This window comes from Archocentrus centrarchus, chromosome 24 (genome assembly GCF_007364275.1).
Source record: "Archocentrus centrarchus isolate MPI-CPG fArcCen1 chromosome 24, fArcCen1, whole genome shotgun sequence".
NCBI lineage: Eukaryota > Metazoa > Chordata > Actinopteri > Cichliformes > Cichlidae > Archocentrus > Archocentrus centrarchus.
In genome coordinates this window covers 845,427-917,515 of record NC_044369.1, presented here as the reverse complement: position 1 = coordinate 917,515, position 72,089 = coordinate 845,427, and the positions used below count along the sequence as shown (strand labels likewise).

The following is a 72,089-nucleotide window of genomic DNA, read 5'->3' as shown; positions in this document are numbered from 1 at the left end:
CTTTGACTCCGGTCAAGTCGAGCTCCCTTAATTCACACGTTGCATGGGTTAGGTATGGGGTGTATGGTGACATTGTGCCATTAGCAGTAAAAGTAACCCGGGTAGTCCCAAATGTGCTTGCTATCTGGATAATATTTTTCTCAAAAACTGGCTGGGCCTTTGAAGTACAATTTTCCCAACAGTACTTGGTTTCTTTGAATAGCCCACAGATTACACTGTGAACAGTTATTATTTTCATGTCTTTGCTAATAATTCCTGCCCACAGTGAGGTCTGTGCAGAGGCATCTGGAACAAAGAAGGTACTGGTGGCTTTTGAGATATCCATTTGAATCCTTTAATGCACACCTTGCTGGAGATTAGACCATTTTTCACGCCTTCCTAATATTTTATTTTGGGCTGGGATTACAAATGGCTCAGGGAAAGATTTTCAAGTGGAAGAAAATGCAGCTTCATGATCAACTGTTGTTTCACCAGACTGTCTCCAAATCCAATCACACCAATGAATTTAACATAATCTGCTTTAAAAGTGCATCAGCACCAACCATGCATTCACTTTCTCCTCAATGACATCATGGGAGCTCCAAAGAAACAGTAACATGTGCTCCAATGGGCAAGCAGCATGTGCATGTGGGCTGTGGATACTCCAGGAAATAAAAACAGAGTGAAGCTGCATTTTTGTAGGATTTTGTAACTAAAACAGGGTCCTTTCATATTCAATGACTCTGTGATTAGCCTAGAAAGAAAATCAGTTTATTCCTCAGACAAAATGAAACCATTTATTCCTCAAAAAAAGCAACACTCTCTGGGCTCAGTGCACCAATAAATTGGTTATTACCCAATGGGCACCGAGATGAGAAAGGCAGCGTTCTGATTTTAGCAGAATAAAGTTCTCTGACCGCAGAGGCTCTCTGGCCGCCTCCAGGCGGTTCACCGACACTTTCTAATGAAATCAGTCAAAATCTGCCTCTCTGAGGGAGATGTGTGGGCCACTGAGCCGACCACACGTCTGAAGGAATTATTCAAGTCTCCTCCACATGTGGGCTGAACCGTCATTAGGGCTTGATGCTAATGATCACATCTGTTCCACTGAATTCAACAGCTGATACCAAAGTTTAAGACTTTAAGCTTATATAATCTTTTCTGTATTTACTATTTAATGAAAACATAGAAATATTAAAGAAGTGTTAAAAGGAATTCCCAAATAATTTAGAGAAATCTGTGAATCTAATAGGTTTGGTATGTGAGCTGGGAGTGTGTGCTCTGAGTCCCGACGTCAACGTGAAGACAAAAAAAACCACATTTTGTTCCCTGTTAAACTACAGCTTCCTTCTTCTTATGTTTCTGTTTGTGTGCTAACATAAAATGTAAAAATAATATTTTCCTGCTTCGTCGAATGTTAAAGCAGCAAATCTTCAATAATCGAGACACTCAAACAAAGTAAAATAATTTCATCTTTGTTTATTTGTGGAACAGTTTATTTATAAAAATCTTTTATATTATTCTTCTATAAGTTGACTCATTGTTATATTTTGAAAATCAGCTAATGGCACCAGTTCATGAGAGCATGAGATGTTCTGTGAGGAGAACCTCCTCAGGGTTTGAGCTCAGCACATGGCGGTGACCTCGTGAGTGAGTGCATGTAAAATGGCAGCGGTGTGACGGTGTGTGAGGCATCACAGTGACGGGAGGAACAGCGCTCACTCAGAGGGGAGAGTTTTGCATTATTACGTGTTTGCTGTTAATCACAAACGACCATCTTAACAACTCGTTACTTTTGAGCTTTAAAATCAGAAGTGTTCTCCTTTCCTGCCTCTGCTGGCAAACAACACAGGACCTCCATCAAACCTCAAAAACTGCCAAGCTTTCCTTAAACAGCATCTCACAAAGGCTGTAAACACCGGGGGGAGCATTTATGTGCTCTCCTCCAAACGTGGGCTCCTCCACAAAGGAAGAGCTCCAGGCCTGGTGAATTGTGTAAAGAAAAGAAGCTGTCAGTCCCTGATATTGATCAGTATTGATTTCCTTCTCACACTCTGCAAACTTCATTTAATGGTACATGAGATGTGGTGTCCCCCGGAGCTGCAGAGAGCTGCATCAGCTCTCTGCAGCAGCCCGGGTTCGATGTGTTCACATTTAATGCTTCAAAAGATAAATGTGGTTGAAAAAGCTTGATGTGAATTATTTGGTGTTTTAAAGGCGTCTCAGGGCGATAACGAGTCAGACAGCCACAAGTGCACAAACGGCACTAAAAACAATGCTAAAACATGAATACATCCACAGCTTCCTGATAGTTTCTTGGTTAGTTTGATGGACTGAACTCTGTATTTGTTCCATATTAAAGGTAAAACACAGGAAACGTCCAGTTAATTTCTGCAATAACCATGTAAATCAGGGCAGAGCTGGTCAGCAGAGTTTAATTTAATATGTGGAAATCTGTTACTTACAGTCTCGTTCTCTTATGCTTCCTTTGATTAGAGCCAAATCACAGAAAGATTGTTACTGAACAGCTGGAACATCTGCATGTGGCCTTTTTGCCACTGTTAGTCTCTTATTTTTGTCTGGATTTCTCCTTTTCTGTCACCTGTGAGGGCTCTCAGACCAGAGCATATGTACAGATTTATTGTAACTCATGGAATTAAGCAGCAATAAAAAGTAAACAAAAGAGGATAAAGATGGTCTCAGCCATGCACCCCACTCGAACCTTTCTAGAAACCACCAACACATTCTCAGAGATGTTTTCTGGATTCCACACACTGTGGTATCCTGTAGGGTTGGTGTCCTAACACCCTCGCCACGGCAATAACGTCCATGACCCGGTGACAGTCCAGCTCCACATTAGGAGATCTGAAGGGTGATCATAGGTTTGTCAGCCAGCAGAGTCTTTATTTATTATTTTTACCCTATTTTCAGTTCAATATCTTTTATATTTGTTTTCACTTGCTCAGCAGGTTTAAGGCAGTGCTGGTTTTGCACTAACCCTGATGAGTCTGGAGTGACCGTCCCTTTTCGTTAATGCCTTAAACCACTGAGTCACGTTAAAAAGGACTTTTGTTCTACACGAGCTGCTTCCAGGGGCTGAAAATGGGCTGCTGTGAAATGTGAGAAAGGAAGAATCAGCCTGGCCCAGAAAGGCTTTAGGAAGGAAGAAACACACGAGCATGTTCCCTCCTCATCCACAATCGCGTCACATCTTTTAAATGTCAGTGTGTTTCAGACCATCAGGTGAGACCCAGCAGCCTGTTGGAGTCACGACAGGAAGTGAACAAAAAGCCTGATGTCTTAAAAATCACAGTATTTAAAGGTGTCGTTACCTAAAAGGCAATGACACCACAAACACATCCAAGAGGTCCAACTTCAGTTAATGTTGGTGAAGCCCAGCAGCACATCTGCAGCACATCTGTCAGTCAGAAAAGTTCTGCACCTACCCAGAGACTAAAACTGTAAGCTGGACATTTCAACGTGGGAGTCTGTGAGCATTTACTCACCTTTTGGAGCCTCAAGTGGTTGTTAGAGGAACTGCAGTTTTTGTTGTCTTTTATTGGGGGTGGTGGTTTAGTTTTGATGATTATAGCTCATGAAATCAGATCTCTGGAATCTCAAAATATTAGCTTACTTTTTAAGATCAATATGTAAACGTCTTCTAAAACACATTAATTTATAGACTTAATACTTGGTTCCTTTACCATGAATGACAGCATCAGTGCAGTGTGACATGGAGGTGGTTCTGCTGAGGATGCTTTGATAGCAGCCTTCAGCTCATCTGTATGTTTGGGTCAGATATTTCTCATCTTCCTGTTGGTAATCCCACAAAGATTCTCCATGGGGTTCAGGGCCGGCCAATCAAGCACAGTAATACCACCGTGAGCAGCCATTTGGTAGGAGTGTCTGTGGGCAGGTGCTGAAAAAGGAAATCAGCACTGTTAATGGAAGGCTCTAAAATCTCATGGTGGATGGCTGCATTGACTTTGGGCTCGATGAAACACAGCAGACCAACCACTACCACCATCACAGACTGAAGAAGCTTCACACTGGACTTCATACATCTCGGATTCTCCAGACTAGAGGACCTGTTTCCAAATTAAGTGCAACATTCATCGGTAAAGAAGCTTTTGGACCTCTGAGAAGCTCCTGAGGACATCTCTAGCTCAGGAGACGGTGGCTCTTGATGCACCGTCACCAGCCTCAGTCCACTCTTTGTGGAGCTCTCACTTTTCTGGAGGCAGCAGCATCCCCATGCACCACACCATTTATACAGTTCAACACAGCACTCTGCAAACAGCCAGCCTTTTCTGCAGTGACCTCCTCTGGCTTACCTTCCTTGGTGTCGATGATCATCATCTGGACAGCTGTCACATCAGCAGCCTTCCTCATGATTGTGGCTGTGTGTACTGAACTACGCAGAGATAGTTTTTATCCTGTTTGAATGTACTCAATCTGAAAATGAAATATTCCTTTTATGTAACATAAAACACAGATCAAATCAGAAGAAAAACATCAAAATTAGTGAACTTCAAAAACTGATTAACCTGGAAACTGAGAAGGGTTCATGAATATAGACACACACACACACACACACAATGGGAGGAATGATTGCAAACTGTTTTATTTGCTCCATGCTGCGTTCCTCCTGTTGAACATGATGAGGTGAACAGAACCATCAGCTTTTCTATTTCCACGTTCGCTGCAAAGAAACCAACAAACCTCCCCAGCAGGACGTTTATTGGGTTGAAACTCTGCTCACAGAAGTGTTTCCATTAGGAGACGTCACTGATGGAACAGATATGAAGATTCACATGGAAGCGCCGGGACAATAATCATATTTTTGCATTATTTATGGCACAGATCATTCTGCAGCATGGTCCTCCAGGTCTGTGGGAATATAAAAAAAGGTTTAGTGTTATATTGTTATGCATTGACACAAAAAATAACGATTGATCTTGAGTCCATACACTATCTTTGACGTGCAGTTTCCAGCAGTACAGATGAAGGTTAAGTGTCAGTGAATGCTGGAAACCGTGAACAGCATAATCAAACTAAAAACACCGCAGGCCAACAGACAGCTTTGTATCTGGTTTGAAGGTGTTTGGTGTTGCTGAGGTCCTGATGTTAGGACAGAGGAGGTGCCAGCTCATGCAGATCTGACTGGGAGCCAACACGGGTGAAACGTGGTCTCATCTTCGTGCAGCAGGTAAGAGCCTGGCTGCTGGACCAGCTGCATATGTGAAACCGAACACTGGCTTCCACATGAATAAAGACTGCTGCGGTCGTCAAGCTGAGATGAAATGAATACATGGATCACCTCCTCAAATAAGGGAAGGAAAGGCTTCATCTTTGCAAGGACTCATTAACTACAGAAAGAACTGAAAGTGTTTTTAAAGCTTGAATTTAAAGTCAGAAATATCACATTTTATTTAAAGGTGTGATATTTTCTTCCATCGTCGAACATAAGCAGAAGTGGAGCTAAATTAGGCTGCACAGCAGTACCAAAAGAAAATGTGAGTCAGTGCTGCTGCTAACTCAGGAGGAAGAGGAGGAGGGATGAAGGGATGGAAGACAAGTGAGGAATAAGGAGAAAAGTGTCCAGCTAAGAGCTCCAATCAGCACTTTACTCCATCTGAAACCTGCAACACACATATACACACACACACACACACACATATACACACACACACACACACACATATACACACACACACACACACACACACACACACACACACACACACACACACACACACACACACACACACACACACACACACACCTGCATGTAATGGTATAATGTGCAGGTCTTTTGGTAATGAGCCATTTGCAGTGAGAGAGAAGACAACAAAAGAGGGAAAGCAGGTGTAACAGGTACAGTACAGAGGAGGAGGACATTTCTGACACCCTGCTTTTATCTTTTCTGTAAAATTGAATTGAAAGTGTCTCACATTCAAGCAGAGCCTTCCACTCTCATTTTGGGATGAGGTTTTTGGCTCTGTGAACCGGCTTATAAAAGTCTGCTTCTTCAAAGCTTATTTATAATAAGAAAAAAGATCTGAAACTTAATATGACATGGTAGAAAAGTCAGGATCAAGTCTTTTTTTTGGAGGTGGTGAGGGGATTTTTCATGTAACGTTCAGAGAAAAACAGGAAATGTTGAAGCTGAGTGCTTTTAGTCAGGATTATTTGGAGGATAAGATGCTGGAAACTAAAAATCTTTCACAATAAAGCAAAATGTCTCAGTTTAAACATAATTTTAGTTGCCACACCGCTGCAGAGAGAGGAACCTGAGCATTGCTTGTTGTTTAGAGATGAAGAATAATGGGGAAATTGATGCAATGTGGCTTTTAAGGTTTCCTGTTTAACGCCATATGAAAAAAAAAAAACTTATGTAACAACAGAATAAAGAAGACAAAAGTGCCAAAAGCTTTGTGTTTATCACACACAGACACACATGCATGCGTGCACCCTTCAAGTTTATTCTCATAAAAATCCATTCTCCATTAGTTTATTTTTCTGCATCTCATCAGATAAAAATGCTCCACAGTGGGAGTGGGGGGTTGGTGGGAAAACCCAATTGCTGGACTGTCATACAGGACACGGGGCTTTGACTTCTTTGATTTTGCTTTTCCTACTTGCTGTTTGCTCAGGTTTGGTGAAAGATCATTGTGTGGGCTTAAATATGAACCACACTGTGGAAACTTCTGCATATTTTTAAATAGCAGTAGAACTGCAACCAATTAAGATAAAGCAATAATTCCTCTTGTAAAAATGTAAAGAAAAGCTCTGGTGGACTTGTTTTATGTAGGTAAAAAAAGGGTTAATGTTAGTAATATTTTTGTTTCCTGGAAATGAGCAACAGTAGGAAAGAGAGAACATATCTAACAGATACATGTTTGAACTTTTTTAGTAAGTCAAAAAAGTGTAGCTGAGAAGAAAAATCTGCTTCTCTTAACAGATGTTTGAGAACAGAGTTTAGGCCCCAGTCACACAAGCCCAGAGACCAGTTGGAGACTGCTTGGCAACCACTGGTTGCTAGGGAAAAATCTGTTTGGTGAACGGTTGCTGGGAGTTGCTCTGAAATTGGTTGCTAGAGCCCCAGTCACGCAGGCTGGTCAGTGGCTCCCTGGTAAACACTGGTCACCAGGGAAAACCTGACTGGTTGTAAGAGGTTGCTGGCAGCCACTCGCTGAACTCTGTTGCAAAGAGATATACGGTGCTGGCAGATTGCTGCAGTCGCCCGTAGTTTGTATGGAAGAAGCTGACAACATGTTCCATGCAAACAACGGAAACCACTGCAATCAGACAGCAGACAAAGCAATCACAAGGAAGTTGCTGGTACAGCACCCTTTTTGAGACAGACATCAACCTCGATAACTGTTTGGGGAAAATGTATTTTCTGCTAGTAGCTAGAGGTTTCCAGGAGGGGGGTGTCTCTAGGCCTGTGACTGAAGCCTTAGTTGTATTAGACTATAAATCTTATGCAGGAGATGGGGCTTGACATTTAGGAGGTGTTACCCAAAAAACAGTTACACAATGATTGAAGATATTGTCCTGTTTTCTAGTCTGGTCTCATTCTGAGGCACTAAAATGCTTTCAGGCTAAATGCTACCAGTGACAATGGAAAAAATATCTAGACAATTTTCACCTTGGTTAATTTTGATCATAGTTCTGAAACGGTGCTTCTACCTCATATAATGGTAATAATGGTCTCAGCATGACTTACACGTACTAACCCCAAACAGCAGAACAGCATGAAATGAAGAGCTGGTCAGCACGACGCCAAAATAAACTCTGATGGAACCGACGACATTTTGTTTTGACATTTCCATGACAAACAAACTATACACAGATACAACATGATCACTATTAGATGCCTCAGAGTGAGATAAACGTATGAATGGAATTAATTGGTGACATTTACTACATTGCCAAAAGTATTCACTCACCATCCAGATCATTGAGTTCAGGTGTTCCAGTCACTTCCACAGGTGTATAAACCAGCACCTGCAGCATGCAGACTGCTTCTACCAACATCAGTGAAAGAATGGGTCGCTCTCAGGAGGTCAGTGAATTCCAGCGTGGCACCGTGATAGGATGATACCTGTTTTGACTAAATATTACACAGTCAGCTGTTAGCGGGATTATAACAAAGTGGAAGCGATTGGGAACGGCAGCAACTCTTCCTGTTCCAACATGAGTGCACACCAGTGCCAACAGCAGGTCCATAAAGACATGGACGAACCAGTTTGGTGTGGAAGAACTTGTCTCTGAGGGGAACAAATGCCTGCCAAAAATTAAAACAATCCACCCAATACTTCATGAGACATATTAGTAGGATTCATCCTCTGGGAATGATGTCAATCCAAAAAGGGTCTCAACTAAAAACATTGCTGATGGTAACTGGCTTAAAAGTCCCAGAGAAGTAGATGATTAAACTTAAAACACAGACAAGAACAAACTTTGAAGTGAAGCTTGTGAGATCAGTGGTAGGGAACCGTGAGTGTGTCCTCTCTAGCTTCCTGCAGGGGAACTGAGGTACAGTATTGATGAAGTGGAGAGCGTTCAAGGTGAAGGAGCGTCAGCAGTAACGTTTCGCAGCAGCTGCAGCAGCACTTTTCACACCCAATGATTTCACACAGTTAGCAGCTGCGACATGAAGACGTAGTCATTTAGCTGACTTGACTCTGAGCCACTGTTTCAGAGCGAGGCCCAAAGAAACAGCTTCACACTGTACAAGTTCAACATTCAGGGAAGGCTGTGGGAAAACAGATTGATATTACTGGTACGCTTCACATCGAGGTGACTGTTTGCTGTTTGGGGCTATATGAATAAAACTGAAGTGAATCTTCAGTGCTTGAAGGAATCTGGACTTTTATTTCAGGGTCCCCTTCCTCAGTTCTAAAAGCTGACGGGCACTCTCAGGTATCAAACTTCTAAAGGTTAAAAACTCCAAGAATCCATCAAGCAGCTTAAAGAAAGTTAGTTGGTAAGTTTGTTGCCATTCAAGAGATTTTCCTGGTGCATTGTGGTTTAATTTCAGAGAAAAACATTTCTGTCATTTCTTCTTGGAAATTTGCTACAAATAAATGAATCAGGATAACAACGTTCTTGAATTTAATGAAATTCTGACCGTTCCTCTGCTGCAAACTAGAGGACCACGCTAAGCAGATCCTGAGCTGATGCTGCTGTGGCCTGCTGCAGTCCAAGATCGGGGATACAGAGTGTTTCATTTAAGACATCTTGGCTGTATCTTGTCCTGTGGGTATACCTGTACCTTATTACCAGTACGGATGAAAGAGCCTGTAGACTAAAAAGGAGAAGACTCAAGAAATTAGACCGAGCTGAAGTGTCTGACACCAGCATGGACAAACAACACACTGGGAGCGATCACGACTGAAGCTCCGACAGGCAGAAATTAAAGCTACTGTCAGCTGTTCGATCGAATCACAACCATTTCAGAAAATAAAATCTCACATTAGAAGAAAAGAAAGTGTGTTTTTAGGCTGTATGACCCTGTGTGAGTATCTGTTCTGTGTGTCTGTGTCCACAACTGTGTTGTGTGTTCATTACAGGCAGCAGCATCCAGCAGATAATGTCTCCATCAGTCCGGGCACACATCATCAGCAGTGCACTGAGCTGTGAGGCGCTCAATAAAGCCAACACCATTACACAGTGCATCAATAATGACAGGACACCCAGATACAGACACACTAACACAGAAGCAAACAAAGACATGAGTCCCAGGATCTGTGGGCGTGTAGAGACCTCCATACCTCCTGCATAGCAACAAGACAACAGGACTGCAAATAAAGATATAATAAAGGCGTTTTCACTCTCTCGGTGGTCATTTTGCATCTCTTTGCATTAGCTTTGTAAGGATCTTATTTATTGGTTACATCCATCTGTAGTAACTGAATTGAATTTACTGTGAACGGGCCTAGTTGTTTAATGCAGTAACAGCCCCTAGACCAGGGGTGGGCAACTCCAGGCCTTGAGGGCCAGTGTCCTGCAGGTTTTAGATGTGTCCCTGATCCAACACACCTGAATTACGTCCTCAGTATGTAGTCAAGTTCTCCAGAGTCCTGCTAATGACTTCTATATGTGATTCAGGTGTGTTGGATCAGGGACACATCTAAAACCTGCAGGACACCGGCCCTCAAGGCCTGGAGTTGCCCACCCCTGCCCTGAAAGCACATTGTTGTGCCTTGGCACACCCTTTGGGAATCAAAACTCAATGTTAAGATATACAAACGTGGTCAGAAGTTTAGATACAGTCATCATGGACGTGAATGTCGTAATTTGGGGCTTTTCGTGATTTCTTTGAATGTTTTTTCCACGATGGAATGATTGTACAGCAATCATCTATAATGACCAGAAGCACAAGTCTGAATTTATTGGGGATCTTCTCTGATACACACAGAGTCAAATGTATACTGTCCTCCTGATGGTACTCCAAAGCCCAGAATGAATGGGGAGGGTTGAATCAGGAAGGGTATCCGGAATAAAATGTTTGCCAAATCAAATATGTGGATCATTAAGAATGAGATTTCCATACTGGATCAGTCGGGACTCAGACTAACAATGACTGCCATGAAATTAACAACAGGTGAATTAGAGGAGCAACTCCTCCAGGATGGCACATCAATATGTGCCACTGCCAGAAGGTTTGCTGTGTCTCCCAGCACAGTCTGAGAGCATGGAGGAGCATACAGGCAGTTACTGTAGGAGAGCTGGACAGGGCTGTAGGAGGTCCTTAACCCATCAGCAGGACCGAGATCTGCTCCTTTGTGCAGGAGGAACAGGATGAGCACTGAGAGCTACACAATGACCTCCAGCAGCCACTGGTGTGAATGTCACTGACCAAGCAATCAGAAACAGACATCATGAAGGGGGGGGGGGGGGGGGGGGGGGGCTTGGCTCTTTTGGTGCTGGGTCATTGATGGTGTGAAGAGGGATATCCATGGAGGGACATAGACCTCTGCAGGTTAGGCAACGGCACCCTGACTGCCATCAGGTATCAGGATAAAATCCTTGGACCCACTGTCAGACTGCACAGTGTGGGCAATCACATGCGTAATCACACGGTCCCATCCCTGAAGCTGCAGGGATGTAAGATGTCTCATTACGTCGCAGAGAAAGGCCGACTCACACAGCCACCTTTCATCCCTGCTGAGACTTTTCCTTTACTTTCCATGAACTTTCCATTTCCTCAGGCAACTGATGGCACCTGTGTGATAAGGCACGTCACCACATTCAGAAGCTATTTCCTCCAGAAAAGACTGAAACTGCTGGTGATTTAAACCTTTGCCTCTAATAAAGATCACTGCGTGTGTTGTGGTGCTTATGGCACGTTTTGTCTTCAGGACTTTTTCTGCTGTGTGACACAGGGATGCACTGTCGGCTCACCTGTGCAGGTCTCCCTCTGCATCTTCTCCCATATCCGTCCCACCAATCCGCTCTCTTCCCTGCACATCACAGGTGAGGAGAAGAAACAGTTTAGCTTTGATGTCATTGATCAGGTCCTCTGCCTCCCACCTGTTTGATCCCAGTTTTCTGCTTTTGGTTTGGTCATTTTGGAGGTCGAGCAGCTTAAATGTCACTGTAAAAAGTGCTGATCGATGTTTTTATTCGCTGATCATTGATCAGTGTGTCATTGGCAACACTGGAAAACGGGTTAGTGCACAGGTCTTGGCCTGTGCGGCAGCTGCTGCAGTGCATTGTGGGATTTAATTATAAGTGGTGGGAGTGCTATTTACCTGAGGGCTATTAATAATAGCTATATGAAATGATCTTGCAGGCCAGATGTGGCCCATGGGCCTTGGATTTCAAACCATTAAACAGCAGCGGGTCTGCAGCGGAGAAAATTAAAACAAACTGTTTCGGTTTCAATCTGCTGGAAGTGCCACATTTTCACCGAGTCTTTTATTCAGAGCAAGTTTTAAATACAGCATAAATATAAGTCTCTGCTGGGGGGGGGGTACGCTGCACCTTACTGAAACCAGGGAATGAAGCATAAACTGTACGTTACTTTGTGACCGAATATGCGTGTACTAATTTGGATTTAGAAAATGTATAAATGTTGTTCTACTAGATTCTAATCTGCTGCTGACTCTTTTATTCTGCTGGAATTGCAGCTGCACAGAAAACACACCAAGAATTCCTGTTCAGTCAGTAAAACTCACTTCACTGACCTGCTGAGGAACTAAAGCCGTTTCCATGTCTCCTTTATTAGGCTGTGTAACAGGAACTATCAGACTGATGTGCAGCAGCACTGAGAGCGACTCAGTGATAAAATAATTTACTGAATTCAAATGTTTATTTTACTGCTCTGTGCATTAAAGCAGCAGAGGAACCATTTGATCTGTTTCATTTTACTGGTGTATTTATGATGTTTGTTATAGATGTGCAGTCATCGTTGGAACATCTCTGCAGTAGGTGGTACTCTGTGGTATAAAGTCACCCATCAAACAGCCCTTTATATTGGTCGGATGCTGCCAAAGCCCCCCTTTCATGTGAACGTGCAGGAGGAACCCTGAGCTAGCGCCAGCTTCTCCTGATTGCCAGTGTTGGGGTAAGTGAATCCAGGTACCCTGGGTATGATGAACCAGCTTCATGGAGCCCTGATCCCCAACACCAGGTCTTTACCATCAAACAGCTCAGAGGAAATGTTCACTCTGGCTTTCAGAAAGATAGAAATATCAAACAAGGACACGCTGATGTGCAGCTCTCCTGCTGTGATGACTTCCTGTGAAAGCAGGAGCTGTCAGACAGAAACACGAGTCTGACAGAGGTGGACGCACACGCTAACGTGAGCTAATCTTCCTCCATGAAGCACACTCCAAAAGGAGTTATACTGTCATCTGCAGATGGAGCCGCTTTACTGTAACACAGATGAATGCAAAGGCTGAACAGGATTTAAAGCAAAAACAGGCTCTGCCTTAAGTTTGGAGGAGAACTTCACTTCGTTGAAAGGCTCTTTATTGGCCGGCGCTTCCGTGAGACGACAGAAGGATTTGAATAAACAAAGGCAGCAGTCAGACAGAGAAGCAGATGCCCTGGAGTCTGAGTTGTGGTAAAGCTGTGAGCTCAGAGGAAAGAGTGTGAGTCTGAGAGTCACACACAGGCTCGTGATTCACTGCTGGAGTATTGTTCAGGACCTCTCCTCAGATCACAAATCCTCAGCACTGCAGACACGTCAGGAGGCAGAACGATCCTGTTGTCTTATCTAAATCAGAGCTTAAAGAAGGTGGTACAACTTTACAGACAGCTGTGAAGGGCTCATTAGGTACATTTGAATCATGAACATTTATAAAATGATTTCTTTGTTTATTCAGTAAAATGTGTTTTATAGTAAATTTTGTATTAAAGTCTTTAATGATAATATAATCCTGGAATAACACCGCAGGGATTTTTCCCACAGGAAAACACTCGTGTTTTCTTAGAAACAAAATCACCAGCCACATGTTGTCCATGCTGTGAGACGACGTCAAAAGCTTAAAAAGAATATGTTTTATAATGTTGCTCCCCTGATGATCAGGTGATGTATGGTAACATTCAGCTGTGGACGCTGCCTGCGTGCCTTCAGGAGATTTGGCCAAGAAGCAGCTGATACAAACTGGATCTCACTGCTGTTTTACTGAGTGCTGTGTTTGTGGCTAAAGGAACTAAAGGAACGTTCTGCGTCTGCCCCGGTGAAATGTCTTTGCTGGAAATGATATTTTCCATAAAAATAGAATTTAGTATTCAGATCTGCACGAAGCATGTGAACACTGCATCTATATACTATACTGGCCCAAAAGTCTGTAACACAATCTAGTACAGAGCGTGGGTCACTGCTAGCTGACCAAGATTAAGGCTACTAAGTGTCTGATCCCAGAGCATCAAGTACTTCCTCTGGCCTCCTGTAGATGCATGAAGTGTCCTCTGGCATCAATCCATTGACAGCAGGAGTTAACATCAACTTCAAGTCCACGTCTGGTTGTATGATGGGTGACGATGGAGACAAGCTTTGGTCCCAACCAAGAGACCAGAAACTGTGGTTCATATAATGGGAGATGAACCTGGCGTGCTGAGGCACTGAGGCCAAAAAACTCCATGTGTGGATCTTTGATAGAGCCGATGACTGACAGGGTGCTCTGAGAATGAGAACAGGCTGGTCTTTATGTGACGCTGTCTAAACTGCAGCATCGGTTCAGAAACAGCCTTTCCTGCTCCAGATGTGTGAGGACTTTCTATTCCAGATTAACCTGGAGGAGGTTTGGAAGCTCCTGCAATGTGTTTTGGTGCTACTGTGGAAATAAATTCATGACAAGTGAAAAAGTTGAAGACATCAGGAGAATGAATTACTGATACTGAGCTAGAAGAGCCTGCAGGAGTCAGCGTGAGTGTGACTGAGACCAGATTTAGTAATAACCCACATTAGTGCATTTTAGGCTTCAGTGATGAGGACTCTGTTCCTTGGATTGTTTTAGCCAATCAAGTGCCAACGAGTTTCCCATCCTTAAAAATATTTTTCTAAAGAAGTTGATTAAAAACCTGCCAAGCCCACTTTATCACTGCTGATAGGAGCTGATTAAGCAGACTTTATGGTGCCACTTTACCAAACTGGAGCTCACGTTCCTGAATCTTTTTGACGGATGTGTGAAACAATAGTGTGCTTACATCTTTATTTCAGCACTCGGGGGACGGCCTCTTCCTGTTTGAGCATGGGAGTGACTCAGCTGACAAATCCAGCTCCATAAAGAAAAGGTGGATTCCCATTTGGTGTGGAAAAAAAACTCTATCCAGCATCTCCAGAATGAGCTGGATCAGTGCTGGAGCTCACTGATACCCAAATGTATGTAATGTGAATGAGGACTAATCCCTGCAGCAGGTGAGTGGAGGTTAATGTTACACCCTTGTGTAGGGTCAAATATTTATGAGAAGGTGCGTTAATGAAAGAGTCCAACAGCAGAAGAAAGTAAGGCTTTGATTGATGAGGATCCAAATGAGGCCATCAGGTCGAACATTAATGTGTCCTCAGTTAATTTCACACATCTGTGTGTTTCAAACTCGTGATTCTGAAAAAGCAGCTGAGCTCAGTTTAATGACCCACACAGAGAAACTCGCCTCCTGCACTACTGTGTGCTGCTTTCTGTGTCCACCTGCAGCTTCTCACTGAGCACTTACATGGTCACGATTTGAAGCTTAAATCTTCTCCAAGGACTCAAATATTCCCTCTTCATATGAACTGCAGCTACTGCCCTTTAGTTTACCTCCATGGTGCCATTAAGGCAGAATGGATTTACTGGAAAACAAGTTACAGGAAAACTGTGTTTTTTTTCTGGGACTTTAAATTTGATGCAAACTGCACTGAAAGGTTAATGCTGATGATAACGGTCTGTGACTCAGTGCCAGCCACCAGCTCCTACTGAAGATGGGAATATTAAATAAAAAAAAAAACAGCTCACAATATGTTTTAATATTTGAAAAATATTTTCTAAATCAGTGGCTGTCTGGGGGGGGGAATAGGTTCATTACATCATAACTTATAGGATCAGGAACGGTGGGAAAGGTTCACGTTTACGTGTCAAAAATAGTTTGTTTCTCTCCCTGGTTGATAACTCATCATGATGAACTTTATTTAAGGATATAATTAATACTTAGTAGTGATGCAAATGTCTCCCACACAGATCCACTCACACTCATTAATCCAGCTCTTCTGTCAGAGGGTCGAGAGTTTTCAGAAATGCTTCTGCGTCAGATCAAATCCTCCTCCTCCTCCTCTCTAACCTCTAATTTTATAGAAGTCTTTGTACTTCATATTCTAATGTTTCTGATTTTCAATAATTCTTTTCATGCACAAATATGGATCTGAAGTAAAGCTTGGAGGTATGAATCGTTCCCTCTTATCTCATCAGCCAATTCCCAAATCCTGGAATTGATGCAGTTTCTGGGGTCTCTGATATATTTAGAGACACCTCCGAGCCCTGAATGCATTTATTGTTAGGAAATTAAGATTATTCCATGAACACGAACATTTGACCTTCATATTTATTGAAGTCAGAAGGATAAATGCTGTTTGTTCTGTGCAGAGTTTAACTCACATGTTTGGCTTCAAACATCTCAGATTAAACATCTTTATTTGGTCCATGTTTGACGATAGATATTTACTTTGTTAAATAAATCTAATGATTGTGTAATATTGATGAATTAGTATCAGAATGATTTATTATTAACTAAGTAAAATTTCACCTGCAGGTTTAGATTTCTTTCCATCTATATGAAGATCTCTGTCTCCATCTAGTGGCTGCAACATTTGATGTTTTCATGTGCACGGTGGAGATTTTTGAAGGTTCAGTACAGGAAAATATGAGTGTGATAAATCTGACTTATAAAGGTCTGTGGGTGTCCTCTCGTTCCTTCAGTTTAGTTTGCAGACTCGTGAACATGCAGCAAAGTTTTGACTCTTTTCTCAAAAATGTGTCTCTGCTTTCTGTTTGTGTTCATGTGTGTTTCATTTGAACATCACAGTGAGACCGTCCTCCCATAACCACCAACCTCATTATTACAATCAGCAGTCACAGAGTTTCAAACAGCACTCTGGGACCCACGTTTCACTTTCACTGTGAACCTGATCGTGGTGTAGTTTATATTTGTGGTGGTGGTGGGATGCCCAGGACTGTGAGTTTTCACCCGTGTCTCACTGAGGCCGTTATTTTTTCAACTTAGTTAAAATATTATTCAGGTTTTTGTTCAGATTGTCTTTAAGCAGATTTGTTGTTCATTGAATGACAGAAGGTGAAATTCTGAAACAGGGTTTTTGGTTATAAAAGCATCACTGCTTCAGTTTGGACTCAGGTGTGTTGGACCCTGCGAGGTAAAATGATTTTAACTGGTGCATTACAATATTATGCTAATGGGTTTAGGTCGGTGCTGAGGAGAGAAAATAGGACCTTTATTTGAATTTAAACCATCCTATCACCCATATCATGCATAAACCTCAACAAAGATGCATATTTCCATAAATGATGGAAATCTAAATCTTAACCCTGCAATGATTTCAGGGTTAGAAGGAAAAAGCCTTCTCACCTGTACCGTAGATTTACAGAGCCTCAGACAATAAGGCTGCAGGTGATATCAGGCAGCATATACAGAAGCTATAAGAACATGAATATCTTCACAGAAAGTGACACAAAACAAGATCAGAGAAAATCTCAGATTATGATTTTTATTATTGAAGTTGTTTTAATACACTATAGCTTTTTGTGGCTTTACTCTGCCTTACATCAGGTACTTTGAGGCCCAGCTTTCCACACATCAGGACAAACGAGATCTTTATTCTAACTAACTAAAATACAGCTGCGTCTTATTTCAGTGATGCTGAATAAAAATGATGAGAACACTTGAGCTGATATTACCCTTTAAAAGAAGGAAAGGAGCATACCATCCCCAAAGAACAGCACACACACACACACCCCTTCTGCACACTTTAGCTGGCACTCTTGCTGCTCTTCTTTTTCTTTTTCTTTGGCAGCTGCTTCTTGGAAGAGTCTGCAGCTGCTTCAGGAGTGTTTGGAGGACATGCGGCTGACTCGGAGGGTTCTGATGCTGCTTCTGGTGCATGAACTGGTGCATCTGTCTGCTTCTGGGCCTTATCATCCACTGAAACTGCTGGCTTGACCTCACCGGTCTCCTTCAGGGTCTCACCCTTCATTTCTTCTGCATCCTCAGTTTTCTCAGTCTCTGGTGTTGGCACAGATTCAGGAGGCTGTGGCTGAACCTTCTCATCTTGCAGAGGTACCAGTGGTTTGCCCTCAACACACTCCTCCAGTATCTCAGCCTTCACTGGGTGTGTTTGTGGCTCAGCCTTGGCTTTCTCAGGCTCTGATGCTGGTGTAGGTTCAATGACCTGCTGCTGATCGTTCTCATCTTTCACTGGTGGCTCTGGTGTGATCTCAAATTTGACTTGCTCTGGTTCTGGTTTCAGTACAGGTGCAACAGGCTGCTGGATCTCTGCGTCTGGCTTCACCTGCTGCACCTCTTCAGTCTCCACCTGTGTCTGAACCTTTACCACCTCTGGTGATGATATTTCTAAAGTTGCCTCCTGAGTTGCTGCAGCTTCTGCTGCGGGCATGATTTGATCTTGAACTTCGTCCACCTTCTCTAGCTGCGGGAGTTCTGAATCCGGATCCTTTGATTTTAAATCGTTCACCTGCTCAGGGACTGAATCCGGAACATCTCTGACTTGAGGTTTGGCTTTGAAATGGAAAAATGCAGAAGAAACAAGATCTTCATCAAGGTCTAACTCGTTATTCTCCTCTTCATCATTGTCAGTAGCTGTCACCAACAGGGAGGCAGCAAACTCTTGCAGTTTGGCCTGCTCCTCCTTCAGACGGGCCATGCCGTCTGTCAGGACCTGGTCCTCCTCCTCCTCCATCTCTTTCAGCTCATCAGGAGTTATCAGGGCAGACGTCTCAGCACCCTCAGGATTGTCACTGAGGTTGGAGGTGCCAAAGACCTTTGCTGAAAGGTCGGCATTAGAGTGGCGAACCTCCTTGATTTTGTCATAAAGCACTTTCCTTTCATCCTGCAGGGCATGACAAAGCTTCTCCAGCTTCTGAATCTTCAGAACGAACAGATCGTACTCTTTGCCTTTCTCTGCTCTCTGAAGAGGAGGAAAAGGAGACCACGTGAGCCTGGCATTATAAAAACATGTTACAGTGGGTCTTTTATCAATTCTTAAAATTGCTTTGCGGTCATTAGCTAAATTAGCTCACTCATCCAATTTCCTGATACAGAAACTGACCCCAGACCCCATTTGGACCCCAAAATGAGGAAAATTATAAATGGGTCAGCTCGTCTGCCATAATCAATCACTTTGATCGCAGTTGTATTTTTTTAAATCAGTTAATATGTTGAACTCAAGAAAAACAGTTCTCTAAGTCTTTAAATTAATAGACAGGATAGTTTCATGAATTTGGCTTTGGCGCCTATGCTGTGGGTCTAAATCCCAGAGCCGAGGAATCAATGGTGTCCACCCATTGGCCAGTAAAGGGTAACATCATCTAAGGCAGTGGTTCCCAAAGTGTGGGCTGAGAAGGTACTGCAGGGGGGCCGCAGCAATAACAGAAATTCAGTCTGAACAGTTACATATTTATATAAAAGTGGATTAAAGCTGGTAACAGGAGGTGGTTAGTCTGTGACATTACTCATCACTCTGACCTAAATTTACTGCTCTGATACTGAAGCTTGTGTCTCAGTGGGTCACATAATGGCATCAGCACTTTACATATGACTGGGCAGTATTAGCAATTTATTGCCAGCAGCCTGTGTTGTTGGTGTTTGTTGAATGAAATTTTCAAGGTAATCCATCACTTCCTCTGGTATTTTGATGAGAGTGAAAACAGGCTGCTAGCCAGGAAAATTTCACAGGCCGGCGCTAAAGGATCACCGGGAGGGAGGATTTTCTGGTTTTTAAGTGGGCCGCAGCACTCTTGACTTTGGGAACCACTGATCTACGGGAATACTGTGCAATCAGCAGTTTTTTGGGCCCCTGCTGGGACCAACCCCAATCTTTCTTTTATACATTAGGCGCCATCACCACAGGGTTCAGAAGGATTAACAAGGCCTGTAAGAAAAAAAGTCATGAATAAATTGACCCGCTGCAGCATCCTGCACATTTACCTCTTCAATCATATCAGTCAGAGCTTTGTTGCAGTTCTCAAACCTCGTCTTCCACAGACTGGACTCTTTCTCCACTTTCTTCATCTTGTCTGACATCTAAAAAAGACAAAAGGCCAAAGCTGCAAATGCTGTTTGTCTCACAGCCATCCTGGAAAATGTGCAGCAACATGACAGCTGCATATTACAGTTAGCAGACCACTAATTTTAAGAAAAGTGGCCAAGAGAAGACAGAGAAGGTAGAGTTTTTAAACAAATCACTATAGAATAATTCTGCATATAAACCTCTGCTGCTGCCCTCCTTCACACACACACACACACACACACACACACACACACACACACACACACACACACTGAGCAAAACTCACGTTTTCCATCTCCTTTTTGAAGCGCACGTAGATTTCGTTGCTTTTGGCCAATGTTTCCTGGAACTCATCAAACTTCTGACCGTACAGGGTCAGCTGTGGATGGACGAGCACACAAATAATCAGAGGAATTAAAAGACTGACATGTGCATACTATTCCAAAAGTTTATGGACAAACATGCTCAGTGATCAGAAATATGACCAGAAACTAAACTCAAACTTTATTTGCTGCTGCTGCAAGAAAAGCTCCAGAAAAACCTTCAAATAGTCATATTTATTCTCATTTATTGATATTTTGGAGTCCCAGATTAATTCCCTGTGTGCAACTAAGCTGCCGTATTGTCATGGTTATGTAATCGAACTGTATTTGCACTTTATTGAACCATTTTAATGAGATTTACACATTTTACCATTTCTAAATTGTTGCAAAATGTGTTTTGGTGCAAAATGCAAAAAAACTGCAACCAGCTCAGCCCCCCCCCCCCCCCCCCCCCCCCCCCCCCCCCCCCCCCCCCCCCCCTTTTTTTTTAAAATGACTTTTTTGATCATTTCAAAAAGTACAAAAACACCTTAACTGAGGTCCACATACTGAGGACAGCAGGTTTGTGGAGAAGCTTCTAGCTGTTACACAATTTATGAGTAAACTGTTTCTAATAATTCGGTCTGAGACCGCAGTAATCGGCCCCGCCTCTGCTTCTGCTCCCTGTCCTCGTGGTCAGGGTGGTAACTCAGTCCGTGAATATTCACCTGTGCCTGCATGACAGTCCCCTGCTCTCTGAGTGTCTGAGCCTGCAGTTTCCATTCAGCAGCCTGAACCAGTAACTGGTTTGAAGAGGACAGAGAGAGACAGACGTTACAGACGTTTCTTTACCTTCTTCTTCATGGCCAGCTCCTGCTCCTTCATAGCGAAGCATTTCTTTGTTTTGTCAATAGCCTCCCTAAGCAACTAAGGTGACAGAGACAATGTACAGTTAATCTGTGTGGCCTTCAAACACATATCCAGAAACTAATATTGATTATGAAACAGTCAGCAGCCGTTCTCACTCCCTGGGTGTCAGAGCCGCTGCTTCTTTTACTCAAAGTGTCCTGGGTTATGGCATCAGTGAGACGGGTCGCTCACACCCGACTTACAGTGTAGCTTTTAACTGGGAAGCCTGGAGACCTTTGACCTCCTAACTTTCTGAGTCTCTAACATGGGATCATTAAATCAAAGCTCACCAAGGTCAGTGCTTAAAAACGCCCGTGCAAAAAGACATCTGACAAAACGGGAATAACTGACACACAGGGATGAGAATGTGTCGCGATACAACTGCAACACATTAAATATGGCTATTAAATATTAAATATGGCTGCTTCAGAATCACTGGTTGATGTCACTTTAGAATCAGGCAAATACAAGAAATGCAATAAAGAACAAACTGCACTGACAACATTAAATCACCAAAGTTGGTTTACATGCAGATGAACTAAAATAGGCCTTCTAACTAGAGCTCAGGGTGCAGTTTAGATGCATGCTGGGAAACATAGTATCCTCCCTTTGTCACTGGTTATGATGGAGGAGACTCCACAGTCTCAGCTCACAGGTACTCACATATTCCTTCTCTCTCTTGTGTTTCTCCTCGGCTTCGGCCAGCAGCGCATTGGCCTGTTGCAGTTTGGCTTCGATCAGTTTCTGCTGCAGGTCGCGATGCTTGTTGATCTTCTCCAAACTCTGCGAGGAGGAGGAAGAGCATCTTTAACAGGAACGACATTTACCTTCATATCATTTTTCTCAGTCTATCAATGAAGAAGAACTAACATGCATTACTTGCTTGATTTAAAGAAAAGTTAATTTTAATGGCCTGCTGTTGACCTGTGACCTCTCACCTCCTCTCTCCGTTCACACTGGGTCATGAGGTTCTCCAACTTGTCGGTCAGGTTGATGTTTTCACGGCAGAGCTTCTCATTTCGGGCGCTGTGCAACTCGATCTGGCTCTGGATCTCACTCAGCATGCTCTGGAAGTGGGTGGTGATCTCCGTCCTCTTCTCCTCATCCTCCTTGCATCGCTGAAGAGTCTCCTCCTGGAGGGGCAGGAGTGGGAGTGGGGAACGGAGGGGATGGTGAAAGAAAGGGAGTTCAGACAGGCTTCGACTTTGCTTCTTCCTGTCAAAGTGAATTACTCCTCATCACTAATAAGCACCAGCACCTACTTTACATGTAAGGAATACTGCAAAAAGATGACATCTTAAAAATTTGCTTTTTGCAAGTTCATGTTTGCCTCAGTGGATTCAAAATGAATCAACAAGTTCTCCTGCTGCGTCAACAATCACACGCACCCTCAGAACGTTGTAGAACGACTGCTGTTCTCTGCACAGAGTCTCCAGTTTGCCGCGAGCTGCGACGCTGCTGCGATGCTCGGCCTGCAGCTGCTGCCGCTCCTCCAGCACAGCGGACAACTTCTGCTGCAAAGCATCCAACTTCAGAGCATCGCAGCGCCGCAAGGCCACCTGTAAACGTGCAGAGAGAGGAGCTAGCTCTCAGGTTTTTATGAAGTATGTTTCTGTGTTCCAGCAGAAATCCTCTGTAAGACGTGAAGACTTCCTTACCAGCTCAGCATACTTCCTGACCAGAGCTCCCAGTTTCTCCTCCGGAGAGGAGAGTTCATCCAGGGACTGCATGATGAGAGACACCTCTGTGGAGAGGAAGACCTGTTTTTAGTAATAGCTTTTTAATCATTTCATCATATAATGTGACAAAGAATTAATCTTTTTAATATACTTGGTATCAAACACAGGACATTTCAGCTCGTCTGTTTCTGGCTCACATTGAAGGTTCAAACAAATACAGAATCAAACGATTCTGTATCCTGTCAGTGCGACAGAAAGATTAAAAGTGCAAAATAAGAAAGAAGATAAAAGCTCGAGTAACTCGCATATAAACTAAGTTAACTGATATTACTGTAAATAATAAATACATGCACTGTATATCCTCAGAGCAGGATATTATTACTGCAGTTTCTTTTATGGTATGTGGATTAACTGTTGGGATTATTATTGGTGACACTTCTGAGTACGATCACAAAGATTCAAAAGCACCAAACTAATCTGAAACCGCTTCAACCAAACTTTCAGGAACGGAGCGTTTATTAGGCTCACATCCAGATACGTTACTGCTATGATCGGGTTTGTGTGGAGTTGGCTCATGGCTGCAGGATTTACTGGGAACTGGGGTCAGTGCCTCACCTGTCTCCATGGAACCTGTGATGTCATCTTTTGCCTCATCGTTCACCTTTTCCGCCTCAGCCTGCATCACGCTCTGCCACATCCAAAACAGTACAAGCATGTTTTACAGATCAGCAGCAGGCAGACATCAGGATGCAGGTCATGGAAACTTTCGTCACCTGTTTATCGAGGAGGCCGGTCGTGGTGCCGTAGGTGTGGATGATGTCATCCAGCCGCTGGGTGAACTCCTCCATGGGGTCGAGATTGTTAGGGGAGGAGGCGGCAGCACACGGTGCACCTGCCGTCTCGCCTCCAGAGGTCTCGGGGTCCAGGGTGGATGCCTCGTCAGGTTGGGGGGGCACCAACACCTCAGCTGCTTCCACTGATGTCTCCATTGTCAGCGTTCTGGTTCAGACAGACACGACATATTTACTGTTGGCAAATACGGAGATTCACAGACAACCTTACAGGATACAGAAGAACTGTGAGTCGGAAATGCTTCAAGCTGCAGCAGGTTAGAAGGAAAGATTTCATCTGTTCAGAGAACTTTAACTGTGGTGTAGCAGTGGTTCCTGAAAGCTGGCCATTTGTATTTTAATGTGATCTGATCTCACAGAGGGATTCAGTTATGCACTCTGATTATTACACATTTTAAAGAAAAGTGTTTGAGGTCAGTTAGCTTTAAAAAAAACTTGCTGAGAACCAGTGAGTATGTATGGACTGCACTGATGGAAAACAGCCCACATCAGCTACACAACATGATCCATTGTTCAGCATACGTTAATCCAACGTGAACTATCTGACAGACAGCTGGGAATGTAAATTTAGCTCACTGAAAGTCTCCGTACGGATGTGACGGATCGCAGCAGCCTCTCAGCCGAGTTCCTGACGTGAAACTCGTGTGGCTCCTCCCAAACGCCTCTCTGACAGAGTCTGCGGTTCCTGCCAGCGTGAACTATATCATGTTTAACGTGACCTCTGACAGCTGGAACGATGGACACAGCCACTGAGGTCACCCACTAGTTTTGACGCCTTGAACCGAGAGTTTCCGCTGTCACCATCTTGGCTCTGACTGCAGTTTTCAAAGGATCCTCAGTGTGAAACATAATGACCAAGATTCATAATTTGTTACTCAGTATGACCCAAAATGATGACTGAGCCCAGAAACTCATCAGGAAAGTTGTTTGCACACCGACTTCTACAGGACCGCAAGTCTTTTTGCAACCACGGGTATCAGCATCTGGTTTTTAGGTACTTCTGTACCGACTTCTTTGTCCTGACCTGGAAGCTACGTCCATGTTATATACTGTCCATGGTCTCCACTGAGCTTCTGTGAGTCCTGAAACATTTAGTGTAAGCTCTAAGTTAGAAGCTGCCCAAAGAAACAAGCTTAACCTCTTCTTCAGACCCGCTGAAGAATCAGGAGTGCTGTTGGAGGGTTCTGTTTTATTACATGACTTCAGTTTTCTGTCATCCATTCACTGTTTCTTACCATCCAGTATGTTCGCTACTCTGAATGTATAAAATGCACAAGTTTGTGTGTGACCCAGTGGGTTTGTTGGTGTCTGTGGACTAAATAAAGCTGCCACATAAACCTTTGTTCAACAAACAACTTTTATTTTCTCATCAGGCTTCATCGAGCACATCGCCTCCTCCTCTGTGTGTGTTTATTCTCACAGCTCTGCCACTGTTATTGTATCTGTCGAGTTAAAATTAGCCATCAGAGCGAGATAGCCAAGTCTGACACACACACACACACACACACACACACACACACACACACACACACACACACACACACACACACACACACACACACACACACAGCCACACCTGTTGTAGTCTTCTCTATTCTGAGAGCATCCAAATATGGTCAGAGACACACTCACAGTTTTCACACAGTTAAACGTTAATACCTGCACATTAATATAAATTAGTTTTAGTTTATCTGATTTATGTTTCCACTATTATGTCCCCTCCCACTCCCCCCACTGCAAAAACACATTAGGCTCCTCCCTCTACATTACGAGCCCAATCACAGCCCCTCCCCCTGAATTACAGCCTGTTGACTCAAGTGCTCATGGTGGTGTTTGTCTTTGAGTCTGTGCTCGGGCTGTTAAAAGCCTGGATGATCCAAACACGAACACGACCTTTGCTTTCAGTAACACGGCGACTCTGATTCAGCAGCTTCTGACTGTCAGCTGAAGTTTAAAATGTCAGCGTTAGATCTGAGTTTGTGTCACAGACATCTTTATTTTTTACACCTGAGCTCTCTTTATGGCTTCAAAATAAAATCATCCATTTCTAAAACCAGCAACAAGAAGGAGAAATGATTTTCTGAAAGGAAACGACTGTCAGGATGAACACAAACACAAAGCAGAGATACATTTTTGAGGTTGTTACTTTTGGAACACCTGATAACTGCAGGAAGAAAACCAAAAACAGCTGAAAAATAGGCCCAAAGTTTGCTGCATGTTTACGACCAGCGAAGCGAACAGTCTAACTAAACCGAAGTCAGCGGATCCACAAGAAGCAGGCTGTGGTGTGAACACCCACAAACTTTACAGATCACATATATCACACTCACACTGCACTGACCCATCAACATGATCCTTAAAGAAGGAAACACTGCTTTGATTACATGCAGGTATTTTTTGTCTAGTGTTCCAGTCATGCTATCTGAAAGTGTTGAAGGGCTGAATATAGACACACCAGCGGTGACACAGCCCTTTATCGTGTCATGGCAGCCATTACAGAAGCTCTTCGTGTCTTTTTCCATGGTGTACATTAAAGTTAGTCTACAAAAAGAAAACATCAGCAGAAGCATTTTATCATAAAGAACTACCAACAGACCCCATTAAAGCCTGAAACTGGGGAGAAGGAGTTTCACCCAAATTAGTCCACTCGTGGAAGTGGGTCTGAACACAGAGATAACCACAGCAAACACAAGGGAAACATTTCTGAGGAAGAGAGGCAAGAAAAGGAGTCTTACCGGGATCAGCCGAGTGAAGGAGGTGAAGAGACAGCAACAGGCAGAGGAAGAACAGGAGGAGGAGGGTCCTGTTCACGGGACAGCTGACCCCCAAAATAACACGCGAGGCTCAGCTCAGGGACGTGGAGCTGGGTGCACCACAGCCTGGGGGAGGGATTCCTGAGGGTCCTCAATGAAGTTAAAAGACATTGATCACTGATATTAGCCGGCAACCTGAAACATCCTGGCTCTGTTAAGGTTTAAAGGCACACACACACACACACACACACACACACACACACACACACACACACACACACACACACCGTTATGATATGAAACATAACTGATTTCATTCACTAACATTTGTGTAGAGATGATCTTATCCTGCACACAGCATGTGCAGAACAGCAGTCGCATTTATGAACGTTGTTCTTAGCGCTGCGGGTATGTTAGTGATTCTGAATCAGTGTAAACCAGGTTAAAGTCTGCAGCCACGCCCTCATTTCTCTATATAAGGAAACAAGTTTACCTCCAGGTGGAGCAGAGAAACTGTGATGATGTTCTAACAGTGAAGCCTGACTGAAGAAAGGTAAACAATCACATCTGAAGAGGAGGCAGAAAAGGCAAAAGTCTTTCCAGTTAAAAAAATAAAGAAAAATTTGGACATTAAAGTTGCTATTACAAAAAAAGTTAATATAAAAAGACAGTTGGAGGACATGGAGCAGCTGATCCTGTCAGCAAAGATGAAAAAAGGATCATGCGGACTCTCCAGCATCTGTGGGATCGTGTCAAGTCTGTGAGATCCACCAGTGGCAGAAGTCATTTTCAATGAACAATGATTCAAGATAAAGAGAATTAACACTGGAAGTGTTTATATTACATTTTTATATATATTCATTTGTAAATCTCAGCATTTTCTTGGATTATGGCGTTTTGGAAAACTGTAAATAATGACCAAAGAGAAATTAACAACAACAAAAAGCATAATTATGTTCAATACAAAAAGGAAATTAATTACTGCATTAAATAAAAGAGTTTAAATTCAATTAAATTCAATTCAATTTTATTTATATAGCGCCAAATCACAACAAACTGTCGCCTCAAGGCGCTTTGTATTGTGGGTAAAGACCCTACAATAATAAATAAAGGTGAGTAGTATGAATTGTGAACAACAGTATGAACAAAAACACTTTCAGTACTGCAATCAACCCAAAAGCATAATTATACAGTATCAATGCATTCTTTAGGCTTACCAGCTGGTGGCAGCAGTGAGCCATCAGGCTGCTTCAGTGGACCGTGTGCGTTTGTGTGTGTGTGTGCGTGTGTGTATTACATGTCGCGAGGACACACACACACACACACACACACACACACACACACACACACACACACACACACACACACACACACACACAGAGCTGTATTGGGGGCACAGACACACTGTGGCCTGGACCACGATGAGACTGAATCACAGCTGCCCTTAAATTCGTCTCCATTGCTACAGAACACAAAGACACAGGCCTCCTCACGGATTCACCGTTTTCTCTGCTCAGTCTCTTCTCACGTGATTTCTTTCAGTATCCAGCAGCTTCAGCACAACCTTCTTCAAATATTTGTGTAGATAATTTATTAAACTGATGCCTAAATGTCCTGAAGTGTTTCTGGATCTCCACAGTCCCACACTGAGTGCTGCTGCACAGCATCTCACACACACAGCAGCAGCTGAATGTAAATTAGAAGCTTTGTCTCATTTTTCCATGTTTGTAGTGAATGTGAGTTTGACTGTGAGTGATTGAAAGGGGAGCAGATGGGGGAAGCCCACTGAGCTACAGGGATTCTCCAAAAGCCAGAGCCATGAAATGTTTCAACCTTTCGCCTGTTTTTCCTTCCTGCTTAAAGCAGGTCTGGCAGCGAGTGTGCAGCGATTAACCCATCAGCAGCTCTCTGATAGGCTCTGATCTGGTCTCAAAGTGAAGTCCCGCTGAGCCCTCGCTGATTTTATTTCCAAACACATAAAGTTTCCCCGGAGTAATCAGCAGGTAACGGGCTGTTACACAGATCTCCTGACTGCCTGATGCTGCTCTCCATGAAGGAAGCAGCTGGATGTTTTGGTTGGATCATCTTCTTTTTCTTTTATCTGATTTTTACTCAGTCTTCTGCTTGATTTGAATTTTTGTTTAATTTCTCATTTTTTTCCTTCCTTTTAAAAGCCAGCCACACTTTCTTGGGAGCCTTATTTGAAATCAATGCAACTGAAATGCCATCAGGCCTACCCCCAGTGAGAACTGTCATATTCACAGTTACTCTCTTTTCCCTCATCCTAAATAAAAACAGCATCTTATAAATACAAGTGAACTCTTGTTTGTAGAGTCCTGTCATGGTCATAACTGGAAATGTGCGCCGTATGGATGTGACAGGAAAAACTAAAACCTCTGCAGGACCAAAGAAAACACAGACGTATACATTTGATTATTTGAGAAATGTGTTATTGCTGAGAATAAAGACTAAAGAATAAAGACCACAGTGTGTGAGTTTATTCTCCTCACTGGCCTGTTAATACTAACAATGAAAATGAATGGGGTCCACAGCAGCAGGAGACTTTACAGTATCAAACAAAATGTGACTTTCTGACCCACTGCAGCGCGTCGGTGAGAAAGCCTGAATCCCATTAATGCCAACGACACGAACCACCGGCCTCATCTATAACACACAGACTTTAATAAAACAACAAAAGGAAGAATTGTTTTAATCTACAAGGCTGACTGAGCACATTTTTAAGAGAAAACTGAAAATTAGAGGCAGAAATGTTCGTCTCATCCTTCACTGAGCTCACCTTCGGTCCAGTCATGCTTCCTGAAATGCCACGAGGCTCACGAGAGAGCGCTGAGACAGGCTGATATTACAATAATGGCTGCTTTATGATTGTATGTATAACTGTTGAATAATTTCATTTAAAAGGGTTTCATTATATCAGCATGTCTGCAAACACATTTGTGAGTCTGCGCATTAAGCCCTGAACAGGCTGCAGTAAACCGCTCTCATACTTCCTGTGTTACACAGTGACCTCTTCTCAGTGATGGAACAGGAAGCTGAATGAGGACGTGGCTGAAACACCTTAGCAGTAAATGCATCCTCACAGCTTAAAAACCATCCAGCAGCTGAGGTTAGGGTTAGGGTTAGGGTTACCCTAACCCATCTTTTTTCCTCCCAGTGATCTTCTATTTCATCTTCAACATTTTCTGCTCTTCTGTTCTCGCCCACTCGAATTTCCCTCTTCTATATTTGCCCATCAAGCTCATCCTCACAGACACTAATAATAAGAGGCTCTGTTATCAGTTTGCAGCATGAACATGTGGAATCTGAATGACTCAGTTTGCACAAGTAAAGATGAGATGTTATTTGATTATTAAACACATGCAGTGAAGCAGAATATAAAATACTGTGAGAGACCGTGCAGCAAAGATTCAGAATCAGAAAAATAATAAAAAGGCCACAAACAGAACTAAAATAAGAAACTTGACAAACAGTCAAATGTATGCTGCCATATGCTTTATTAGGTACAGCATTATTATTATTCCACCTTCTTCTCAGAGATGATGTCCGAGGATGAAAAAGCCACACAGAGGACCCTCAGCTCCCTCCGTGGGTGAAAGAACTGACAAGAAATAAACTCACATGTTTTCATCTGTTTGCCTCTCCTCATCTCCCAGCTGAAGTCTCATTATTAAACACACTCTGGGTGTGAAATCATGGCAGCACTGACTGAATGACGTGAATAAGCACTTGAAAGGATAAATACGAACCAGCTTCTAAAGAGCTGGGGACGATCTGGAAAATATTTATATCCTGTGTTTAACGAACAAATTAAAAGGTAAAAAAAAAAAATCTGTTCAGGGACTGCACCAGCTCTTCTTTCAGCAGCGCCCTGTAAGTGCTGGCCGAGGACACCGACTGCTTTTCCATTGTTACCTGATGCTGGATTTCTCCTTTGTTGGATTTTTGTTGGCCACATGCTCTTAGTGGGTAGCAGGACTGGACCTCAGGCACGCCGGTTCTGCAGGACTTTATTTTTTACTCCATAGCCCAGCATCACCTGGGAGGGACTTGATGGAAACATGGATCAGCACGCACGCTGCGTAGATGGATGGATGACCCATTTTACATCACATGGACTCCCACAGATCTGGACATCTTTGGGTTACCTCACAGCAGAGAGGCCTGGGCGGGAGCAGGGTGACACATCCCTGAAGCCCCTTCTTACAGTGGGAGGTAGTCCTGGCCACTAAACAATGCTCGGTGCTGGGATCTGAAATGCAGAGAACGAACCACATAAAGTAAACCGTTTCTCTCGTGCTTCTCTCCACGTGTCCCACCTTCCTGTATCACCAAAGCTGCTCACGTCACACAGACGTCCCTGCAGTCAAACCTGCTGGCATGTCTAAGTTACACTCGTGTCCTTTGGTCAGTGATGGCATTGGTGAGATGAAGCCGTCCAGCTCATTACTAAACTAAAACCTCCTCCAACCTTAACACTCGGTTTGTCAGTCTGTAGAATTCTGCCAGCGTGCCAAAGCATCAATGCCAAAAAAACACAAATTATGCCTAAAAATGAGATGCTCACAACATCTGACAAATATGCATTTGCTGACAGACTTGGGTGGAAACATACTGCATACAGACTAAGTGTCCAATTCCCCACACTCAGATCCTAATAACAAGCGTTTTGGCATTACATTTGAACCAACTGGGAGTGTTTTCTTGTTCAACATGCAGGATTAATGATGAAGTGCATGTTCGCCTAAACCATAATCTTTTACTAAATGAGTAGTTTTTGGTGCTGTAGCTGAGCCAGGCAGCAAAAGCAAACAACAAACTGAGTGAAAGAAGAAAAAAATCAAGAGAACAAAGACAAAATGTTCAAATGAGGATGAGTTCCTCCAATAAACCTGTGACTCCACGTTCTGTCCAGTCTTCTTTGAACAGAACGCACCACAATTGACGACTCTCTCCATAACAGCTCCACCCGTTACATACAAATAGAAGTATATTTAAAACATGTTCAAAGGCCTGTTCCTGCACGTTAAGGTAAGAAAGCAAAAATAATCATTTTTCCCTCGGCAGGCAGAAGGCTGAGCTCTTTAAAGCCTGGCATACACAGCAAATAATGGTGCCCCAGCTCTGCAGTGGGGGGTGGGGGGGGTCCATCTACCATGGGATGGGGGGGCTCACGAACTGCACATATGGCAGCAATGGTGCACACTGAACAAAGTGTTCATGGAAAAACTTGAATCCTCTTTCAAAGACGCACACATCGTCCTCAACGTATGTGAGTGTGTTTCTTCAGGTAACCGTGGATACAGACCCCCCCCCCCCCCCCCCCCCCACACACACACACACACACACATGGTGAGACTCTTATTATTTCTGTTTGCTTGAAATCATTTTAAACTGTAAGCGCAGTAACAACAGCTGAGACACACACACAATCGATACTGTGGATGGAGATTAATGGAAACTGAGGTCACTAAGATTTTTAATCTTTCAGGTTAAACAAAGGTAAAAACATAAATCCATACATTTTCTATCCCAGCTGGTTAAAATAATTAAAAGGACTCAGAAGAACAAACGAAGAAGAGAGGAACGGGAACAGGATGAAGTGAAGCTAACAGAAGGACAAAAGGCTCAATGACACGAGCAGTGACGCAGCGGTAAAGATGAACGATGGCTCCGAGGACGCGCTGTCTTCAGCGGGCCGAGGCGGGGCCACCTCATCAGCAGTAATACCATCGAGAGGTTTGATTAAGAAGCCACTCGCAGAAGCAATCAAAGAAATGCGACATCGCGGATGTTCCCTCTCAACTGTGCTGACTTCACCTCAGTGATGGATTATTTCCAATGCTGTCCATGCACATGTTTGTGCTTCTAGAGATGGCTTTTGATGATTGATCATTTATAATAAAAGTGGGATGCCAGCACTAACCCCAGCTCATAGTCATACTCTTCATATTGCCTGTGGAAAGAAATCAACCACCAACCGCTCTGATGTGTTTTATGTGACTTGTTCTATTTTTTATGAGTCTGGAATAAAGATTGATTCATTTATTTGGTGAATTCACTTCATGGCTAAGGACAGTGCACAATATCACGCCTGAACTCTTTCAGGTGGGGATATAAAAACGATTATTTGGAGACGTTTTCTGTCAGAGGTTTGAATCTTCAAAGAAAGTATTTTCACAGCCTCACAGGTGTTTTTATATTCTGCTCTAAATTTGAACATCTTTGCTCAAGGCAAAAATCAACATTTAAATCCAGGATTTTCAGCGAGTGCAGCGCGTAGAGCCAAGAACACAGCAGGACCGTGTTTGCTGAAAAGTTTGTGCCACAGCCTTAATTCTTTATCCATGTCGATGAAAAAAATAGAAACCCTCAGCTGTGATCACGATCAGGCGAGCAGCAGACTACTGTTTGCTCTCCCTTTTGTCTTTTTTTCATGAATTTTCTTATAATTAGTTAATATTCTGTTAAAATTAATTAAGTTAAAATATTTACCCCCCCTCCCCCAAAAATCAATAAATAACAGGATATCAAATTATAGGAAAATTTTATTAAATTGGGTGTAACAGGAGAGGATGACAGGCAGATGATCTACTGTGGTGACTGCTAAAGGATATTTCCTAATCTATTATTGCTTTCATGATTTATTATATTGATTCACTTTGGGGTGTTACCTATTCTGTGCAACACTGCAGTTTTTATCTATTTATGTAACATTTATCATGTTCTTCACTTGCAAATCACATAATTTTGCGAGTCAGTGGTAAATGACCTTCTGGACACACAAATGTTGCACCCAAGAATTTCAAGTACTAACTGTGAGACCATCAGTGTGTCACTAATAATCAAAGTAGCAGACGCTGACTGATCATCATTTCATCAGCTGTTATGTGAAACCCACAGACAGCATTTGACAAAACTGAAAAACTCCTGCAGGTCCACATGTGAACAGACGGCCATCTTCTTTGTGCTGGATGGATCTTTTAAGGAAGCACCTGAGAAGATTGTAAAATTATCAGTAACAGCTGATGATGGGCAGATTTTCTTTTCTTGGGTTTCATCCTGAGAAACTGAATTCATCTCCTTTCAGAAAACGGGTGCATAAAATTTCTGGCTTCATCAATTTGTTAGAATGACAGCATTTTATTATTTGGACATACCGTAGAAATCGCCTAAGTTGGATAGCAATAGATAGCAAAACGGCAGTAAGACTGAGTTTGTCTATCAGCTATCAGTTTGTTATTGAATTGGGTCAAGAGTGCCATTATATGCAATCCATTTGCCAGTTAACTGCAATACAATTCCTGAAAATCTCAAATCTATTGCTGTGTACATACACAGAAATTCACAGGAACTCTTTACATTCAGAGTCCAGCCACAGTCTAAGACTGGAAGCAGAAATCACTCCACTAAAAGTGATGTAGTTGCTGCAGGAAAGCAATCTAATGCAACAGGTGCTTGGCAACCTTGGTTTCATACAGGAGAATAAGCAGAACTCAACAAGCTGGAAACTCTGAGACCCCACCTCAAAGACACATTCAGATGATTGTGCCCATCAGAGCACACTGACTCATACTGACTGTGACATCTGTCTGCATTTATAAATGAAATGGTATCTCTGCAAACAGTGTGAACCAGACTGTGACTGTTTGGAGCATCCTACAGTGCGATTCTGGTCACTCAGATGTTGAGGGTGTCGCATGCTCAACCTCAGCGTTGTTGTAGTATTTGGTCACTGTAACTATTTATATAGCATCATATCACAACAGTCACCTCAAGGCTAAACTGCTTGCAGTTGGCTGTGGAAAAACTCTGATTTTTCCTAGTGGTAAGGAGGCTGCAGTCCTATTTATACTTGAGTGTGACTGAGCCACGAGCACGGGCTGCTGCTGCTGAGGGGAAACTACCCCTGCCCCCTTCACACAGGATCGGAAACATCTTCATTCTCAATTGTGCATAAAACACAGCTGACAGGGTAAAACTTGTTCTTATTACAAATTATGCCCAGAACTGTGAATATTATGACTTTTATCATTTAAGTGATCTGAACACTTAGGCGTACGAGACGTGCCGCTATAATCTTGCGCATATACGTCCATTAAACAGCTGCCAAGTTGAAAGTGATAACTGTTACCAGATCTTATTTAAGTCATAACACCAAAAGCTTTAAGTGAAAATGACTGTAAGGCTCATTCAGACATGACGCTGACATGTTCAGAGCTGTCAGTTAAACAGACAGGAATGGATGCCAAAAAGGCTTAATTAGAAGCAGGGCAGAATGGAGGATAAAAATGAAAGCGAAGTGCTTCTTCCCCCTGTTCCCTCGTGGATCTTTTAATTTTCTCCTTAACACCTGCTTCGCAGCTTTTAGTGCAGATTGTAGATCTGGGGCACTGCATATGTCATGAAGGGAATTAATTTTCTCATTTTTCTTCCCCACCTCAGAGGCCCTCTCTCTGGACCCTTCACCGTGACTCTGTTTTCTCCACTAAACTGAAGTGTTAAATAAATTAGGAGCTGTTGTCCCTCGACAGCAGCTCCTGTGTCTGGACTGGTGAACCACAGTAAACCAACCTGTGCTTTTGTCCACACTCTCACAGTGATGCCTCACTCTTCATCGGGTTAGACTGACTTTTTTTTTAATTTTATTGATTATCTATATAAATGGTGCTGTGATAACTAAATGAGCCTGTGTTTGGCTTTTGCTACAGAAGATAATGAGGTGATAGATCTGTGACTGATGAGGACGCTCCAGCTGGTAAACAAAGAAACAGATGAACAAAGAGTGAAAACCACAGAGACAGGAAACCCACTCATGGCCACATTCACACCTACGGCCAACTCACAATCGCCAGTTAACCCCCCGCATGCCTTTGGACTGTGGGAGAACATGCAAACTCCACACAATGACTCCACACTGGATTTGAACCTGGGACCTTCTTGCTGTGAGGTACAATGGTGGTGCAGTAGTTAGCGTTGTTCTCTCACTACACACACTATATACAGAGTATAGTCTATTATTACCTCAGAGGTGTCAGTATATAATATTACTGTGTTAAAGGCACTTTTAACTGGTTTTATGCATGAGTTAAGGTGCTCTTGCGTAAAAGTTCACTTCAAAAACACCTTTTTAACATGTTCTGTAAAATGAAATAATTCCTTCTGTTTTACCCAGAATAAGTGGTGATGTTAAATCTTTTAGTTTTTGTTTTTTTTTTCCAGCTTGTGGCATTCCTCAGGGAATCATACTGGGTCCTCTGCTCTAACCACAAATGGAAAAAAAAAAACCACTTCATTTAGACAAACCCTTTGGTTCTCTTAGTCTAAACCCAATTTCAAGAATGAGATGCAAACACAGAAATTACTGTTCAGACTTTACCTAAACTGTTGACTGACACAGAATCTGACTCTGGAAAAAAGATTGTGCAAGTGTCGGTGTATAACCTGCATGTGTGAGCCATCATGATGTCGTTGCAGAAAACTAAAGCGATTAAACTAAAGTGACACAAATTATTAAGAGGCTATGCAACTGCACCACTGTCCTCTGCTTTCTCTATTTTAGATACTAACTGCAGTAAGAAATACATCAGTACTAACTGGACTGATTCTGATTCTAGACATCAAACAACAGCAGGACAGTAAAAAAATGATACTTTATCACATCGAGTATTTGGTAGTGTGTAGTTTGATCCAACAGCTTACTGCTCCAGTACTACTTTGCAAAAATATAAAAAAATATCTGATAATGATTATCACCTAAAAGAATACACCCTCAGGTGAGCACAAGGTTTTCTTTTGTTGTTTTAGCTCATTTAAAATTATTTTTCAGTTGTTTGCAGGACTGCATCACTATGTCCAAATTATTTTAACCTTCTGCCTCACATTGATGAAACATCCACCTAACAGGTGCAGATTGGAGCCTTATCTTAAGTATGAACACTTGCTGTTAATTCCATTGTGCTGAGGCTTTTGGATTCAGCATCAACAGCAGAACAAACAGGCAAAAAAGTCTGACAGCTTTTTCAATGAAACATAATCACAGTCACTCAGGTCTGTTGTGTAATCCAGACAAATGTCAGCACATTTCTTCCAGCACTCTGAATCTAGAAGTTCCCGTCATTTAAACAGCTTTGCTCTATATGTGATCAGAAGTAGAGGGCTTACATATTAGTGCAGAATTGTATTGCAACTTTACATGAATTGGCCAGCATCACTTTGAAGGTGAAACATTAAATATTATCATGTCACGTCTAGTTTACTTTTATATTCTGGGATACATGAAACTGATTAAAGCCTTTTCTTTGGTGATCTGGACAGACTGCATGAGAATAACTACCCACAGATTTATAAGCAATGAACATTTTGACCCTGGCTAAAAGTCTGACTCTTGGTGTGAAAATCTAATTTTTATTGTAAGAACTTTGAGAGCTGAAAAAAAGAAAACAATGAAGACTGATGATGGTTTGAGGCTGGACCAGAATGAAAGGTGAGGAAAGGAACGCTGAAAGCAGAACAACCACAGCTGGTTGATGGTACCTTGGCAAAGGGGAACAAGGGAAGAACTCCCTTTAAACAGACTCTCTCTATAGAACAGATAAATGTACAGACTCTCTCTATAGAACAGATAAATGTACAGAACGGACATGTATAAATGGCATATGGAAACATGAAACTAAAACAAGGGAATGGAAGTTTTTTAATCATCAGGGGTGGGACTTTAACGCGTTCATTCTGATTAATTAATTACGGGGAAAATAACGAATTAAAAGTTTTAACGCATTTTAATCACACTTTGCACTGTGGAACGTTTCTCAGTGCACAAGTTCCCGGCATACAGATTATATCGACGCACGATGTCAAAAATTCAGCGGCCCTGTACTGGTAACAGAATTTCTAAATCTTTATACCCCTAAATTATTATCAAAAATATATAAGTTATTATTAAAAATTAATGATTCAATATCCCTCCCAACTACAAAATGGGAGCGAGATCTTTCCATTAACCCAGAGGAAAACTTCTGGACACAGATATGTTTAAACACTTTCAAAATGACTAAAAGTCCGAATTTACAACTTATACAATACAAAACTCTCCATAGAATACATTATACAGGACACAGGATGTTCCAAATGGGCCTCAGAGACACAAATATATGCACCCACTGTTCAGGCAACCATACTGAAAACTATATGCATGCAGTTTGGTCTTGTACACCTGTTCAGAGGTTCTGGCAGAGGATATGTGAGGAATTATCCACATGTTTTAATTGCGATATTCCAACATCACCAAAACTGTGCATTCTAGGTGATTTAAGTGAATTAAACATGGAAACAAATATATCACACATAGTTCTTACTACCTTATGCATCGCTAAGAAAACTATCCTCATGAATTGGAAATCAAAAAATGATTTATGCGTTACTCACTATAAGAATCTACTTTTAGACCACATTAGTCTGGAAAGAATGTCTGCCACCTCTAAAAATCAACTGGCAAAATTTGAATCTCTCTGGTCCCCACTGATCAGCTCCATCGCATGCTGGGGGTGACGAGCTGTGGTCTAGTTTCACGGCGCACCCGGTAGGTGGCTGGGGGTGGGCCGGGGGGACCTGGGTGTCTGATGGCTCTGGCCTGGAGGCGGTGGCTACCGTTTTGTGGTTTCTGTGTCCGGGCCCTGGTTGTTGGTGGTGGGGACTTGGATGGTGCTCTTATGGTCGTGGGGTGTGGGGCTCGGGGTCCCGTGGTGGCGGTGCTGGCCCCGTCCGGGTGGCCGGCTTCCTCTGTGGGGGGCGGGGTGCGGGGGTCGGGGCCCTGGTGCCCGGTGTTGCCCGTTTCCTGGCTGGGCCGCTCCCTGCGCTGGAGGGGTCTGTGCCCCCTTGGGCGCGCCGCCATGTGGGGTGGGTTGGCTGTGTCGGGGTGTCTGGCTGGCATTCCGGGATTCTGGGTGCCCTCCCCCATGGGGTGGTGGGGCGCTCAGGTGAGGGAGCAGCAGTTGCCCCACACGGGGCCGGTTGGCTCTAACTCAGGACCACTGTGTGCGTGTGTGTGTATGTGTGAGTATGTGTGTGTCTGTGTGTGTGTGTGCGTGTGTGTGCGTGCGTGCGTGTGTATGTGTGCGTACGTGCGTGTGTGTGTGTGTGCGATATTTGTTGTCCTTTGTATGCATGTGGGGTGTGTGTTGTGTCCTGTTCGCAGTGGGGGCAGTGGGTGCCGGCCTGGAGTACGGTGGCGTCCTGGGGGTGCGGTCACTTCAGGCCCTGGACCTGCCTTCCCTGGGCTGCGGGGGGGTGTAGGGAACTGGGGTGCCTAGTGAGCCAGTAGCTAGCTGGCTCTCTTCCTCCGGGGGGTAGTCCTCTGCCTCCCGGTCATATTTATCCGGGCCCCTCCCCTCCTCCCACTCAGTTTAACATCACATTATGCACACATAGGTTCTCGGGGGAGGGGGGCTCGTGCTGCAGTGAGTAGGGCCATCACCTCGGCTCTGCTCGCTGTGCTGCGTGATGTCCCACTCCTCCTTTTTTTAATTGCATTATACAGCTCACAACACATCATAGTACATATAGGGCCTTGGGGGGCAGGTGTGTCACACAGTGGTTAGTGGGTGGCACTGCTGAGGTGGCCCCACTTGTCTGTTCACTGCTGCCTGCACCTCAATTTTATTTACATTTTAGACATTGAGGGCCTTGGAGGGACAGTGTGGATGGGCGCTGTTATTCAGTGCTCATATTACATCTGTCCCTCCAATTTTAAAAGCACTGTAGTTTTCACACAGCCATACACATTCTTCTCAGTACATACATTCACATCACCCCCCCAACACGCTGAGTGGGAGGAGGGGGCGGGCGGGCCTTCTCACACCCCGGTTCCATGCACCCCGCCTGGGATGGGGACTGGCTCATTGTTCGGGGCTGGGTTGGCTGCTTCCCTGGGTTGCCGCTGGCTTGGTGCTGGTACCCGCTCTCCCACATTAGGTGTCCATGTATGTTACATGTGCGTATGCATGAGTGTGTGACTGGTGCATGCGAATGTGCGTGCGTGTGTATGTGCGTGTGTGTACATGAGGGAACGACTGGTACGTGTGTGTGTGTGTATGTGCGTGTGAGTGTGAGTGTGTATACATGTGTGTGACTGGTGCATGCGAATGTGCGTGCGTGTGTATGTGCGTGTGTGTACATGAGGGAATGACTGGTACGTGTGTGTGTGTGTGTGTACGTGCGTGCTTGTGAGAGTGTGTGTGTGTGGACAGCTGGGCCTGGGTTGGTGGCTTGCCAAGCCTTGGCACCTGTGGGACACGGAGGGTGGGAGTTACCCCTCCCCACCGCTCCACGCTGCTCCCCACTGGTCGTCACTGCCGCCCCTGGGGTGTGGGTGCCCGTGGGTCCCGGGGTGTGTGGCCGGATGTCTCGGCATGGTCTTTGGCCTGCTCCCTTGGCGGCCGTGGCCTGGGGGTGGCTTGGGCCTCTTTGGCGCGTGGGGGGGCTCTGCCGGGTGTCGGGCTGCTCTCGGGCGCTTGGGGCCTCGGGGGCCGCATGCCTGGCTCGTGCTGGGGGTGCCGGCCTGCTGGGGGGGGTGGGCTGCCCGTCGCCTCTGGCTCTCTGGACTCTAGCCCCTGGATTGTGGGGGTTCCGTCTGTAGCCTCCCTCCTTCCTCTTCTGGGGAGTGTACGCGGTTGCCATCGGGATGTGTGGCCACAAGGCTTCTGAGCTCCTGTGCTGTGGATGGCCTGGGTCCCCTGGGTCCTTCCCTATCTGCCTCTGGATCGCGGGGGGCATGGTTGCAGTTTCTCGCCCTCATTATCGAATACTTTGCATGACAAAGGCGCATACACACACATTACTACAAACAATAAACTTGTGTGTGTGTATGTGTGTATATGTAGGTGCATATGGGTGTGTGTATGGATGTGTGTGTGTGTGTGTGTGTGTGTGAGTATATCAACCCCTTTTATTTATTTATTTTTTTTTTTTCTCTCTATCTCCTTTCTTCCTCCCCCCCCCCCCCCTTTTCTCCCCCCCCACCTCTTGTTCTTGCCCCTTCCTTGTTGCCTGTCAGACTTGGCATGAATAACTAAATAAAAAGATAAATAAATAAAAATAAAATTGCAAACATTAACAAGAAGAGCCTATAGGAAACATATAGAGCTGTTCTTGTCAAAGCAAATATGTTTGGTACATCAGTGCATTCGGATCATCATTCCGATTGTGAAAGATGCCAGACATGACAGGCTAAAAAAAAAAAAAAAAAAAAAAAAAAAAAAATTCAGCGGCCGCATCGTTCGAAGGACCCGGCCCGCGTCCTTCACAGCCCACAAAGACCGCAAAGGCCGGAAGTGAGCGGCTAGCCTTCATATCAGCGTCACCTGCCCTCACCTCAGCATAGCTCATGTCGCCTAGCAACGGTGAGTGCGAAGCACAGCTGTGTAAGAACAGCTGGTTAAACGGAGAACGAACTTTTTCTCCTTTTTGTGGTTTAATTTTAATTCTTTTATTCAAAATAAGCTGTTAAAACAAGCATAACAACATCAAGGAATACAGCTGAGTGAATGATTAATTTCCAACTATATTAAGTGAGACATGTTGAATAAAACTATCCAGTTAGGATGCTTAACTTTAATTTCAGGTGTTTGCTTATCACAGGAGCACTTCCACCCTTCGTTGGTCTGTGTAGCAGACTGGTGGGAAAATAAACAACATTTTGAAGTTATGTATATTGATTCATTCATCAACCAAACTTAAATTAATATTTCTCATGTTAAATATTGAAATGTGATTAAAATGCGATTCATTTCGATTAATTACAAAGCTTCTAATTAATTTGATTAATTTTTTAATCGAGTCCCACCCCTAATTGTAATATTTAACACCGGAATATCTACAATCAGTAAGCAAAGGAAATCTTAAGAGACCTCTTTGAAAGACTGGCCAGACTATATCCTGCTAAAGATAAGTTATTTATAAAGCATTTTCACCTTTGAGAGAGCTGAAGGTGAAAAGCAGTTCAGGACAGAAGGAGGACCTTCAAGAGGTTTGACTTTCTAAGATAAAGAGCAGCCCTGATAAAGGATGACCCTCCACCACTTTTACTCCCAATAAATTTTCAGTTTGCATAATGCAATTCATTCCCATTTTTATTTTATATTATCAACTGAATTCTTTATTCAAATAATATTTTAATAAATAATGGGTCCAGATCAGGTCCCAGACCTCCACAAAGACTTCTCCATGACAACATTTTAACAAGGATTATGACATTCAAATTATGACATTTTCTCAGAATTTCTCCTAAAGGTTTGGTCTAAATTCTTGTAAAGATTAAACTTAATTATTGAGTATTTTAGCCCTTCAGAGAGTTTCCAAGGTGAAAAACTGTCAGGAGTGTGGAGAAAAGCCTTTAAGAGGTTTAAGAGTTTCATAAGGAGGGGAGAAAATGGCAGAAAGATGGAAAGTGGAGATGCTGCCAGAATGAATCAGAAAGATCAATTTTCCCCCACATGAGGAGTCAGTTTTTCTTCTTGTAAGACAGATGATTTATTTATTTAAATATTCAGATTCACTCAGATGTTCATTACATGAAAAGGTACTCATACTGATTACCCCATGCCTTAATAGAGACTAAATACCATGATTACATCTATCACTTGCTGTCTTTGATTAGCCAATGACAAATTTTGATAAATAACCCAAAGTGAGATCATCAGTCCTTTTCTAGTTCAGAGTTGTTCAGAGCATGTTCTTCAGTCACTTCTAAGTTGGGACTGTTTTTAGGCCAAGTTTGGAGCTCTCTGAAAGGACTCTCTGAATATCTGTGAGTACGCCCTCTACAGTCCTAAGCTGGCTTTCATTTTTAGACACAAACTAAACGTCAGAGCAACGGCAGAGCTGGTTTCAGTGTTGTGGCTCCTACGTCATTTCTGCCTGTTAACAGCACCATCTCACACTGTGGATATGAAGTCAGAGCACATCAGGAAATGAGGCTCTTTCCAAACAAATGTAACAGTCTAGATTTCCCGGACTTAGCAGGTCAGTCTGTTTGCAGCTTCTGCTCTAATAAGCTTCTGTCACAATATTCTGCTGGCCTTTCCTGCTCATTCCACTCTTCTTTCTCCAACTATGTGAAATTTTTCTCTTGTCTAAGTTATTTTTTTCTTTTTGACTCTTCATAGGTGTATGTAAAGCAGTGGAGGTTATGGCAGCAGACCAGCTGACACGTTTCAGGATGTCTTCAAGGTCTGCTGCATGAATAAAAGATGGAGAGAGGTAAACAGAGAGTTATTTAAATAGGAACTTGGAGATGGATGGCAAGAGAGGAAGTGGCATAAACCTTGAGAAGTCATATAGCTGAACACACACATACACAAATTGTGGTGATGCTTGTGAACTGGAGGTGCTGACAGTAACTTTCTGCGCCGACAGGCAATATAAATTTAAATGGATGGACTTTCTGGATCTTACAAACCTCTGGAGATAAAATAAGTTTAATTATCCACTGAAACCTGAAATGAGTTCACTGTTAGCTGTTCAGATCTCAAATCCTGTCGACGCATTTTCGTGTTGAGACGTCAGAACTAATTTTTGGAGCCAAGCCAGTTGTCGTTTAGCAGCATTCAGTTGAACACGGAGTTTGTTTTTAGCCTGATTGTATTTGCATTTCTTAGATTTTTGACATTTAGAAGAACCTGGATTAGCAGTTAGCAACTTATTCGGATGTACTCAATGTCCCTGGGCTACAGTGGAAGCATATTTAGGGGGTGTTTTCTGTCCTGCTGAATATCCATGTTTTTAACTCTAAAGTTTTATAATTCACTGTCCCTGTGACTAACATTTCAAATCGCTGAAGAGATTTTATAAAGTTTTTCTTACCCACACAGTTCTCAGTTGGAGGTATTAGACTTGCCACTTCCAAATGATGACTCTTGTTTAAGGTCCATCGTCCTTTTTTAAGCTTATAGTTTTTCCAACAGTAACCATCAGGTTTCCCCATCACATCTGTCTGCAGACATAAATCAGATTGTTGAAGCTGGGCTCAACAGCTTCAGCACCAAAACACTCAGACCAGAATCAGGTTTACAAACCTATATAAACATTTACTTCTAAGGGCTGCAAAAAACCCCTAATACTCAGTATTTATGACATTACACATGTTAGAAAAATCATCATTCAGGATTAAATATTTCATAAAAGCAAAAACCCTGTTTCAGCAATACCCCCCCCCCCCCCCCCCAAAAAAAACTTTCTTACGATGAGCTGTTCATACATTTGCTTTTTGAACTGTAGTTCATTAAAAAGAAACTGCTGCTTACTGTACCTGCTAATATTTCTAATGCTACGGTATCCCCCCCTCAAAGATTATAAAGTACATCTTGTTCCAGCTTTTCACACCCCTACCTCCAAATCCCTGTTTATATCACTGCATCTCTCCATCAAATTCAATTCTTCTTCAAGCCTTGTGGATAATTTTAATCATCATCCTAAAAATCCAGCCTGACATTTTTGGCATCTTTGAAAAAGCCTTGAGCTCTTCACTAGAATTTGAAGTTTTGAGCATAAATAAAGTTTGGGCTACAAACAGCTCACGTCTCTATAGTGAGGTTTTTTTCAGGTTGAAAAACAGCAGCGGTCTCAGTAGGAGGAACAAAGGCAAATGTGATCTGCATGAACAACCCATAAAAGCTTCACGTTTGACTTTAGTATTTAACATCAGCTGGACATCTCACAAGTCAGCATCACCTTTGTAGCACACGTGGGGTGTCATGGTCCATTTTACCTCACTGTAGCTGTTTTCAGTTGTTCAGTGTTGTCCACCACCTAATACTGGAGACATGTTAAGGTCCAGGTGACCAGGTGGGACCAGATGCACTCCTCCTGAGTATATCCTGTATATATGAGCACATAACCATTGAGTAGCACATAGATGATATGCTGCAGGTTTGTGTTGGAGTTTTACTATACATTTATGACATTAAGTGCTGCAGTACTTTTCCCCCTGTGTTCCTCCTTCCTGGGCCTACACAATAAAGTCCATGAGAATCAGTTCATCTAGTGCCAGTCAGCATTTTAGCACCACAGGAGATGTGTGTGTGGCTCTTCTTCTGTAGTTCACAAACTCCACACACGAGAATGACTTTTCGTTGGTGCTTTGACTTGGTTATTGGTTTCATCACTTTTTTTTTTCTTTTTGAAGCACAGGTAGTTTTTATTTTTTTAAAGGCTGGTATGTCGAGAGCTTTTTAAACTATAAATTATAAATTTTCCTTTTTCCCTTCACCCATTTCAGGGATCAAATCAGATTTTTTCTAAACTTAACAGGGGAAAAACCTACTACTTTTACCATAGAAGGGTTGTGTTCTAACAGTAAACCTCCACTCCACCCTGCAAAAAAATGAACTTCAGTTAATCTCACAGAAGTCTGAAAAATGTATCGAGAGCTGAAAAAGGCGACTGGACTATTTTCAGTTTCTTTGAACTCATTTCACCGCTCATCCAGGAGGCTTCTTCAGCTTGAAAACCAAAAGTGGAGAGACTCAGGTATACACCCCCTAGCAGGGGTGTCCCTTTGGAGATGGTCATTGACCCAGTATTGCTCATGTGCATCATTCACATGAGCTGAGGTGTGTAAAAAGGCATGGGTCATTACACTCAAGAGAATCAAGTGAAACCACTGAGAGACCTTGCACCACTCTATCAGGTGTGATTGGGGGTTGAGGCGTCTGGGAAGGGTTCTGAAGACTGCACTGTAGGTGGGGGACAGCTGGTGTTATAAACCACGATCTCTGTTCAGTGATGGTTGTTCACAGTGAACTTTGATGCTTCTTGAACTCCTCTTTCAAACCATCCGTCTTCACACTCCAAAATATGAACACTGGCATCCTCAAAGAGTGACCTTTGACCTTTAGATGCAGATGTACAGCTGAGTCTTGTCCTGTTGAGGTGAACCAGTTTTTGCCTTAGAGTGTGACTTGGTTTGAAATATACTGGGATGTCATATTTAGAGAAAATTCTTCTGAGTTTCTCTGACAAATCTACCACATAAGGGATGACAATGTTGTTCCTCTTGTCCTTCTTATTCTCTCTGGTTTGTGTTTGACCTTCTTTCCTGTGCATCTGAGATGATGAAAGTCCAGTTGGGGTAACCACATGTTTTTACTTCTGCCTCAGAGGGAACACTTTCTGCCCGGTGTTGCAGAGTCCTGATCCCCCTGAGTTTGTGTTCCAGAGCGTGGTGGGAGTCAAAGAGTAGATACTGGTCTGTGTGTGTGGGCTTCCGGTAAACTTCAGTGTTGAGGCTTCCATCTTCACCGCACAGTCCAGGAACAGTAACCTATGACCCCTGGTGTCCTTCCTGGTAAACCTTATATATTCATCCGCTGAGTTGCTGTGGCGAGTGAAGGCTTCTACTTCTTGGGTTCTGATTTTGACCCAGTGTTCAGGTGCTATCCCTCTGAAGGAGCCAAGAGCTTTACTTTCCTCTTCCTCCATGTAAAGGCTGGCTACAGTGGGTGACAGCGGGGAGTCCACGGTGCATCCACGCTTCTGTCTGTAGAAACCATCGTTGTATTTGAAACATGTGGCAGTAAGGCAGAGGCCTGCTGTGTAAGGAGCTGTCACTCTACCACATTGGGATGAAACCATAGTTTCATCTTGGGACCATCATGACCTGAATGACTGAGAATCAACACAGACATGTAAGAAAATTGTGAAACATTTGCTACAGTACATATCTTCAAATAAACATTCATAGTCTACATTAAAGTAATTCAATCTCAAACGTTTACCAGTGATTCAAGATACTTTAGGCAGCTGGCAATGGACTGACTATCACTATCGTTCTCTCTCCTTTTTTTTTGGCCATTTTTCAAGAAGCAAGAACAACAAAAATTATATTAGAAATAAAAGGTTTTGTAGAAGGCATTGAGAAGATGGGCAAAGAAAAGGTTAAGGAGCGGGATACATGAGAAAAGAAGCAATTAAAAATGTGGGTAATATGGAGGGCCTGGGTTCGATTCCACCTTGGCCCAGGCCTCTCCCTCTCTCTGTGAGGAGTTTGCATGTTCTCCCCGTGTCTGCGTGGGTTTCCTCCGGGTACTCCGGTTTCCTCCCACATTCCAAAGACATGCACTTTCTGGGGCTAGGTTAATTGGCTACTCTAAATTGCCCATAGGTGTGAATGAGAGCATGAATGTGAGTGTGAAAGGTTGTCTGTCACTCCGTGTTGGCCCTGCGACAGGCTGGCGACCTGTACAGGGTGTACCCTGCCTCTCGCCCTATGACAGCTGGGATAGGCGCCAGCCCCCCGCGACCCTGAACAGGATAAGCGGAAGTGAATGGATGGATGGATGGATGGTAATATGGATGGTTGAGCCAGAAGGATGAGTGGATGGTTATTATGGGCTTCAACTACACAGATCTTAACTGTAAATTTCAGGGTTTGCTGCAAGATGAGTATTTTTAGAGCTGCTGAGATCCACCAGCATAGACCAAATCCTTTCATAGTAACACAATAGCCACAACACTGCTTAGATTTAAGTAAGAGGTGTAGGCGTAATCAGCAGGCTAGCTCACACCAGCTAAATATGCAAACTTTCCTCAATACTTTGACCGAGGAGGGTAAACGCTTCCTCTTCTATAATGCCAACTGTCGAAACTGTTGATTGTTAAAACTGTCAAATGTTTACTTCATGACAAAATCCACTTCAGCCAGCAGAGATTGTTTGACAAGAGATAACAGATGTATTTATACTGTGATGAAGTCAAACAAATGACTCCAAGCTGAATCTCCGAAGCCCTGAAGTCTCATCTTCTCATCAGTCTGAAGGGTTTCCGATGTTGCCTCTCAATCAGCTGTATGACACACAGCTGTGTGCCTTCTGTTACACCAGCTGGAGGCTCTCAGATCTTTTATCGTTGTTTTAGTAAAGTCTGTTTGATTTCGGTCTCCCCCTTTTGGATGCTCTGATTATGGACTTCACAGAAGTCTGAGATACTTTACCTTTTTTTTTTGGGGGGGGGGGGGGGGGGGGGGGGGGGGGGGGGGTTGATCATTACATTACCACCTCTGGTGGTGTTGGCCAACAGGATGCTGGTGGAAACTGTGTTACTGCTGGCTGATGACAAAGGAAGAGGAGAGGGCGAAGGTGTGTTAGGAAGCAAAGAGAGAAGGAAAAGCAGGAGGGTGGAGGTGAGGGACTTCAAATGTAGGTACTGTGACTGATATGATGGAGAAAAGGAAGGAGGCTATACTGTGAGACCAGGTGGAAGGGACACAAGACCAGGAACATTGGAAGTGGATTCAATCTAGATAGGAAGAGAAATGGAGTAGGGGTAACCTTGAAGGAAGAGTATGTGAATGGTGTTGTGGAGACAAAGAGAGGATCAGGAGTTTGAAGCTGGAAATAGAAGGGGTGATGCTGAATGGTATTGGTACGTATGCATGCCCCCTGGTGCTAAGGAAAAAGACACAGAAGGACAGATGGTGGATTTTGCTGAAAGCATGGACATGGCTGTGGTGAACACGTACTTCAAGAAGAGGGAGGCACATAGGGTGATGTAGAAAAGTGGCACTGATCAATGACAAAAATGAGAGAGGAAAATCAGGATTATACTTAATGAATCAGGAAGTGCAGAGTGAGATCAGCTATGAAGAGGATGAAGAGTGGAAAAGCAGTTGGTCCAGATGACATGCCTGTGGAGGTATGGAGATGCCTATGAAAGAGAGCAGTGGACTTTTGACCAGATTGTTTAACAGTCCTGGAGAGTGAGAGGATGCCTGAGGAATACAGGGGTTAGTGTATAGTACTGATTTTCAAGAACAAGGCTGATGTGCAGAGCTGCAGTCACTGCAGAGGGATAAAGCTGATGACCCATACCATGAAGATATGGGAAAGTTGCTGAAGCTAGCTTAAGGAGAGAGGTAATGCTCAATGAGCAGCAGGATGGCTCTGAGAAAGAGCAATACAGATGTGATTGATGGAGAAGTTAGAGAAGGTCAGAAGGAGCTTCACTGTCTTTGTGGATCCAGAGAAACCAGGAGTGGAAGGATGTGAGGATGATGCAGGACATGTATGAGGACAGAGAGACAGTGGTGAGGTGTGCCGTAAGACTGACAGATGGGTTAAAGGTGGGGGTGGGATCAGCTCAGCACCTTCTTGTCTGCAGAGGTGATAGACAGGCTGACAGATGACACGGTGACAGATGAGGTCAGGCGGGAGTCTCTGTGGACCATGGTGTCTGCAGACAACACGGACATCTGCAGAGAGCAGGTGGAAGAGAGCCTGGAGAGGTGGAGGTATGCTCTGGAGAGAAGAGGGATGAAAGTCAGTAGAAGCAAGATAGAAAACATGAATATGAATGAGAGGGTGACAGGTGGAAAGGTGAACATGCAAGGCTGAGGTAGTGAAGGTAGATGAGTTTAAATACCTGGGGTCAACCATCAAAAGCAGAGTGCAGGTGAAGTGGGTGGAGACGAGTGTCAGGGGTGATTTGTGATGGAAGAATAGCAGCAAAGGGAAGGTTTCCCGGGGGTAGTGAGACCTGCTGTGTTGGATGGTTTGAAGACAGTGACAAAAAGACAGGAGGCTGAGCTGGAGGTGGAAGAGCTGAAGATTAAGATTTTCATTGGGGGTAGCAGGATGGACAGGATTAGAAATGAGTCCATCAGAGGGACAGCTCACAGACTGCTAACACCTTTTCCTACCATATTTTTAAGCTTCACTTAGATTCATGAGCTGCAGTCTCTGCTTTTAGAAGTAATTCTTATGTGCCTGGGCAATCAATCCGCATCTCACATGTCCCAGTGGGAGACTGTTATTGCAACAAAAACTATCTTAGACCCTGAAAATAAAATCCTCAATCGTGCTACAAGGCCAAAAAAGCTAATTTTTGATTTTGAAAAAGGAAGATAGAGAAGAGCAGAGAGCTGAATAAAATCAGCAGCTCTGACATGTTTATTTAACCATCTGTCAGGCTGTTATTTCCCATTTGGCCTGGTCTTTATTTCACTTTTTATCTCATTTATTTATTTTATTAGATTGAATTATTTTTTTTATTTTTTACCTTTTGAGCTTGCAAAGCAGAGCAGGCCTGAACATAATCAGGAGGTTTCTCCATCATTTAGTCTCCTCCTGCAGAGACCATCTAAACTAGATGCCATCTCAGACTTCATTGAATAAATCTTAGTTCATGCTTTTTGCTCAGGACCCTCTTGCTGCCTTTTTACAGTAATGTAAGTACAGTATGAATACTCAGCAGTGAACCTGCACCTTTGTTGTTGAATGTTTATGATTCAGTGATGAAAGTTAAAATGTTGCATAATTTGCATTTTATAACATGAAGACATCTCTTCAAAGGATGATGTAATCATAACCCTGCACCCCCCTCAGAAGTATTTGACCATCACAGTTCAAACAGGAGCTAAAGATTCAGCTGTGGATATAGTGTAACGGTCGGTGAAATCCTTTTTAGAAAAGATGTCAGAAAGGTAATTTATCCTGTCAGAAATAAAAGCAAGTACACATTTTTTTTTCAAAAGTGGCTCACACTCAGACGAGTCTGATGGCCTGTCGCACACGCAGACAAACGGTTTAATATTTTAATGATCTCAGAGAAAAAGCGCTGTTATCACTTCAACTCAAAAACAGATCTACAGATGATTTCCTGTCACACCATGAAATAAAAACCAGTTGAAAAAGTAAAGGCCAGTGGCTGTCAAATCTTACAACAATAGACTTGAAGAATTATACACTTTAGCATCACACTGATCATAATATCACTGATTATAATTGAGGGGATTAAAGGTGTGCATGAAAGTGGCCATGGTCTGTTTTTGGTCATAAATGATGCTCTCTGTGTCACATTACCTGGTTGAGATATATCCACCTGCTTATCTTTTATTAAAAACAATAACCAACAACTAGCACTGCTCAGTGAACTTGTTAACGAGGCCTCTGGACTCATCTGATCATTTGACACTTCAGGTGGAAGCTGAAAGGAGGAGTCTCAAACCAGAGAGTGATGTCACGGTGGTGAGGTCCAATTTTGATATACAGACAATGGCCTACTGTCACTATGAAAAACACAGTGTGTGTGCATTATCAGATGTAAGCTAGATTTTGCATGAAGAGAGATGTCCTGTATGATGGCTGAATCTGAACTGGTGGGTTTCCTTTTCCATGTGTGGCAGTGGAAAAAAGGGGACTGAGCTGAGTCACCGGGCTTTTCAGGCCCTTCTTTATTACATTGTTAGTGACATGCTTATTAGGAAACATCAAAAGCTGCCCTCTCCATCTCACTCTCTTCTGTTGTTTCTCTGCTTTGTGCCTTTCATCAACACAATCGCTGCGTCTGATCACACAGTGGACGACACGGCGTATCCTCCTGTCAGAATAAATACTGGTCGTACTGCAGGTTTGAATGTTCTCTCTTTTAACACTGATGCAGTTTTTCTGGCACTGAGTAAGAAAAAGTGGAAATATATGTGTAAACATCCCTGCTTCAGTTAAACAGAGAGGGCCTGTATGGAGTCAGAGGGTTGACTGAGGTGTAAATGTACCTGTTTATGAATATCTGCTATGAAGACAAAGGGGAAACACTCAACCTGACACATTTATAATTGTATTTGTAATCTGAGACATTAAACCTACTTTATTTGATGCTATAAATGAACCAAAGCTGAGAGAAACCAAAGGAGGTGAATCGTTTTTGTGAAGTATGGAAACGATCGACACCGGCGTTCATTTTCATCAGTTTTCCACTTTTTTACTGACTTTTAATGCCTCCTTTTCTTCAGTGTTCTTGTTTATAGTGATTGGTTATGGTTGCTAACACATGTTAACATCTGAAATAAAACCTGACTAGTTTCTCTGCCTCTTAGCTGAGCCTTGTTGGTGAATCTATAATATGTAGGTCAGAGTGGATTTACACAACTGGCTGTACTAATTTTATAAAGAAAATTAATTCTTGGGGGAATAACATCCAAATTCATTACAAATCACTACTTATGTAACCTCTAAAGTGCTTTGGTGTTCATTTTTGGCATCAATTTCTTCACTAATTTTCCCTGTGCATACATTAAGTGGCATAATTAAAACTCTGTACTTTATTTTGCACACCCTGCTGTCTCTGTCAGTCTGAGATAAAAGACACGGGCTTCATGCTGCACACAGGAGGCCGCCAGCCCGCGGAGATGACATCCGTTAGTGTGAGAGTAAGTTAATCTATGGTAATGATGGATCAACACAGTTCAGGGCTTTTAATTTGTAGAAAATGGATCGAGAGAAGGAAGGGAGGGAGATGGTGATGGAAGAGGTTCAAGGTTAGCAGGCAGAGGCACTAGTTAAAATAAAATTCAACACACCTCTCCTAATCACTTAGAGGTCTTGTTCAGTTCTTGAAGAGTCTGTAGCCTTGAGGGATGATTCAGCCCGTTGGCTGTTTGCAGAGTGCCTGACCCTCAGTGTTTGCAAGCCAAAGTACTTTTTGTTCACATTATGAAAATGTATTCTGCTTTCTGCCGAGATGCTGAGCTGATTTATTTTCATTTCATTCTCCAAGTCAGGACATTATAAATGTTGCTGAGCAGAAATGCATATTTAATGGTTAGACGGATTCGCTGCTCCCTCAAGCTAATTTTTTACTAATCGAGCTGTATTTTGATGCCTATACAGATCAAGACGCTGGAGAATTTAAATTTAGCTGTGAAAATGAAAAAAGCTTGACTTTAACTTCCACAGAGAGAAAATAATGTTTTTATATAAAGATGGACATGTTATTTGAAAATCATACAACAGTGTGTCCAGTATGAGATGTGCAGTTTGAATTAACTTGCTGTGAAACTTTCTACACCATCAACTCATTTAACCATTAAATGTGTATCCTACAGAAATCTGACACTGCAGCCTGGATGGGTGTGTGTGTCACCACGAGAAAAAGAACAAAGCTCAACAATGATGAATAAGATTAAGAGGCTGTTGAGAGCTGAGAGATACATTATAAATAAAAAGGAATAAACGAAATGAAACGGAGAGCGAGCCACAGCTTTGATAAAAGGCGTGTTCATCTCAGTGATATACTGTCTGATTTGAAGGTAGTGCTCTCCACCCAGCCATAAATAACATCACTGTAGTTTACCAAAGAATAAACAATTCTCTTCATTGCAAATTAAGGAAAACTATTTCAGAAAGCCCAATTCCAGTAACCTGTAAGTATCTTTTTTTTTAATATCATATGCTACCTTACTAGCGTTACATCATCATGGTCCTTGAGCCTTCAAAAACACCCTCACAATTTGAAAGAGTTGATAAAATCTGGACAGGAATAAAAGGTCTGTTACTGAGTATAGATGCAGGTTGTTGTATATGCAGAGGGAATGTCATTCATATAAGCACCTTGGTAAACTAGCTTTAAAATGAAGGGAAAGCTGAATATTATATAAATGAAGAACAGATCATTTTAACCATAAGCAGCCAACATTGGGAAAAGAAATGGAAAACTACATCTCTGCTTTTGCAACAATGATTTCAAAGGCATCAATCCTTTGAAAAAGGTAGCAGCATAACAAAAAAAACAAAAAGAGGGGAGGAAACAGAAGAAATAAGGTGACAGAGCTAAATACACACAAACATGTTCACACACACACACACACACCCACGCAATCTTGCCATGTTATGTTGTAATGTATGCGTGTGCGTGTCTCTGTCATGAAACATACTCAGTAATGAGGGATCTAAAGGCAGATAGGGAAAGACCCAGGGAACCCGGGCCATCCACAGCCCACCAGAAGCTCAGAAGACCCATGGCCACACATCCTGATGATAACCACGTGCACACCCCAGACCAGGAAACAACCCTTTAACGCAGGGCGATCGCTGCTGAAGTGCCCGTTTCTTGCCCTCAAAAGCGGCGAACAGCTGATTGAGACGTGGCGTATCAGCTCGGAGTCGGCTGATCAAAGGAACGTTGATCAGCTGGCGTATTACCGTAACTCCGCAACCGTTTGTCCTATCGAAAAAGTGCAAACGGTTCCTGAAAGCCCAGAAATTGCGCGTCACAGCCATATAGGGGTATTACGGTATTTGTCGCCGGAAGTCCGCGAACGGCGGCACTTTTGAAGTATGTCGTGTCACATGGGACACATTCGGTGTTAAAGTTAACTGGCGGCCCGTGGGCCACATCTGGCCAGCCAGAGCTTTCCATCCAGCCCCCCGAATAGTACTGCCACAGGTACTATACGCCAATCAATCATGTTGCGTCATAACCTGTTGAGTACAGTCTCTGACTAGTCTGAATTATCAAAAGCCTCCAAACGCCACTTCCTATTGCCCGTAAATGCCTCCATGGCCCTAGAACCAATCAGAATGCAAGATCGGACCATGTGACTTCAAGCATTTTCTGGCTGCACTGAGGAGCCACTTTTGTTACCGGTGGTGATCAGATTGTGAACACAGCTGAAGGTGAGTCTGACCTTGCTTTGTGTAGGAAAAAAAAAAAAAAAAGTTTGGCGATCAGACGTGTCTGACTAACAGAAGTAAAAGTCGTAACGAGATTTCCGTCGGTGAACCTGCGGAAGGATAGTTACTGGCTGCTGAGCTTACTCCCCGGCCTGGGCGGGGCTCCCGTCTCCTTTGCTGTGAGGGTCTCTCACACGGTCTGCTCGTGGGGGGACTGGACGGGTAGGTGGCTCGGCATGTACCCACATGCAGTCACAGCCCCTGTATGCATTCGTCCCTTGGTTGTCATGAACCCCGTGGCCTAGTATTAGTACTATTCTGTTATTGTGGCAATTGTGGACAACTGTGGTGTCTCCATAACAACTGCCAACATAACAGAAAAGAACATGCAAGTGTAAGACCTGCACATCACCCATCCATCCATCCATCCATTTTCTTCCGCTTATCCGGGGCCGGGTCGCGGGGGCAGAAGCCTAAGCAGAGAAGCCCAAGCTTCCCTCTCCCCAGCCACCTCCTCCAGCTCATCCGGAGGGACCCCAAGGCGTTCCCAGGCCAGCCGAGATACATAATCTCTCCAGCGTGTCCTGGGTCTACCACGGGGCCTCTTCCCGGTGGGACATGCCCGGAACACCTCACCCAGGAGGCGGCCAGGAGGCATCCTAATCAGATGCCCGAGCCACCTCAACTGGCTCCTTTCGATGTGGAGGAGCAGCGGCTCTACTCTGAGCCCCTCCCGGATGGCCGCACTCCTCACCTTATCTCTAAGGGAGAGGCCAGCCACCCTTCGAAGGAAACTCATTTCTGCCGCTTGTATTCGCGATCTTATTCTTTCGGTCACTACCCAGTACATCACATCATTGAAAACTGATATTTCAAATGATATTACTTAGGATACAATATTAATTTTATTTTACTTTACGAGAGCATCTGGCCCTCACACAGTCTGCAGAGGAAAATTCTGGCCCTAGACGGAGCACCCACGGCCAGAGTAATTATTTTAGATTTGCTACGTCTGTTATGGTCAAAATGGCAGGAATGATGTAAGAGGTAAGGACCAAAAATATCCATTACATGTATTCATTGATTGTTTTGAGGATGGCAAGACATATGATCCAGTTTGTCTGCACCCATAGATTTGTACACATCAATACAGAATACAATGTCAGCTGCAGAGCAAATAGAAAACAGGAGGCAAGAAGCACAATCATCTAAAAAATCTTCCAAAATAAGTTAACGTATCTGAAGTTTAAAGGGAAACAAAACCATTTCTCTCAACATCGTGAGAAAAGCCTGCGTGAACATCTAGACGGTGCTTGTCCAGGCTCTTCAGGTGGGCCGAGCTTTCACAGCCTACAGTCAGACACAGTCTGCCCTCAGTGCCAAGAAGCTCTGCAGGAAGCCTCGGCTACATTCCCGCTTCATTAAATCAGTAAGCAATAAATAATTTTAAAGGATACATTAATGACTGGTTTGTCACTGCAATGTCCTGCAGTTTATCACAGCCCTGCCTCTCACCATGATACCAAGGTTAAAACAGCCATAAGAGCTGAATGCCAACACCTTTGCACAGAGCTGTAATGAGATCAAACCTGATCACCCTACGAAAAAGACACCACTGAGATACAAGTGGAGGCAGAGGCGTATCTGTTTAGATGGGTCTTTCACTTCATCAGTGTTCATTTTATTATTCTGCACTTTCTTCTGGGGAAGCCTGATAATGACTGTAAAAGCATCAGTATAATAATGCTGCAAGTTCCAGTTCCAATTATCAATAATAACATAATATTTAACAAATTGCAAGCCCCAAAGAGAACCATGAGTGTTGTGGATGTAACATGGATGTAATGGATACAAAGTGCTACCACAGTCCTGCCTGACCTTTCATCATGGAAAGTAACTACACAATTTTGGGTAATAACAATAACTCAAGAGCATTTGCCCTTCAACTCAGTCAGTGAACTGGATAAATGAGACAAACTCCAGAATATTCTCTGTCCAAGAATGAATGTCAATGAAGAACAGCTTTCAGCTATCCACCACCATCAACTCATCAACTCATGGTAGGTTAACAGTGATTGGTCCAAAGGAAAGTCTACTTTTCTCCACTGTCTCGATGTATATGTCTCCATCTCTATGTCTAGGTGAGGTGGTATTATTTTTGTAGGATATGTACTGTAAAGAAAATATATTTCTTTAAAAATCAGTAGGATATTTCAAGACCTGCTTGGTGTTCTTCAAATGTTACCCTTACAATTTTTGGTGATTAAAAAAAAATTCATGGCATGGCAAGTCTGTGCTTCTTCCATAGTTATGCCACTGTTATTGTTGGGTCATGAAATTTTAACTAGAAGGCATCACTGCTGCTTGCTAGTAGTGAATTAATATAGAATAATTAGACATCTGTATTTCTTTTGTTGCTTTGTTTCAAAACGTCTTTGTTTTCAAGGCATCTTCTTGAGTTGAAGAGCCAGAAAATCTCCAATATGTACACCAGAGCTTATCTGGTCATGTTTTTGGCATCAATTTGCCTGGAAAAATGTGGACTCATGAAAATTAGGCTTCAGAAGAGACACACTGAGACTCCTGTATCATCCTTAGTGTTACCATTGATGTATGTTTTAAAATGCAGTAAACTGTCATGGCTGAGGTGATCTGGTGGATTCAAAATGCAGACTCAAAGTAATCTCGGTTCAGTGGATTTATTTAAAGTGAAGGTAAGCAGCAAATGATAACTGTAGGGTCTGAGGTAGTGACAACAGATGCTCGCAGTGGTCCAAGTGACACTCCAACAGAGCCATTTCTTGTTTTCACTGCACAACCTCACTCGCTCTCAGGAACTCACTCAGGGTCCAGATTACCTGTACAGAAGGACACAGAGGGTTACAAGGGTCTTCTGGTAGCCAATAAGCAAAACACAATCATTCCACTAACTAGGAGTTAGTAACGATCCGGCGTCGCTCCTGCTGAAGCAGGAAATGCTGAGCACCAAATCACCAACAGCTGCAGTTTTCAGCCCAGATGCTTCACCAATGAGAGCTGGAGGAAGACCCACCTCTGAAACACAGAGTGGTTAGATAACATACACAACAATAGAGAGAGACCACCCAGGGACCGTGACAGTAAACTCCCTGCCATAAACCACTTTGTATTATTCTTATTCTTATACACACAGTGCACTCCGCAAAAAGTGTCCACATCTTAAAGTGTCCACATAAATTAATACTGCACATCTCTGGTAAATCGCTGCAGTAATTTTAAAGGGCAAAACACTACCTTTACAGACAGGTAGGAGAGCCCAGACTGTCATTAACATTACACAACCATTCAAACAGCTCTCCCACCCCCACAGAAGGAGGATGACTTCCAAACCCCGGCTCAAATATCACTCTGTGCCCAGTGTGGTTTTAACACTAAATCGTCTTGGGAGGAGAACAGAAAAATATAAAAATATTTGTATTTTCAAAAACTGTAGGACTACAAAGAGGGATCTTTGCTTTCCTTATTTCAGAGCTTGTTGTTCAGCTGTTGTACTTCATTTAAATTATGATGAAACTTTCGTCACCTGTTTATCATTTAGTTTGAAATAAGAGCCTTTCTGCTGAAGCAGCACCCATCGTTGCCTGTCTGTAGAAATTTCTCAGTGAAAGCCAGTGTTATGTTTTGTCCTTTAACCTGTTAACTGGCCGCTTGAAAATCACCAAAAATGCCTGAAAAAGCATACCCAAATTAAATCAGCTGCTTTTCCTGAACTCTTTGGAGTACATGCAAAAGCTTGGTCTCTTTGTGAAGAAGACAAGCTATATTTTTCATTTTTGCAGTCAAAATGCTGTAACTCTAACGAGTATGTAGCTATTAAGTTTGGAACACAGAAAAATTTGACAATTTTTACCTCGTCTAGATTTTTCCTGTTTTATGTAACCTTCTAGACTCAGTGTGTAGTATTGACTGGAAAATATAATGAAGCTGTAGAATTGAGGAGCATTGAGGAGTTACAGCCATTTGAAGTTTGTATAACAAAGGCTGCTAACATGTGGCACTTGGAGTCTCCAAATGGCACATGTGAGACCACACCTGAGATCAACACACAAAATACTTTAAAAAACAGTAGGTTTTTGTGCCATCTTGATAAAATTTTAAATACACGTTGAGAAGACTTCATTCTAGCAGCATAACTAAGGGATGGTTCAGGGTCACCTGATCCAGCCCTAACTATAAGCTTGATCAAAAGGAAAGTTTTTAAGCCTAATCTTAAAAATAGAGAGGGTGTCTGTCTCCTGAATCCAAGCTGGGAGCTGGTTCCACAGAAGAGGCGCCTGAAAGCTGAAGGCTCTGCCTCCCATTCTACTCTTAAGTATCCTAGGAACCACAAGTAAGTCTGCAGTCTGAGAGCGAAGTGCTCTGTTGGGGTGATATGGTACTATGAGGTCTTTGAGATAAGATGGGGCCTGATTATTCAAGACCTTGTATGTGAGGAGAAGGATTTTAAATTCTATTCTAGATTTAACAGGGAGCCAATGAAGAGAAGCCAATATGGGAGAAATCTGCTCTCTCTTTCTAGTCCCTGTCAGTACTCTAGTTGCAGCATTTTGGATCAGCTGAAGGCTTTTCAGGGAGCTTTTAGGACAGCCTGATAACAATGAATTACAATAGTCCACCCTAGAAGTAATAAATGCATGAATTAGCTTTTCAGCATCACTCTGAGAAAGGACGTTTCTAATTTTAGAAATATTGCACAAAGGCAAAAAAGCGGTCCTACATATTTGTTTAATATGTGCATTGAAGGACATATCCTGGTCAAAATGACTCCAAGATTTCTCAATGTTACTGGAGGCCAAAGTAATGCCATCCAGAGTAAGTATCTGGTTAGACACCATGTTTCTAAGATTTGTGGGGCCGAGAACAAGAATTTCAGTTTTATCTGAATTTAGAAGCAGGAAATTAGAGGTCATCCAGGCCTTAATATCTCTAAGACATTCCTGCAGTTTAACTAATTGATGTGTGTCATCTGGCTTCATTGATAGGTAAAGCTGAGTATCATCTGCATAACAATGAAAATTGATGCAGTGCTTTCTAATAATACTGCCTAAGGGAAGCATGTATAATGTAAATAAAATTGGTCCTAGCACAGAACCCTGTGGAACTCCATCATTAACCTTAGTGTGTGAAGAAGACTCCCCATTTACATGAACAAATTGGAGGTCTATGAGATAAATATGATTCAAACCACTGCAGTGCAGTACCTTTAATACCTATAGCAAGCTCTAATCTCTGTAATAAATGTTATGGTCAACAGTATCAAAGCTGCACTGAGGTCCAACAGGACAAGCACAGAGATGAGCCCACTGTCAGAGGCTCTAAGAAGATCATTGGTAACCTTCACTAATGCTGTTTCTGTACTGGGATGAATTCTGAAACCTGACTGAAACTCTTCAAATAAACCGTTCCTCTGCAGATGATCAGTTAGCTGTTTTACAACTACTCTTTCAAGAATCTTTGAGAGAAAAGGAAGGTTGGAGATTGGCCTATAATTAGCTAAGACAGCTGGGTCAAGTGATGGCTTTTAAGCAGAGGTTTAATTACAGCCACCTTGAAGGTCTGTGGTACATAGCCAACTAATAAAGACTGATTGATCATTTTTAAGATTGAAGCATCAATAATTGGAAAGACTTCTTTGAAACAGTCTAGTAGGAATGGGATCTAACAAACATGTTGCTGGTTTGGAGGAAGTAACTATTGAAGTTAACTCTGAAAGATCAACTGGAGCAAAAGAGTCTAAATAAATACCAGCAGTGCTGAAAGCAGCCGAACATGAAGAATAATCTTTGAGATGGTTATGAATAATTTTTTCTCTAATGTCTAAAATTTTATTTGTAAAGAAATCCATGAAGTCACTACTAGTTAATGTGAAAGGAATACTCGGCTCTACAGAGCTCTGACTCTTTGTCAGCCTGGCTACAGTGCTGAAAAGAAACCTGGGGTTGTTCTTATTTTCTTCAATTAATGATGAATAGTAAGATGTCCTAGCTTTACAGAGGGCTTTTTTATAGAGCAACAAACTCTTTTTCCAGGCTAAATGAGCATCTTCTAATTTAGTGAGACGCCATTCCCTCTCCAGCTTTCGGGTTATCTGCTTTAAGCTGTGCGTTTGTGAATTATACCACGGAGTCAGGCACTTCTGATTTGAAGCTTTCCTTTTCAGAGGAGCCACAGTATCCAAAGTTATACGCAGTGAGGATGTAAAACTATTGATGAGATAATCAACCTCACTGGGAGCAGAGTTTAGGTAGCTGCTCTGTACTGTGTTGGCACTGAAGAGCATAACAATGAAGGAATTAGATCCTTAAACTTAGTTACAGCACTTTCAGAAAGACTTCTACTGTAATAAAACTTATTCCCCACTGCTGTGTAATCCATTAAAGTAAATGTAAATGTTACTAAGAAATGATCAGACAGGAGGGGGCTTCAGGGAATACTGTTAAGTCTTCAGTTTCTATGCCATATGTTAGGACAAGATCCAGAGTATGATTAAAGTGGTGGGTGGGCTCCTTACATTTTGAGAGAAGCCAATTGAATCTAACAATAGATTAAATGCAGGTGTTGAGGCTGTCATTCTCAGCATCTACATGGATGTTTAAAATCACCCACTATAATTATTTTATCTGAACTGAGCACTAAATCAGATAAAAGTCTGAGAAATCAGACAGAAACTCTGAGTAAGGACCAGGTGGACGATAGATAATAACAAATATAAAACAGGTTTTTGATTTTCCCAATTAGGATGGACAAGACTAAGAGTCAGGCTTTCAAAGAATGAAAACTTTGTCTGGGTCTTTGATTAATTAAGTCAGTCAGTCAGTCAGAATACTTTATTGATCCCAAAGGGAAATTACTACTGTTACAGCTGCAACCGTTTCATTTAAACGAGTAAACCTAAAACACAATAACATACACTAAAGGCATAAAAGTATAAAGACTAAAGAGATATTTTGACTATATACACATCTAAATCTATACACATATGAAAATTGTGAGTGCAAAAATTTTTTAATAGGTGTCATTATATATATGCACAGTCATTTTTTGTACAATGTATAAGTGTATGTACAATGTACAATGTATATAGTGTATGTACAATGTATATGGAATTTAAACAATTTTATGTACAATTGAATACTGATAAGTGAATGACACTGATGAACCACAATGTCACCTATTAAGGGAGGAGTTATAGAGTCTGATGGCCACAGGTAGAAATGACCTCCTGTGGCGCTCTGTGGTGCATTTTGGTGGGAGATGAGTCTTGCACTGAATGTGCTCCTGTGTCCCATCACTGTGTTGTAGAGTGGGTGGGAGCCATTGTTCATAATGGCCTGCAGCTTAGACAGCATCCTCCTCTCCGACACTGCCATAAGCGAATCCAGCTCCACTCCCACCACATCACTGGCTTTGTGGATCAGTTTATTGAGTCTGTTGGCGTCTGCCGCCCTCAGTCTGCTGCCCCAGCATGCAACAGCATAGAGGATGGCACTCGCCACCACAGACTCATAGAAGATCCTGAGCATAGTCCGGCAGATGTTGAAGGACCTCAGGAGTCTCAGAAAATAGAGGCGACTTTGGCCCTTCCTGTATAGGGCATCAGTGTTCTTAGCCCAGTCCAGTTTGTTGTCAATGTGTACTCCCAGATATTTGTAGTCCTCAACGGTGTCCACACTGACCCCTCCGATGGACATAGGGGCCACCGGTGCCTTGTCTTTCCTCAAGTCCACCACCAGTTCCTTTGTCTTTGTCACGTTGAGCTCTAGATGGTTCCGCTTGCAATAAGCTGGAATTGAAGATTGCAGCTAATCCTCCTCCTCGACCTGTGCTTCGAGCCTTCTGACAGTTACTGTGACTCGGGGGTGTTGATTCATTTAAACTAACATATTCATCCTGCTGTAACCAGGTTTCTGTAAGGCAGAATAAATCAATACGTTGATCAATTATTAAATCATTTACTAATAGGGACTTGGAAGAGAGAGACCTAATGTTTAACAATCCACATTTAATTGTTTTATTCTTTGGTGCAGTTGATGAAGCTGTATTATTTATTGTTTTTGAATTTTTATGCTTAAATAGCTTTTTGCTGATTTTAGCTTTGGTTTTTGGTGGTCTGGGAGCAGGCACCGACTCTATGGGGATGGGGTTTTGGGGGGGATGGCAGGAGGAGAGAAGCTGCAGAGAGGCGTGTAAGACTGCAACTCTGCTTCCTGGTCTCAACCCTGGGTAGTCAGTTTTTAGGAGGGTTAATAAATTTGGCCAGATTTCTAGAAATGAGAGCTGCTCCATCCAAAGTGGGATGGATGCCGTCTCTCCTAACAAGACCAGGTTTTCCCCAGAAACTTTGCCAGTTATCTATGAAGCCCACGTCATTTTTTGGACACCACTCAGACAGCCAGCGATTTCAAGGAGAACATGCGGCTAAACATGTCGCTCCTGGTCTGATTGGGGAGGGGCCCAGAGAAAACTACAGAGTCCGACATCGTTTTTGCAAAGTTACACACCGAGTCAATATTAATTTTAGTGACCTCCGATTGGCGTAACCGGGTGTCATTACTGCCGACGTGAATAACGATCTTACCAAATCTACGATTAGCCTTAGCCAGCAGTTTCAAATTTCCATGAATGTCGCCTGCTCTGGCCCCTGGAAGACATTTGACTATGGTCGCCGGTTGTCTCTAGCTTCACGTTTCTCAAAACAGAGTCACCAATAACCAGAGTTTGTTCCTCGGCGGGTGTTGTCGCCGAGTGGAGAAAAACGGTTAGAGACGTGAACAGGTTGGTGGTGTACCCGGGGCTTCTGCTTAGGACTACGCTTCCTCCTCACCGTCACCCAGCCGGCCTGTTTTCCCTGCTGCTCAGGATCTGCCTGGGGGGAGCTAACGGCGGCTAAGCTACCATGGTCCGCACCCGCTACAGGGGCCTGGCTAGATGTAGGATTTTCCAGGGTGCAGAGCCGAGTCTCCAGTTCAGAAAGCCTGGCCTCCAGAGCTACAAATAGACTACATTTATTACAAGTACCGTTACTGCTAAAGGAGGCCGAGGAGTAACTAAACATGTGACACCCAGAGCAGGAAAGTGCAGGAGAGACAGGAGAAGAAGCCATGCTGGTAGTGAGTCGGCTAAGGGCTAAGCTACTAGCTGAGCTAAGCTAGCGAATTTCTAAAAACAAATAGAGTAATGTGAATACAGGTGATTCAGCAAAGAGTATGCTATTTAAAGTAGGTGAAGATTACACTAAAATATGTATTATCCAGATAAATCGAGTTATACAGATATAACAGCTGACAGACAGCAAAACACTGTGCTCTGAAAACAGGAACAGGAAGTGATACAATACCGCAGTGAGAGCCAACACCAAGTGACAGCCTGTATTTCACAATAATGTTGCTGCTGTACTAATTAAATGGAAGCACTGTCCCACAGCAAGCTGCACTCTCATTTTGTTCAGTCACAAAGAACAGAAGTTGGAGGCCCTCAGCTTTCTTGCATCATGGACATCATGGCCAGCAAAAATATTAATGAACCATTCTGTGTCATCAACAATCCCTTGCAGGAGAATGGAGAAGAAATAGCACCTATTCATTTATTCTCCTTGTCATACATGCTAACTCAAACTGCAACAAACTGCAGGTACCAAGAAGTTAATTGAGTACGGTAGTCTTACTTCTTGTTCATATTAAAAATGTTCACTATAAGTCCCGTTGTGATAACTTGTCAGTCCCTCCATCTTGAATGAGCTCAGGCATGGCTTTGCTCATTGAATCACCTAGAAATAATTTGACAACAGAACATTTTTTTCTGTTGGAAGTCTGAGAAAGTACACATACCTTCTTGTGCCTAATGTCCAGATTTGCAAACTGAGCTTTACATCTGTTTCGCTGTTTATAATCAGAGTGAGTGCAGCACAGGCTTTCATGGAGGTGTTCTTGTGTTTCTAACTAAAACCAATGGAGGGCTCAGCTCTGGAGCGATGTTGCTTCCAGTTCCGATTATCGATGCAAATGGAGTGAAGCTAAGAGCCGAGCCAAGCTGCGTTCAATAGCGCTACTCTATGAAACACACTCACCTACAGTAAAGGAAGTTTATTATGTATGGCATTGTAGAAATTAAAGATTTAAATATATTTACACATACTAAATGTAGACTTTATCTTCCATCTCCTTACAGTTAGACAGCATTTAGAGTTTTGATTAACACCAGCTACTGCAGGATACAGCAGTAACCCTTTAAATGAAATAGAATTTGAATCTTAATAGAAAAGTACAACTTCCATGGCAAAACCACCCTGAGACGCTCATCTGTAGCTTTAATATTTCTGTTTAAGGCTACAACATTGACCTTTTTAGGTAAGGACTTGAAACATATTTAACAAAAGGAGCAATAACATCCAAGTTCATGCAAAGTTTGTTGGTTTCTCACCTAACGAGGACAAATGACGAATAATCTATAGTGATGGGGACCATATCAAACCTGTGTGCAGTTTGTATTTCTAAACAGATTTGTGCACTGACTCTACTGTGTCGAGGACTGATGTTAGTGCCATCCTTCATACTCCCCTTGATAAGTGGAATTAATATGAATATAGAATCATGGCTGAATAGCAGCCATAAAAGCATCATTAATTAAGTTACCTTAGTGAAAATTCATTTTGGTAGCAAACCCCATGATGGTGACCTCTGCAGTAATTAAAACTCTGAGAATCAAAAGGATCATGAATTACAGTTCATTATCATCTCTGCCCCGACTCACTAATTAAACAGAACTTTTATTCTCATTTAATAATGTTTTGGCTGGGATACAAATTTGCTGTTAGGTGACTTGACATTAGCACAGTGATATTAAAGGTTCTAGCGACAGCTGGCAGAGATTTGATGGTGACGGATTATTGTTGGTGTGAAGTTTTAGTGTGCAGCGACCTGACGTGGAGCTCTGGATGATGGAGAGTTCAAGGTTTCCTCCCAAGTGACTAAAAGCCAGAATCCAACAGTATACTTCAAACACAGAATTTTTACATACGTATTTTCACGAGAAGCTAGAAAAAAACAGTAAGAAAAATTTTAATTGAACCCTCTGGGGTATAAGTACCTTTCACCTTAAGAACCATTTTCCTCGCCTTGAACAAACAACAAAATTATATATCATGTACATTAAAAAGCAGGCAAAGCTTTTTCTTTCTTGTACAACTGTTTTCTTGTACAACTTTACAGAACAGATGTAACAAATCATGTGCCACTCCATAAACACTTCCTGTCCCCCACAGACAGAGGGCGCCATCACAGGCCTGACACTTCCAGGTGTGTCCCTCCTCTTGTTGTACACCTCAAGACGGTGTTTACAGTCTGCTTTTGGCAGCATTTGCCCCGTCCATGACTACACAACATACTAAGCACACTACCTATGCGTGTGAGACAATGCCACATGTTGCCATATGATTTTTTGATTGGTTGATGTCAGTTCCACCAATAGGAAAGTGATGTTGTGATTTTTTTTTTTTTTGGGGGGGGGGGGGGGGGGGGGGGGGGGGGGGGGGGTTACTGTTCCTTCCTGCACCAAACTCACATCACACATGAATACAATATACAGGAACATGCATGGCATTAATTTTTGCTCATAACTCTGGTTTTAATTTGTCTATAATCACAATTTAAAAGCTTGTATGTAATTTGAGGTCCACATTTTCATTGCAAGTTAAAATGAAGACTGCGTGCAAAGTCAACAATGATGTCATTTGGCATGCCAGCATATTCATCAACTCGAGGTTTTTAAAAAAAACAAAAAAAAAAAAAAAAAAAACATGGCTGACGGCTGGTGAATTCAAAAGGCAGGACTCCAGATAAAAGTTTAGCAAGATTTATTTACAGAATTCAAATCAATAGATAATGCAGTGTCCTCCAGAAGGCTCGGGGCTTCTGGCTCCAGTCCGGGCTTTGCAATCCTTGAGTGTTTCTTCACCTCTTGTGGCAAGCCTCTCCGCTCTAACTCCAGGGGATCTGGGCAACAGGAAACAAGCAGATTAGTAGCAAACCAAATTAGCACAGAAATAACAAGCTAGGTATGTGAGCCAGCAACACTAACAGCGATACTGTCAATTATCCAGCGAAGACTAATAGCAGCTCGCAGCTTAAATAGTGGTCTTGATGAGATCATCACGAACAGGTATGCTGCTTAGCCTCCATGTGATTGAGTGCCCAGAAGGTGGAGACCAGAACTGGGCCCAGCCCCTGAACCACTGGCCAGGAGACTAAAAACAAAAAAAGAAAGCAAAAAATTTGGCAGGGCACGCACAGGAAGACCAAGGGCCATGACAAAAAGCCTCGTCCTGAACCCATCAGCAGGACCGGTATCTGCTCCTTTGTGTAAGGAGAAAGAGGAGGAGCACTGCTTTTGATATGCACAGTTGTGGGTTGTGGCCTTGGTTTGGTGCATTTTAGGCCCCGTTTACACGGCACGTTTCAAAATGAAAACGGTGGCGTTTCAGCCTCCCATTTACACGAGAACGGAGTAAAAACAAAGCGTTTTTCAAAATGCGTGGTCCAGAGTGGAGCATTTCAGAAATGCACCGGCCTCCGTCCTGACTGTAAACAGTTGAATACGGTGCATTTTGGAAACGGGGTACTCGCACATGCGCACTATTGTTGCAATCGCCAGTTTTCCGTGCATGCACTAATAGATGAACAACACTCTTTAGGGTTAGGATTCACGAGTGCCTTCGAGTAGCGCGATTCACAGTCCATCTTTTCTTGTGTTTTTGCTGTTTTTATTATTGAGTGTTGTGTGCAGCAGCAATCCAACCTCGTCATCAGTCCAAAAGCCTCACATTAGACATTTTATAAATAATGAACAAATCTTTGCGGCGCATCATACTGAGTCCCTCCATGTGTAAACAAAAAAAAAAAACAAAAACAAAAAAAACACTACCAACTTGTGGCCTGGCAATGGGGACTGCATCGTTTACCATTTCAAGCATCTTTGTGTAAATGCAGGCCATTTCTGAAACATCTCCGAGTAAACGGGAGGCCGAAACGCATCAAAACGACACCGTGTCCAGTGGAAATAGTGTCGTGTAAATGGGGCCTTAGTGCGTGGGTGGTGGGTTTTGCTTTTTATTTAGTTTTTGACACCCACAGTTGCAGGTGTAGCATTGGTTTGGTATTTTTTTAATGCGTGGGTGGTGGGTTTTGTTTTTGGTACAGTTTTTGACACCCACAGTTGCAGGTGTAGCATTGGTTTGGTATTTTTTAGTGGGTGGGTTTTATTTTTTATTTAGTTTTTGACACCCACAGTTGCAGGTGTAGCATTGGTTTGGTATGTTTTAATGCGTGGGTGGTGGGTTTTGTTTTTGGTACAGTTTTTGACACCCACAGTTGCAGGTGTAGCATTGGTTTGGTATGTTTTAATGCGTGGGTTTTATTTTTTATTTAGTTTTGACACCCACAGTTGCAGGTTGTAGCATTGGTTTGGTATGTTTTAATGCGTGGGTTTTGTTTTTGGTATAGTTTGTTGACACCCACAGTTGCAGTTGTAGCATTGGTTTGGTATTTTTTAGTGCGTTGGGTTTTGCTTTTGGTATAGTTTTGACACCCACAGTTGCAGGTGTAGCATTGGTTTGGTATGTTTTAATGCGTGGGTGGTGGGTTTTGCTTTTTATTTAGTTTTTGACACCCACAGTTGCAGGTGTAGCATTGGTTTGGTATGTTTTAAATGCGTGGGTGGTGGGTTTTGCTTTTTATTTAGTTTTTGACACCCACAGTTGCAGGTGTAGCATTGGTTTGGTATTTTTTAGTGCGTGGGTTTTGCTTTTGGTATAGTTTTTGACACCCACAGTTGCAGGTGTAGCATTGGTTTGGTATGTTTTAATGCGTGGGTGGTGGGTTTTGTTTTTTATTTAGTTTTTGACACCCACAGTTGCAGGTGTAGCATTGGTTTGTATGTTTAATGCGTGGGTGTGGGTTTTGTTTTTGGTATAGTTTTTGACACCCACAGTTGCAGGTGTAGCATTGGTTTGGTATTTTTTAGTGCGTGGGTTTTTGTTTTTGTATAGTTTTTGACACCCACAGTTGCAGGTGTAGCATTGGTTTGGTATTGTTTTTGGTATAGTTTTTGACACCCACAGTTGCAGGTGTAGCATTGGTTTGGTATTTTTTTAATGCGTGGGTGGTTGGATTTTGTTTTTGGTACAGTTTTTGACACCCACAGTTGCAGGTGTAGCATTGGTTTGGTATTTTTTAGTGCGTGGGTTTTGTTTTTGGTATAGTTTTTGACACCCACAGTTGCAGGTGTAGCATTGGTTTGGTATTTTTTAGTGCGTGGGTTTGTTTTTGGTATAGTTTTTGACACCCACAGTGCAGGTGTAGCATTGGTTTGGTATTGTTTTTGGTATAGTTTTTGACACCCACAGTTGCAGGTGTAGCAGTGGTTTGGTATTTTTTAATGCGTGGGTGGTGGATTTTGTTTTTGGTACAGTTTTTGACACCCACAGTTGCAGGTGGTAGCATTGGTTTGGTATGTTTTAATGCGTGGGTTTGTATTTTTTATTTAGTTTTTTGACACCCACAGTTGCAGGTGTAGCATTGGTTTGGTATTTTTTTAGTGTGTGGGTTTTGCTTTTGGTATAGTTTTTGACACCCACAGTTGCAGGTGTAGCATTGGTTTGGTATTTTTAATGCGTGGGTTTTGTTTTTGATATAGTTTTGACACCCACAGTTGCAGGGTGTAGCATTGGTTTGGTATTTTTAGTGCGTGGGTTTTGTTTTTGATATAGTTTTTGACACCCACGGTTGCAGGTGTAGCATTGGTTTGGTATGTTTTAATGCGTGGGTGGTGGGTTTTGCTTTTTATTTAGTTTTTTGACACCCACAGTTGCAGGTGTAGCATTGGTTTGGTATGTTTTAAATGCGTGGGTGGTGGGTTTTGATTTTTATTTAGTTTTTGACACCCACAGTTGCAGGTGTTAGCATTGGTTTGGTATGTTTAAATGCGTGGGTGGTGGGTTTTGTTTTTTGGTATAGTTTTTGACACCCACAGTTGCAGGTGTAGCATTGGTTTGGTATTTTTTAGTGCGTGGGTTTTGTTTTTGGTATAGTTTTTTGACACCCACAGTTGCAGGTGTAGCATTGGTTTGGTATTGTTTTTGGTATAGTTTTTGACACCCACAGTTGCAGGTGTAGCATGGTTTGGTATTTTTAATGCGTGGGTTTTGTATTTTTATTTAGTTTTGACACCCACAGTTGCAGGTGTAGCATTGGTTTGGTATGTTTTAATGCGTGGGTTTTTGTATTTTTATTTAGTTTTTGACACCCACAGTTGCAGGTGTAGCATTGGTTTGGTATTTTTTAGTGTGTGGGTTTTGCTTTTGGTATAGTTTTTGACACCCACAGTTGCAGGTGTAGCATTGGTTTGGTATTTTTAGTGCGTGGGTTTTGCTTTTGGTATAGTTTTTGACACCCACAGTTGCAGGTGTAGCATTGGTTTGGTATGTTTTAATGCGTGGGTGGTGGGTTTGTTTTTGGTACAGTTTTTGACACCCACAGTTGCAGGTGTGTAGCATTGGTTTGGTATTTTTAATGCGTGGGTGGTGGGTTTTGTTTTTGGTACAGTTTTTGACACCCACAGTTGCAGGTGTAGCATTGGTTTGGTATTTTTTAGTGCGTGGGTTTTGCTTTTGGTATAGTTTTTGACACCCACAGCTGCAGGTGTAGCATTGGTTTGGTATGTTTTAATGCGTGGGTGGTGGGTTTTGTTTTTGGTACAGTTTTTGACACCCACAGTTGCAGGTGTAGCATTGGTTTGGTATTTTTAATGCGTGGGTTTTGTTTTTGATATAGTTTTTGACACCCACAGTTGCAGGTGTAGCATTGGTTTGGTATTTTTAATGCGTGGGTTTTGTTTTGGTAAGTTTTTGACACCCACAGTTGCAGGTGTAGCTTGGTTTGGTATGTTTTAGTGGGTGGGTTTTGTTTTTGGTACAGTTTTTGACACCCACAGTTGCAGGTTGTAGCATTGGTTGGTATGTTTTAATGCGTGGGTTTTGTTTTTTGGTACAGTTTTTGACACCCACAGTTGCAAGTGTGTAGCATTGGTTTGGTATTTTTTAGTGCGTGGGTTTTGCTTTTGGTATATTTTTTGACACCCACAGTTGCAGGTGTAGCATGGTTTGGTATGTTTTAATGCGTGGGTGGTGGGTTTGTTTTTGGTATAGTTTTTGACACCCACAGTTGCAGGTGTTAGCATTGGTTTGGTATGTTTTAGTGCGTGGGTTTTATTTTTTATTTAGTTTTTGACACCCACAGTTTGCAGGTGTAGCCTTGGTTTGGTATGTTTTAGTGGGTGGGTTTATTTTTTATTTAGTTTTTGACACCCACAGTTGCAGGGTGTAGCGTTTGGTTTGGTATGTTTTTAATGCATGGGTGGTGGGTTTTGTTTTGGTATAGTTTTGACACCCACAGTTGCAGGTGTAGCATTGGTTTGGTATGTTTTAATGCATGGGTGGTGGGTTTTGTCTTTGGTACAGTTTTTGACACCCACAGTTGCAGGTGTAGCATTGGTTTGGTATTTTTTAATGCATGGGTGGTGGGTTTGTTTTGGTACAGTTTTTGACACCCACAGTTGCAGGTGTAGCATGGTTTGGTATTTTTTAATGCGTGGGTGGTGGGTTTTGTTTTTGGTACGTTTTTGACACCCACAGTTGCAGGTGTAGCATTGGTTTGGTATTTTTTAATGCGTGGGTGGGGGGTTTTGTTTTTGGTACAGTTTTTGACACCCACAGTTGCAGGTGTAGCATTGGTTTGGTATTTTTTAGTGCGTGGGTTTTGCTTTTGGTATACTTTTTGACACCCACAGTTGCAGGTGTAGCATTGGTTTGGTATGTTTTAATGCGTGGGTGGTGGGTTTTGTTTTTGGTATAGTTTTTGACACCCACAGTTGCAGGTGTAGCATTGGTTTGGTATTTTTTAATGCGTGGGTGGTGGGTTTTGTTTTTGGTACAGTTTTTGACACCCACAGTTTCAGGTGTAGCATTGGTTTGGTATTTTTTAGTGCGTGGGTGGTGGGTTTTGTTTTTGGTACAGTTTTTTGACACCCACAGTTGCAGGTGTAGCATTGGTTTGGTATTTTTTAGTGCGTGGGTTTTGTTTTTGGTACAGTTTTTGACACCCCAGTTGCAGGTGTAGCATTGGTTTGGTATGTTTTAATGCGTGGGTTTGTATTTTATTTAGTTTTTGACACCCACAGTTGCAGGTGTAGCATTGGTTTGGTATTTTTTAGTGGGTGGGTTTTATTTTTTATTTAGTTTTTGACACCACAGTTGCAGGTGTAGCAATTGGTTTGGTATGTTTTAGTGGGTGGGTTTTATTTTTTATTTAGTTTTTGACACCCACAGTTGCAGGTGTAGCGTTGGTTTGGTATGTTTTAATGCATGGGTGGTGGGTTTTGTTTTTGGTATAGTTTTTGACACCCACAGTTGCAGGTGTAGCATTGGTTTGGTATTTTTTAGTGCGTGGGTTTTATTTTTTATTTGGTTTTGGACACCCACAGTTGCAGGTGTAGCATTGGTTTGGTATGTTTTAATGCGTGGGTGGTGGGTTTTGTTTTGGTACAGTTTTTGACACCCACAGTTGCAGGTGTAGCATTGTTTGGTATGTTTTAATGCATGGGTGGTGGGTTTGTTTTTGGTACAGTTTTTGACACCCACAGTTGCAGGTGTAGCATTGGTTTGGTATTTTTTAATGCGTGGGTGGTGGGTTTTGTTTTTGGTACAGTTTTTGACACCCACAGTTGCAGGTGTAGCATTGGTTTGGTATTTTTAATGCGTGGGTGGTGGGTTTTGTTTTTGGTACAGTTTTGACACCCACAGTTGCAGGTGTAGCATTGGTTTGGTATTTTTTAATGCGTGGGTGGTGGGTTTTGTTTTTGGTAAAGTTTTTGACACCCACAGTTGCAGGTGTAGCATTGGTTTGGTATTTTTTAGTGCGTGGGTTTTTTGCTTTTGGTATACTTTTTGACACCCACAGTTGCAGGTGTAGCATTGGTTTGGTATTTTTTAGTGCGTGGGTTTTGCTTTTGGTATAGTTTTTGACACCCACAGTTGCAGGTGTAGCATTGGTTTGGTATGTTTTAATGCGTGGTGGTGGGTTTTGTTTTTGGTACAGTTTTTGACACCCACAGTTGCAGGTGTAGCATTGGTTGGTATTTTTTAGTGCGTGGGTTTTGTTTTTGGTATAGTTTTTGACACCCACAGTTGCAGGTGTAGCATTGGTTTGGTATGTTTTAATGCGTGGGTGGTGGGTTTTGTTTTTGGTATAGTTTTTGACACCCACAGTTGCAGGTGTAGCATTGGTTTGGTATTTTTTAATGCGTGGGTGGTGG

General features: G+C 42.7%; 1 protein-coding gene across 2 annotated transcripts; it reads right to left on the bottom strand.

Moving 5' to 3' along the window:
* Positions 1-17,209: 17,209 nt before the first annotated feature.
* txlnba (taxilin beta a) lies at positions 17,210-26,347 on the bottom strand. 2 transcript variants are annotated; one of them, XM_030721633.1, is made up of 11 exons: positions 26,212-26,347; positions 23,399-23,624; positions 23,241-23,313; positions 22,605-22,690; positions 22,335-22,505; positions 21,885-22,079; positions 21,610-21,729; positions 20,890-20,964; positions 20,022-20,114; positions 19,654-19,749; positions 17,210-18,634 (listed from the first exon to the last, which is right to left on the bottom strand). In XM_030721633.1, exons 2-11 carry the CDS (start codon positions 23,612-23,614, stop codon positions 17,459-17,461), a joined length of 2,301 nt encoding a protein of 766 aa, XP_030577493.1. In that variant the 5' UTR covers positions 23,615-23,624; positions 26,212-26,347; the 3' UTR covers positions 17,210-17,458. The 2 variants fall into 2 exon arrangements, with proteins under 2 accessions (XP_030577493.1, XP_030577492.1); XM_030721632.1 differs by lacking the exon at positions 20,890-20,964 and adding an exon at positions 20,766-20,840.
* Positions 26,348-72,089: the final 45,742 nt, after the last annotated feature.

What these genes read in the sequence shown, in the direction of transcription:
- txlnba (XM_030721633.1), bottom strand. Translation starts at nt 23,614, where the DNA reads ATGGAGACATCAGTGGAAGCAGCTGAGGTGTTGGTGCCCCCCCAACCT. An exon ending in TCAAAAAGGAGATGGAAAAC is followed by an intron (nt 19,750 to 20,021) that starts GTGAGTTTTGCT and finishes TGTCTTTTTTAG; the next exon opens with ATGTCAGACAAGATGAAGAA. An exon ending in TGACTGATATGATTGAAGAG is followed by an intron (nt 18,635 to 19,653) that starts GTAAATGTGCAG and finishes CCTCCTCTTCAG; the next exon opens with AGAGCAGAGAAAGGCAAAGA.